At 39.7% G+C, this 72089-nt stretch overlaps 1 protein-coding gene across 1 annotated transcript; it reads right to left on the bottom strand.

The window, feature by feature from the left end:
• Positions 1 to 12114: 12114 nt before the first annotated feature.
• On the bottom strand, positions 12115 to 60973 carry LOC121441347 (patched domain-containing protein 1-like). The gene is given in 4 exon segments (XM_041642478.1): positions 12115 to 13308; positions 13311 to 14039; positions 25118 to 25778; positions 60557 to 60973. Coding segments are annotated over 4 exon segments (2658 nt in total). The 5' UTR covers positions 60908 to 60973; the 3' UTR covers positions 12115 to 12391.
• Between the last annotated feature and the right edge of the window lie 11116 nt (positions 60974 to 72089).

The following is a 72089-nucleotide window of genomic DNA, read 5'->3' as shown; positions in this document are numbered from 1 at the left end:
TTACAATAAAGTCAGGAAATGGAGTTTTCTTTCTAGAAAGATAGAAGTATAATATTGTGACCATTAAGCTAAATAAGGCACCATATGAAAGTTTTATTTTTAAAAAAGCTATTGGTTGTTAAACAAACCAAAACCCTAAACTGCAATGTGTAGGATGTGGAGTCATGTGCATTTTTGGTAACTCATCTGGAAAAAAAACAAAATAAAACAGCAACAAAACTTCATAATAATTTCTGTCAAAAAGTATTTAAATATCTGGACATACTAAGAAAGAAAATTAAAGATTCCAGCTCATTTTCCTGGCCTGCTGCAATTTTACTCTTTGGTGTGAATCTGTGAGGAGATTTGACACATCTATAAAAATTTGAAAGGAAAAGAAATAAAAAAAGGATAAGTGTATGAGGCTTTGGATATACAATTTTGTTTGATTTTATGCTTCCACAATGCGTAAAGATAGTGAAGCATTACATTTCATCTCAAAACATATGATTTTGAAATGTCAATAAAATAGATATAAAAAAGGTGAAAGTAGAAAGTTTAAAATCTTTTACACTTGGAATTTTAAAAATTATACTTGTGTATGTGTGTATATGCACACTGGTGTTTGCAGGATATAGAGCAGGCGTCTTGGATGTGTATGCATGTGGGAGATAGAAGACAACCTAAGGTGTTAGTTCTCACCTTCTGCCTTGTTTGAGACAGTCTATTGTTTACAGCTGGGTACGCCAGCCTAGCTGAGCACTGAGCCTTCCATCTTGCCGTAGGAGTACAATGCATGACATTTCATCCAGTTTTACCTGGATTCTGGGGGATTTGAACTCAGCTTCCTTTTTAGTTTTTATTGAAAACGGATTCTTCTTTCATACAATACACCACACCCCGACCACAGTTTCCCCTCCTTTCTTTCCTCCCAGCTCGCTCTGATCTGTCTTCTCCTCCAGATCCACCCTGCCCCGCTGTTTCCCTCCAAAGAATAGCAGCTTCCAAGAGACAGCAACCAAACAGGGCAAAACAAGATACAATAAGACAAGGCAAACCTCTCCCAATGAGGCGGGGCAAGGCAACCTAATAAGAGGAAAAGGGCAGGCGAAGAGTCAGAGACACAGCTGCTCCCAGTGTTAGGAGTCCCACAAAAATGCCAAGCCTACAGCCTTATACTTGAGTAGTAAGCACTTTATCCATTGAGCCATCTCCTGAGCCCCTATACTTGGGATTTGATACCTAGATCGGAAATGTAAAGGTCTATTGGAAGATATGATTTTAATATAAATAGCTTGTCAATGAAGGACTCGCTGTGTTTTACATAATTCATTTCCTGGGGTTTGTGTATCAAATGACTTAGAGGCTTCTACCACCTATATACTTTATGTGCAAGCATAATATATGGCTCTATCCTGAAAACGAGTCAGGTGGACAGGAACTGTGAGATTTCCAGTCATCAGTGAGATGGTTTTCCCTGTTGATTTTGTTTCTGTGTAGTTGGGTGTGGAATGATGTAAATATGTGTATTTAGACATCAGGGAAATTCAAGTAGTATAAATATGGGAAAATTGTTTTTGAAAAAAATGGGTCACTTTTATTATACTGATTTTTTTTTCTTGAACCTATTTAAAAGAGAAAAATACTGCAGGAGTTGCCCTCCTGTCTTTTAATCTCATTGGTATAAGTGCATGGCTTCTATAGACCAACGATTTCTGTTCAAATCCGGGAAATATTCACCTGTGTGTACTTCAAATTAGCAGCAGAAACATCTAGGCATGTTGATGTACAGAAAGCCTTAGCCATCATAAAGTAGAAGGGCTCTCTCTCTCTCTCTCTCTCTCTCTCTCTCTCTCTCTCTCACACACACACACACACACACACACACACACGGTTGCACGCACATCTTGTACCAAAATGAAATTTATTTTATTTTGTTTTGTGTTTTAACACTAACACAGACTCTCTAAATATACATAGCCCAGGTTAGCCTTGAGCTCACAGGGATCCTCAGCTTCCCTAATGCCACTACACCTGGGTAAAATGATAGGGTGGGTCTATCTATCTATCTATCATCTATCTATCTATCTATCTATCTATCTATCTATCTATCTATCATCTTTCTCTCTATTCTTATAACATTTGTCCTTGTTCGTCAGATTTTAATACCTATACACAGTGGAATACAATCATATCCACCTCTACTTTCCCTTCCAGCTCTTCCCTATTGCTCCAACGCCCATCCCTCAACATCTTGTAATTTTTTTGACAACCCACTAAGTTCAATTAGTGTTATCATATGTGCATGGGTTTGGGGCACCCACTGGAGTACTTTTAATCCTGTCAGTGATCACATTTTCAATAAAGAAGCATTCTTTCTCCCCAGCAGCTATCAACTGCCAATAAATAGCTCCTTAGTAAGGGATTTATTAATGCTTGTTGCTAGAAAGTGTTTCAGCTTCTTGTGGGAAATTGTTCTGGGTAAGTTTTCTCTTAAACTGGGCAAGCACACATTGTCAAGCTTGAGGGGCAACTGCACTGTTTGTTTGAGTGTGGTTTTATGTTTATCTATGTGTTTCAGAACTGATCAACCTTAACTAATTATGTTTTCTAGTGTTTGGATGTATTTTCCTGAATCATCTATTTGCCTAGTGTAAAGAAACCCAACTGGAAACTTGGTACAACTGTGGTGTTTCTAGAAAACATACATAAGATTTCTGAAGAGTGCATATGTGGTTACTCTGAGAAATGTGGTCTCATGACCTACTGACGTGGATACAAATTTAAAAGTGTGGCTTAGCCCCAAAATATTTAAACTAATATTCAGTTTCAGGAGCTTCTTTCATAATGGATAATGGTAAAAAAAGAGACACATTTAGAATTTAAATAATTTTATGTCTTTTTATTTTTCTGAAACATAATAAAAATATTTGGTATGGTTTCTTATGTTTTGTTTTTCACCTGTTAAAGCTGTATTTTTTGAGAAAAAACTTAATGTTGTGTGGGTAGGGAGGGGGGAGGACCTGAAGAACTTGAGGGAAGGGAAAAATGTGAGTAAAATGTTTTTAAATTTAAAAATTGTTTTAAATAATAAAAATATAAGATGCTTTGTTATGGAAAAGTAAAAGAAATTATACTGCCAGAGAAATGTTTAATAATTATGCTTTGTTTTGCTGTTTAAAATCATTAACAGATGTTGCCTTCAATGTTAAGAATACTGCGCAATATAGAACTAGTTTTCTAAAGCTTTGAAACACCAGTATATTTAAATGAATAAGAGAAATTTGATGTATGTGTGACAATTGTATAGCTTGATTTACTTGTGGAATTTCTAGTGATAGAAGCAGGAGTGGTCTCTAAGGCTTCTATTTGTTCTTTGGAACCTATTCCTCATGCTGGGTTGCCTCACCCAGCCTTAATACAAGGTGGGGAGCTTAGTCTTACCTCATTTTATATGTCATGATTTGTTAACACCCATGGGAGGCTGGCCCCTTTCTGAACAGAAACAGAGGAAAAGCGGATTTGTGGGGAAAGATGGGGGAAGGGAATGGGATGAGAGGAGAGAGGGGAAACTTTTCAGGATGTAAAATAAATGAATAAATTTAATTAATAGTAAAAAGAGAAATTTGATGAAATAAGGACTAAAACAGAGGTGACATGATGCTTGTTGAACCTGTCATTAAGTAATTCAGTTACTATATTTTAAGTTGACGAATTAAGCCAGCATAGTGGGTAAACTATAGAACCATCAACCATAAGACAAGAGCCCGACTGTATTCTGTATAAGTTATGGAAGATTAATTATGGGACAATAAACAAAAATGCAGGGTTCTTTTAGTTCATTAAAGAAGTACAGATTATTCCATTTACTTTTGCTTTATCTTATATTGTATTATGTTTTATTATGATTCCTTAAATGCCTGTTTGTTGTCTAAGGAGAGACAAAAAGGTATGGATCTGGATGGGAGTAGAATGTGGAGGGACTGGGAGAAGGGTGAGGGGACACCATAATCAGAATATAATGCATGAAAAAAATCTATTTTCAGTAAAAGGAAAATTTAAAAAGTACAGATTGAGGTGTTAATATCTTTCACATTTTGTTTCCCATTTATTTATCTTGTTTTGGGGAAGCATGCATGTCATGGTGCATGTGTGGAGGTCAGAGAGCAACCATATGAAGCTGGTCATCTCTTTGCACTGTGCAGATCCTGAGGCTCAAGCTCAGGTCTTCAGTCTTGCAGCGAGTACCCTTACCCACTGTACAGTCTTACCTGTAATGAAGCCTGAAAAATTTCACTATTGTTAGGTCTCATAATCTGTCATTTCCCACAGATCTGATTGGCTTTAGCTTCCCAATACCTGCTCTTTTCCCTGCTACAGGGGAGTAGAAAAGGTGACAAACCCTCCCACATATTAAGTCCGCAACTCAAGATTGCTGTGAGTTTGAGGTTAGCCTGAGATACAGAGTACAGATGTATTTCAAAATGTCTGTGTATGTGTGTTGTGAGGGAGATACTTCACCAGGGACTCTCTTAATTCTACTTCCCCAATTGTCTTTGTGAGTTAGAATTTTCTAGTCATAAATAGCTATGTTGCATGTGTGGTGTTTCCATTAAACTAATTTTTTTCATCTTCAGTTTTTTATATTTATTCCATTTTTGTATAGTTTTGAGAATTTTATACATGAGTACACTGTAGTTGCATGGTTTCCATCTCTTCCCCACCTCAACTCCTCTTATGTATTCTTGAATTCTTCTTCTGAAATTATTGTATATGTATGTATATATGTATATATAAACACACACGCATACAACTTATTATGCCCAATTGTTGTTTTCCATGTGTGACTGTGTTTAATACTGACCATTAAGTATTGAATGTTTGATCCTGAACGAAGCTGGTTCTCCCCCCTCAGCAGCCATTGACTGCCTATGGCTCTTCATCTAGGGTCAGGGCCTTGAACAATGTTCTTCCATCTCTGCTTGGCATGTCAATTGGTGTCATTTGTATAGTCTTATGTAGGCAACTGTACTGAGAGTTCATGGGTGCAGCATCCCAGTCATGTCCAAAAGACATGGTCTTGCAGAAGTTCTCCATATCCTTTAGCTCTTACAATCTCTCCATCCCCTCGTCCATGATGCTCCCTGTGCCATAGGTGTAAAAGCTGTGTTAGAGACATCTAAACTCATTTTTTTTAATAACTAGGTTTCTGTGATTGTGTCTCCCTTCCTTGAGATATATGACATTCACTGATTTTTCCACCAAATTATTATGGATAAATGAAAAATATTCACTCTTTCCCAAGACTGTAAGTTGGCAAGATGGGTTGATCACCTTATTTTATTTTCTACTCCCTTCCCCTTTTTTTCTGGACCACCAATCAGTGATTCTATATAAATTTTCACAATTCTAGACCTTGGAAGAAATTTCTGTCATTTTGGGTCTGCTATTATTACTCATGACTTGGAAATTTTCTTCAAATGCAGTTTTCAATCATGGAACGATTCATTAGCAATTTGTAAATTACATGTTCAGATTTCTTGTCTTTAAAATGTATTGTTTGGCTGCTCTCAGATGTGTTAATATATAGGGAACACATAGAAGGTTAAAATATCATTTTGTTGGGTTTTCTATGTACAGCTAAAACTCTTGGCCTACCTTCATAAAGCACAAAGAGTCAGGCTGCCAAGGAATTTAAATACGCTCGCATTTGTTAAGCATATTGTAAAAAGTGGTATGTAAATGTATGTACTTAAATGTACTAAATGTGCACACCTATGGAGAGTGCAGCTATGTACACTTAAATATTTTCTGTGGGTGTTATATCCTTCCACATGTACTTGTGCTCTGTGTAATATATGTGATATATATTTGTGTATGTACTGTGCCTGCCTGTGTGTATGTGGAGCAAAGCCAAAGGGTTATGGCCAGTTTTGCCTAGTTGTTCACACTTCTTTGGAAGCATTGTGACAATTATCTTGGTAACTCTGGTACAACAGGAAAAAGTCCTTTTCAAAAGGCATGTTAATTGAAAGACTATCTGAAAAAGCTGAGAGAAACACATTTCAGGAGTCATAGAAGAGAAATCAAGGACACTGTTTTTGATAAAAAAATATTTATGAATTTCTCTCAGGAGTGAGCCCGGAACGGGTTTGAGAAATGGACTGTCAGAGCCATTTCTGTAGGAATTAGACAAAGCATTTTATAGATCCCAACAAATATACAGCCTTTGAACCTCATATCAGATGCTACAAAGTGGGACTACTATTCCGCTACCTCAGAAGTCTTACCTTACTATGACTTGACAGAGGGTGGTGTAAGTGGCATGGATGAGTTTGCAGTGATTTATGTTCAGGGAAGGTGAACCTGGGATTCTCTCAACATCACCTTAGGTAAATGCAGAAGGATTCTATATGGATAAAGTTTAAACTAGACGAGAGTCAACAGGTGCTTCCTCAATCAACGTATACTATGACTAGCTTCTGTCTAGTAGTCAAGAGAATTAGACTTTTAGTCGCTTATGTGTGCAAGTCTTTAAAGGGACTTGTCTGTCCATGGTAATAAGTGTTTATTTTCCACTCTCAGTATTATCAAGATGATAAGACTCCTTCTATTTTTGTTGTCAGGTCAGCTCCCACACGTATGCACAAGCTTGATGTACAAAGTTTGATATAGAACTCAGTTGGGAGAAGGCTCTTCAGGGATGTAATATGCTATTTCTATTGAGTGTGTAACCAAATAGCCTGGATTAGGCTACTCTTTTCCTGGTTGATAGGGCACACATCTGTGTGTAGGCTTCGTCAGTTTTTTTACTCTGTGTATGTCTGTGGATTGTATTTACTGTAATTTTGAGGACTTATAGGCCAGTGGTTCTCAACTTATGTGTTGAGACCCCTCTGGGGGGTCATTTGACCATTTTCACAAGAGTCGTCTATCAGAAAACACAGATGTTTCCTGTGTGATTTGTAACAGTATCAAGATTACAGTTATGAAGTAGCAATGAAAATAATTTTGTGGTTGGGGGTCACCACAACAAGAGGAACTGCATTAAAAGGTCACAACATTAGGAAAGCTGAGAACCGCTGATACAGACTTTGCAAGGCAGTGAAAGTATTGTAGTATTTTGGTGTTCCTCCTGGTAACAAGGGCATAGTGCAGAGAGATCCTTTCCTGGTTCTTCCTGGGGAGCTATGTTTAACTGGTACTAGAACATAAATTAACACTACAGGATTAAAAAATGAGTGAAAATAGGAATGAAGAATAAATGAACAGAAGTAGGCACTAGGCTTGGCACAAAGGAATCAGTATTTGGAAGAATCTTAGAGAAAAAGTGATTGAGAGGTTCTTGACTATTCACTAGCCAACATGAGGACGCCAGGATTGCACTCCCACTGAGGTCTTTCTTAATTTAGGGCAGTGCAGGGGTCTTGGAAAACTCTTTTAGAATCTGATGACAACTATGACCCTTCTCATTAGCAAGATGTATATATTGAACATACACGTGTTTTTGCATGTAATTAATTTTGGGGAGGTCAAACGTTCTTCTCTTCTCCAGCTCACTCATGATCCCTGCTTTGAGAACCAATAATTTAGATAACAAAGTATTTGGCAGTAAATTGGCACAATGGAGAATAAACTGAAGCTAGGAACTATACTTCAGTTATAGTCCTGTACCTTCTTCCAACTAGTTCTGTGAACATTTCACTACTCTGGGTTTTGGTTTTCTCATGCTTTCTTTGTACTTTGCCAAGAAACCTCTGTTCTCTACTAAGTAACTTTCTCTGAAGTGGTGCTGATTTGATTCTAATCCAAAACCTTATGTGGTGACTACAGCTCTCTGGCATCTTGTTTCCTTTTCTTTGCATGGCACTCTCATCGATATCAAAGAGGACTTCAAATAGATCACCTGGGAAAAGGGAGAGGACAGACAAGAAGCAGACTGGGGAGAGCAGATTAACACTAACTGTTCAGGTGAACTGGCTCTAGTTCATTCGCTTCCCTCTTTGTTTTCTCCTGAACTGACACAAAACAAAAACAAGCAGTTGAAGCCACCACAGGAAGGGACTCTGCCATGTATTGGCTGTAGCAATCTTGTTTGTTTTTTTTTTTGCCAGTGTAGTACCAATATAATATTTCCCCTTTCATGATACATGCTTATAAAAAATAGCCTTATTTTCTAATATGTTTAACTCAAAGTGAATCACCCCAAAGCAATGTTCAAATGTCACCAGACAAGCCAGACATAGAGAGTAAGAAGTGTTACTCTCTCTATCCCCACCAATTATCTACATCCCATTTTAAGGTTTATAGTCCAACCCCAATATCTAGGTTTGTACCTTCTTCGCAGTTTCCCACCACATGGTAATCCAGCTTAGTTTTAATGTGACCTCAAAACCTAATAATTGCTTTCTGTGGTAACCCACTGCATTTTTATATAGTTCTAATCTTGGGCAGAGATATATTTTGGAAGTTTATATCCTGAGCCATAATGCTACAGTGTGAAGTTGGCCAATCAAATATAATAATGCCTTGAGTTCTTTCTTTTTGTCCCAAGTGCTTCCCAAACACCATCTCAATTCTTACAGTCAACTCGCAATATCACTCAAACTTAAGATTTCCAAGTCAAGATCATGCTTTATCTGATTTGTTTGCTTGTGTGCACCCAGTCTTTAGATCAATGTATGGGTAATATTAGGGACTTAAAATTTACTGAATTTAAATGTATTTACTGTTGTTATCCACCACTGTACAGATGAAGAAACAAACATTCACAGAAGTCAAACACTGCTACAAGCTGCAGGGATACTTTAATAGGATCCAAAGGAATAAAGCCATTATGAAGAGGGTACCATTTGTGTTCAAGAGGCTTTGCCTCATACCATACCACACCCTGAAGGTGACTCTCCATTCGACCTGTTCTTATGAGGGACACAGCCAAGGTCTGTTGCTGGGGCTGAAGGAAGGTAGTGTCATAGTCTTAGAATGCCACAAACAATTGGGCAGTGGTTATTCAAAATAAACAGTTTCTCAAAGGTCTTTTTAGAGCAGTAGATTGTGCGAATAACTGTGGCCATGGAAGAGGCCTCTAATTATCTCACTTTTAACTGAAAATGGCGGAAGTGGTAGGAGAAGCAGAAGCCACATGAACAAAAACCACAAACTAAACAAAAGCAAAATGAAGATAACCCCTTCCCCAACCAAAATAAAATCCAGCCAATCCATTAATCACACAAGCAAAAACCAACCCAACCCAAAACAAACAAACAGAAAAGAGTTATTAGCAGGAAAAACAGCCAGAAATTTTCATGAGGGTTTGTTTTCCATTTTCTCTGGAACAAACTGTACTTTTAGCGTGTGGTACTTGTTGGAACATTACTGTATGTCTGAATAATAATGTCCAATTTCAATTATAATTTTCTTTCTTGTAAAGCCCAGTTTTCTTGTAAATTCACATCTTCTGCTGAACTCCATTGAATGAGAGAGTATCATTCCTCCTACTTTGGCTTTTCTTATTTTTCTTCTGAAGGCCCAAGTATCACAGTATATTAGTTGACCAGGAGAAACATTTCTGATGAATGGAACATTTTCTTTGGTAAATGGACACCAAAAACCAACTTAAAACCAACCAAATAAGTTTCTTTGGTAAAGTGGACATTAATGTCTTGGTTGGAATTAATTAAAAAATGAAAAAAGTTGCTGAGATCATTTCTTCCCTTTTTAGCAATTTAACAAGCAAAATTTTGTGAAAACTTAAATATTTTGAGTTATTTCTACAGTGTTTTCTCTATGGCAGGATTAGAACAATGTTGCCAGAGCGTAATCAATAATAAATATCAACAAATACAGAATCATTGCCTAACAATAAATAAATCTTGGCATGCAGTCCTCCAATAGAAAAATTCAGTTCACAGTCAGAATTTCAGAAACCTTGATTTCAAGTTCTGAAAACAGAAGTTGACAAGTTTGAAAATGCCCTTCATTTAAAAATACAACATCTCAAGATACACAGAGACTCATGTTGGAAAACTAATATCTGTCATAAAACAAAGTTCCACAGTAAGTCATTCTGGATGACCAAGTTGATGATTAAATTCTCAACAAAATCCATGTAGTTGGTGCATGTGTTGTGTCCATTTTGTGAATTCACTAAGCTGAGGTGTTTCACATGGTTGACACGAAATCAATAGCAGATTTAGAACACACTATTCAGAAAACGGTTTAGCAGCATATGATTTAAGAATAAAACCAGTCCCTTCTTCTGTTGTGTTTTATAACTAAGTGCCTAGTTGCAGGCCCATAAGAGAGAAAATTGATTGAAAGAACATCTAAGATGTAAACCTTCCCTTTTGTGAAGAATATGCTTGTCTTTAGATGTAAAGCTCCTCATCTTCTTGTTCAGTGAACAACACATTAGTATGACTGATTAGTGTGTCTGCAGGGGAGACTGGGAGTGTGTGTGAAGCACTAGCTACAGTCCCCAGCATATTTGTTAGAACTTTATAGACAAAAGCACGTGAGAGCAAAAGCACAGATTTTCACTTAGTGTGGTTACATCACAATCATTTGGGCGGTTTTGCTATTAGGAGAGTAGCCAACCTAAATCCAGTTCCAGACATAAAAAAACATGTTTGTTCCATAACCAATGAAGCCTTATATTCCTACCTTACATATGTATTTGGAAGGGGTAGTAGCTGCCTTATGAGAAAATCTGCAATTTCCCTCCCCTGTCTTAGCCATGCTGAAATGATGGAACTCTACTAGTAGTGCAACCCTAGTAAGTTACTTCATTCTTCAAGGCCTGCTTCCCCTTTGTGGAGGAGGAGAAGTGATACAATATATTTGCACAGGTCCTGAAAGGTAATATGCCTTTTGTAAATGCTCACCATTATATATGGCAAGGAAGCTACATCTCTAAAAAGGACAGACATTGTAGCTGTTTGCCTCAAATGTAACCCAGGATTTGACTTCATTTTATGGATTTGAAGAAATACAGGGTCCAAGGCCAGCATACATACTCCTTCAGACCAAACTGTTTTTGTTTAGATCTATGAATCATTGCCCTTGTAGTTACAACTGTTGCACTATATAAATAATCCGGGCATGTTAATGTACAGAGGGCCTTATGATGAAGTAGAGAGATAGCAAAAAGGCATTTTAGGGGACAGGGAAGGTAATATTCAGCCAGTTTAGCAGGGGAGTTTGGCTGCCATTGTGGATAGGTTTGTACTGGTGTTTGCTGTTATCCAGGGATTTCCACCTATTTTCCTTTGAGCCCTTTATCTCCCAGCACTTTTATAAATGACTCATTACCCAGGCTTAGACTTACCAAAAATCTTACTCTTCTCCACTAAGTCAAGTGGAAGTCATCTCATAGCAAAGACATTCTGGCACTTTTTGGCCAATGACGATTTTAGTGTTTATTTCCCTTTCCTTAGACACATGGGCAGATGTTGTTTATGGGCACCCATGCAAAAGTGCATATAGGGACAAACCACAAACATCTGTACTAGCCAGCTCTTCTTTTTTGTTAATATAGAGATACTCTGTAGGTTCAAATAGATTCCTGCTTTTCCTCCAACATGCCAGCCATTTGGAACGTGGCTCTGTGACTTTGCACCCTCAGAGGTTCCTGCCAGAAGCTGTAACGTATAAAGTAGATCCATCTGATGACAAAGAGCAAGATATTCTAAAATAGATTTGCCCCAGTTCTGTAGCGCTGGAGCTGTCATTGCTTCCTGGGTGCATTAAGTAAACCATACAGGTGGTAAAAGTGTTGTCAGTGGAAGAATATGACAAGTTCATTCATGAAAACAAAAACCTGGCCTCACCTACGTGAATTTCGGGAGACTCCATTTTAATTTGTGGATGATGTACAGTCTATCACATCTGCTTCAGAGGTCCTGGCTTTCTTTTGCTGATGAAAATTTTTACAGACTCTCCTTGAGTGTTGAGGTGCTAGATGAGACAATGAAGATCTCAAACCTCAGAACCTAAGTAGAATTACAGCTCTGCCGAAGTTTAGGAAGCCTTGTTCTTTTGAACAATGCTTAAGGATATTTTTGTCATGGCAGCTGACCTTGCAATCAGTTGCATTTTCTTACAACACAAGTAACTTGTGCAGTGGGGTAATATCCTGCTTATTAGTAAGTGTTCCTCTGTTTGATCTTATTTAAAACACTCTGAGTCCTGCGTGTGTGTGCACACACGTGTGCATATAAGTAACTTCTCTTTCATAGCAACCCCTTTACTTTAATGATTTTAAAGATTCCACACCTGATATCCTCTTTTCCTTTTTTTTCCAGTGCTTGTTTCTTATTCTTTTAGAAACAGAGCAACTTTGACTATGTTTCATCAACATCAGCTTTTTGGTCTTGGTAAGACCTAAGGTGAAAAATACATGAAGCAGATACCATCACACTGTGGTAATCTGGTCAACCACTCGGGTACTATCAATATCCACCATTTCGACACACTCGATTTCCTCCCGGTTTTCAGGATTTTTCTTCTCTTTTCTTTTTTTCTTAGAGGGTGGCAGGAAAGTCAGTATCACAGGTAAAATGGCAAAGCAGTGAAAGAAGGTGACGAATGCTATTAAAAACAAGCACCTGAACAGTGTACAGGTCAGATTTGAAGGCACAGCTGCGAGAGGAAATAGACCAACAATATAACAGAGGTAACTCTGTAAAATAGCTACCCCATGCACTTCCAGGGCATTTTTTACCCATTTAGTTCTTGTAAAATCCTTGCCCAGAACAAATGTGGATAACAGTGGAGCACAATTGTCAATTGTGTAGTTAATTCCATAGATTAAGCAGAGCACAGAAATGCAGTCCAGTTCTACTTTCCACAATGTCATGAAGCCTATCACTCCAAACTCCACAGACACAACTGTTAGAGTGATCCAGACATTGATCAGCGAGTTTGCCACCAGGAATGCCGAGAAGAAGAGCAGGAACAAAGCACTGATGCAGGAGTTGTGCAGGGGGGCTCCCAGAGAGGAGGAATATCGATCAATGAACACAAAAGACGGATTAAAGACAATGAACTTCACCTTGGAGGTGACTGAAAGTCTCCTCAAGGTCTCCAAGAGATCATAGAGTTCTTCTTTGTTTGTTTCCATGGTCTTGGCCACCAAATACATTCTAGAGGCCACTATATCAACCTCATCATTGTACTTTTTTGAGAAGATGATGTCCTCTTGAAAATGTGAATATTGAGGAGATTTCAGGAAGGAACTCCTCAACATGTCTGTGAAATTTTTCTTAGGCAAGTCAGTGGATATATTGAGTTTCCGAAGATAATTTAAGTAGCTTTCAAACCAGGATAGCCACCCTTAGTGAACTCTAGAACATCTTCCTGGACACTAGAGTTCCAATATTCTATGGACTCATATATGTAAAATCCGATAACAGGACTGTAGTTGCTAAAGTACTTTTGCTGGGCAGTAGTGTACTCAATGGTTTGTGTTGCAGTTGCGACGATGTTACTAAGGTCTGACCCTTCGCTGACCTGCAGGTAGCCCATTAAGGCAAAGGAAATATAAACAAGGTAAAAGAGGACTACAAAAGGCTTGACATAGGTGTTGGTTATCCAGTCACAGTAATAGCGCTTGAGGAAACATACCAATAAGTGACTCTGGTAAGTGTTTGCTTCCTCACCTTCAGCTGTGTCCTCACTGAATCTAGCTGTCAGAAGAAACCTATACCATGCTGGCTTCTCCTGCAACACCTCAGGCTTTGGCACTTTTCTACAGCATATACTATGCTGGTAATTGTTTTCTATGTAGCCAGTGAACACAAGGCTGGAACCATAAAATGAGAGTACATAGAGATAGTTGAAGAGGATTGCAATACAGGAATTGCAGCAGAAAATCCTGGCTGCCTCGATGTTCGTGAAAGGGCTGGCCCCTATGCCGAAGGTGACCAAGTACATGGCAGTGGTGAGAGAGAAGGAGAGCATGGAGTCTGCATAGACTTCTGCAGTTCGCTCTTTAACATGTTGGTCCTCTCTAGTTTTCCTCCACGAGGATAACATTTCAAAAGTCCCATATAATCCATGACCTGAAGAGGCAGAAAAAAAGATCAGAGTAAAAGTTTTAAGGAACAGATCTTTGTAAAGAGGGGTATCAATTTGATCATGGGGGCTTAATGGATCATAGTAAATATAATCAGCTTTAGTGGTGACAGGTTTGGGAATGCTGGGGACGTTTCCTGTGGCAAGTAGACCTGTGTTTTGCAGAATGTGTATTCATTGATAGTCTCTTCTATGATAGTGAGAAGAGCAGAGGTCTTCAAGGTTGCCACTAGCCTAAGAAAGCTGGATTAATTTTTGCCAGCAGGATTCGAGTTGACTCAGGCCTATGCTTTTTAGACGTTATATACATCAATAGCTTATGGTGGTCAGTACAATTTGATTGGTGGAACACTCCAAAGAATATTGCAGATACCAATCATTTAGTTTTATAATCCCGTAGGTACAATGGGAGGGGTTAGCACAGAGGAAAGCAGTGGGCAGAGTATTCCCCATCAGTGTCAATACCTTTTATTAAAATTGGTCAAGCAGAGGACTTTAGCGATAAAGAAGCACTGTATTTAGTTTGAGTAGTAACGGGAAACTAAATCACAGTCTCTTTTTTCTTCACTAAATATCAGAGCAGAAAGCAATAAATCCGAGAAACAGAGGAAAGCAAAATAAGTATAAACAAGTTTGAGTAGAACATACAGAAAGAAGAAAAATAAAGAAAGAAGAACAAGATTCATGTGAACCCTCACTACTACTACTACTACTACTACAAATGACAATCGGATTAAAGGTTTATGACCTCCATTTGTCTTTAAGGTTTTTTTTTTCACCAATTCTAGTTGTTCACACATAACATATCAAATATACAGTGATTCTATCAACTTCTTGATACCATTTGGCAGTGGTCTTTTGGTAATAACTGCTTAGGGCTCTTGGCTCCCTGTTTAGAATTCCAGCAACGTCAGGGTGGCATAGATACAGTGACTGTCCCTGCTGTAATTGCATCCTGTTTCTTGGAAGTTTGACTATGCCTTCTGTACCTCTCTTGGTTGGAACTGGACACTTCGTCACTGCACCTCCCTGACTGCCCGAGTCACTTTCAAAATCCAGCCCAAATCACCCATCCTGGCTTTGGATAATCTCTGTCTTGGTACTAGGATAGAAGATCTAATAGTCTGTTTCTACACCTTGACAAATTCAGTCCCATTATTGAGGATCATACTTCACATTGGTGTGATGGACTGGTTTTGAAAAAAAGAAGGAATTTCAAATCTGCAGCCGTGTGTAATTGAGTGAAGCCAGTCACCATTAACTTGTAGTCAACATAACTGAGCTTATGTCTCACCTTGAACCCAGGCTGGTATTTATATCCTTATTGTACAGTCCTGACCTCAAACATGAGAACCGATTACATAGTAATGATACAGGCCTGTTTCCTCCGAGGGATGTGGCATTCATCTTAATTTATTAGACATCATTTTACAGCTGCTTTTAGAGGTCAGGCCAAGACTTCCGATTTGATTACGAGTACCACGGCCCCTATTAAATTGGAGCACCTAAATTCCCCAGATAGGAAGTGAAAGTGTATTTGTTGACTGGCATTCTGCTGTTAATTATGTTTTAGGCAGTTAACAAAGTCTAGTCTAGAGAGGGAAAACTAGTTGTTGAACCTTGCTTCCAGTTTTCTCGGGGTGAACTGACCAAGCCTTTATTAAAAGCAAACTAATCTTTGTGAGTAATAAGAAGACTAATACCTAAGGGACATCAGTGCCCTGGGGAAATAAGACTGACCGGTGTATCTGGGGTCATGAAGAACAAGTAGGTATTGGAAAGTAAACAATACCTCAGGAGTTGCTGCAAAGTGCAAAGAGTTTTCTAGAGTATTTACTTCCTGCAAACAGAAATACTTCAAAATAAGACTTTAGTAGCCAGCATTTAAGTATGGCAAGAATATAAAGATCATATAGCAGAATTACAGTTAATCATTTAGTTGAATTTTAGGGAAAATTAAATGCAAAACTGAATAAGAAATTAAATATAAAATAAAAATAAAATTAGTGGGATATTTTATAATGTTATTATCTGATACTTGGACAATACAATAGGAATCCATTTCTTAGTGTACTGTTGAATAACCATAGGAACTAAATGAGAAAAGAACTTTGAATTAACAGAGCAAAAAGGTGATAATAAGGTTCCAGGATGAAAATAATCACACTCAAGGAAAGAGGAAAATACACAAGTTCTTTTGCTGTCTTTTAAACGCCCATTGTATATAGTTTAATATTTTTCATTGAGTTGTGAGTCTTTTTGCATAAGTTTTTGGCTCAAGGGGCACTTCCAAAGAAAAATTTTATTCTCAGGGTCTCTTAGGAGACCCCTCCCCTTTCCTAACTCCCCATCTTTCCTCCTCCTTTTTTCTTGTATGTGAAGGCCCTCACAGAGGTCAGAGAAGGCAGGGAGAAATAATCTATTCCATCTGATCATTCATTTGTTGCTATCTATCAATGGCCTTTCTGTCACTACTCATGGTAGGCTAGAACCTTGTTTCTCAATCCACACCTGCCAATCAGATTCCTGTACCCTCAACTCCAAATTGTAATTGTATAATATCTTTAAAGAGTCCTTGAATTTCTGGGATAATTGCTGATGCCATAACACTTTTCTACACCCCAGGCTGTCAAGGGTGAGATGGGTGCCAAGAGAGTTCCAGGCCCTCTTAGGGATTTGTTAGCAGCCTGGAGTGCCTGGTTGGCACTAGACTCAGGTTACAGCTTCATGTTTATGCTTAAGAGGTTGGCCTATTATCTTAAAGGAAAGATAAATTGTGGGAACCCTGTTCCCTGGCTTGGACTCAAGGAGAAACACACACTAAGAGCCCATAAAACATCCCCGAAATTCCTTTTATGTTCAGAACTACAGTTGAATTTCCTTTAGTTTTGACATTTAAAGGTATAGTTTTAATTACGAACTGCTTTGGGACAATGGTCTATGAAAACAGCTTCCCTTAGTTTTGGGAAACTGGGACAGAAAATGAGGCTACCTGAAGAGTAATTAGGAACATTTCACCAAACAGTAACATTTTTTCATTCCCCTGCCAGCCAGCCCTGGCTTTCTCTTTTGCTGTTACTCTAACAGTAAAGTGGGAAAGTTAGGGATAGAGAAATGTGGAGGGGTAGGTAAGGGGGAAGCTTTTCATAGGATCCTTTTCACTCCACTTTCATCTCACACAGGGTGGGCTCCTTCTTTGACTTGCTTAGAACCTTGAAGGGCAAATCTTGTACTGTCTAAGGACTGAAGACATTTTTCTGAGGTTTGAGTATTATTTTCTTCATTTAAAAAAAAGTTTTTTTTAAAAAAATTAGAAAACATGTCGTTGTTTGCTTTGTGTTTAATTTAAAGTATAGTTTGGAGCTGGCAAAATAGCTAGTTAGTAACGGTGTCTCCCAGCAAGCCTGATGACCCTCTTTAGGCTCAGGTGGTACAAAGAGAGAACTGAGTGACACAGGTCGTCTTCAAACTTCCACACGCTTGTTCTAGCTACCTTTGGAGATTATAAACAACTCTGAAGGCTTTGGCTAGATCGTAGAAAAGATCTTGGGTGAAGGCGGGATTTAGTTTTTGAGTATGCCTGGAAGTTGCCTTAAATGACTGAAAGATGTGTGTGTGTGTACTTGCATGTATGCGTGTGTGTGTGTGTGTGTGTGTGTGTGTGTGCGTGCGTGCGTGTGTGTGCGTGCGTGTGTGTGTGTGTGTATGAACTTCCAGGGTTTGGAACTAATGATGAGAAACAGCAGGACAGATGATAAATAACAGTAATGGTAGAAGAAACTCAGCTAGCTAATCCTCTAGTCACTTAGAATGACTTTCGGGCATACTCACAGATTAAATCTCACTTTCACCTAAACTCTTTTCTGGGGTACAGCCAAAGACTTCAGGGTTGTTTATAATCTACTAAGAAAGGAATTCACTAGTTAACTCCAGCCAGTAGATATGTTTCTAGAAACTTGTTCTTAAAGTGAATCATGTTTTAAGTTTATTTAATATTATCCTATGAGAGACCTTTGGGGAGATTTGGTTTTTGCTTATTTGCTTTTCCAAAGACTAATCATAAGGATTGATCTACTTTGTCCTGCTGGATTTTGTAAGTTTATTTTTCCATAGTCCCAGATTTCCCTATTTTCTTCAGTCCTCACAGACACAGCAGAAGCCTCCTCACGTTTTAATCCCTTTCCTACAGGCAGCATTTCCTCAGCTTGAGTTCCTTGAGGAATAGCTGACATGAGTTCCACTGAGATGGCTTACTGGTAGATCATCCTTCAGGATAAAATGAAGTCACTTATAAAGCACCTGTGTAGTGCCAAATTTCACATATGTAAACAAAACTAGTACAGTCCTCTAAAAAGTCCACGGATTACAATGGATGGACAAACTCTCCTGAAAGCATATTTTATTCTTAGATGACTCTCACTAAGTAGTTTGTGTTTATAAAATGCTTTTCTCACATGGCATCTGCATAAATCCATGATTTTTGTTGTATCAAAAAGAAATCTCAAGCATATGCATTTTTAGACTGAGTAACACCTATTTTCAGGGAGAAGTTCATTAATGGGGTTACATTTAAACTTGGTCGGTTATAAACATTTACTTTACAATATGAATTGTTTGGCTTATTCCAGCCTGTTCTGTGTCACAGTTAAGAGTAAGAGTAAAAGTGTACTCTACTTAAGTAAAGACAGATGCTTATATCAGGGAGGGATATATGCATCTTAGTCTTTCTACTAGAGACTTGACACATACTGGTTATTCCAATCACAACTTAGGGTTTGAATCTGAGAAATGGTTTTCTTTTGCTAGATAACTGCATATGAAAGTCCAAGAAATTATTTTCTTAATAGATCTTCTTTATTTAAAGATAGAGTATTATATGTAAATATACTAGGGTACTTTGATATTATGTGCAAATATATTATATAAAACCAGTATATATAAGTAAGGTCTATAAATATATACTATGGGCATTATTTTATGTCTTTTCACATGAAAACATATGTAATATATAAACTCAAGTATTTATGTTATATCCTATTCAAGCATTCGAATATATCCAGAGATATATCTTTGTTTAAATATTCAAAAATAAGCACTGTTAAATAATATTAATGTTAATTAATTCTAATATATAACATGAAGTAATTCTACACTACATATGATTTCTGCCATAGATAATGCTATTTATAATATATTATGCACACAAATTATACCCCCATATAAATATAAGGTAAAAAGTTGACTAAAAGGAATTTATTTACTGATGAAGCAGTTAAGTGTTAGTGCCGTTATATTGATCAATGCAGAGAACAAGCTAGAAAGCTATCCACATTTTGTTCTTAGTGAATAATGTAGTAAAGTTTAAGTGGACAGCAAGAGTTCTTTCACAATGAAGTTGAATCAGTTTGCACAGTGAGCTCCTAGATACTAGGTATTTTTCCTTATGTTCTGTTTTTCCAAGGTTCAGTATTGGCTGCTCTTCCATTCTTTGGATGAGACTAAGTCAGAAGAATACCCAAAGGTTACCTAGGAGACCTGTATCAAAGGCACAACTCCCTTACTCAGTGAGTTCTGCCTTCTCCAATCTGTGCCCCTAGCCATGCCATGTCTTAGTTTAAGGCAAGGTGCATATAAATAAATTGGTTTTGCTCTACTTCCACCTTAAGCTATTTTTTCCACCTTCCATTTACAATAATAATGACTGGCAAGAACTAATCACAAAATTAGATTCCATATGTCTTTAAAAATTATACAACTATAGACTATTATTTAAAAGATTAAAAAAGAACCTTGAAAATATTGTATGGAAATACTCTTATTTTGAAAATTTTCATTTATTATTATTATTATTATTATTATTATTATTATTATTATTATTAGTGTGGGTGTGCATGTGTGTGTCTGAAAAGGGCAGAAAAAAGTATCAATGGTTATAGTTGCCCAATTTGTGTGTTGGGAACTGAAATCCAGTACTCTGCAAGAACATTGAGTGCTCTTAACTATTGAGTTATTTCTTCAAGCCTGGAATTATTATCTTATTTAAAATCAGATGGACAAAAGAAATATGAGAAACAAAATCCATTTTTTTTGAGACAAGGTTTGTCTGTATCTTTGGAATCTATCCTGAAACGCTGATACAGAGAGATCTGCCTGCCTCTGCTTCATGAGTGCTGGGATCAAAGACATTCACCATCACCACCAAAAGAGAAACAAAATCTTAATAAGCAGTTTGTTTTAGGAACTCTTAAAACTATTAACTATTGCCGGGCAGTGGTGCCACATGCCTTTAATCCCAGCACTCGGGAGGCAGGCGGATCTCTGTGAATTCGAGGCCAGCCTGGTCTACAAGAACTGGTTCCAGGACAGGCTCCAAAGCTACAGAGAAACCCTGTCTCAAAAAAACAAAAAACAAAAGCAAAAAAAAACAAAAAACAAAAAACCCCTATTAACTATTTTATATATAAACTAAGTATTTCCATATTACTCTATATTTCTATTCTATTCTATATATATAGTCATATTGCTACAAATAGCATATTTCTATCATAATGTTTTATGTTAAACTATATGAAATTACCATTTTTATCATTCAGATATTATTGGGTATTGTTATCCATTGTCTAGGTAAAAGATGGTTGGATATTGGTAACTTCAGCTAAACCTTTGATACTATCTGGAAGATTTTTTCTTTTCCCTCATGTTTCTAATGATTTATGGACCTATTATAATGTAAAAATCTTTCAAGTTTGTTTGATCTGAGAGTGAGAATAATTAAGGAATAAATCATTTCAGTTGTAACTAACCTTCTTGCACAATTTAGTGTAACCCTTTTTTTGAGCCACATACACTGTTATCACACTTCAAGTGATATCAGTGACAACAAACCCTTAAAGAAGTAAAGTTAATCTTTGGTTCCTGCTAAAAATTCGGATAATCTTAGAATATACTACTGTAGGATGGCAACTTTTCTGATATTATTTTTCTCCTAGCACTTAATATACATTCTATTCCCATTCACATCCCTGAAACTGTGAAGTCTGGTTCGGTAAGTCATAAAAGTGCTGTGTGCTTCACTGGTTAGATAATTCAGAAGAGAGCACCCTGGACTTGGCACTTGACCTTTTCAAAATTGAAGAGTGTTTTGCATCTCATCCAATATCCAGGGCTCTTGAATTTCAACAAAGGCAAAGTGACCCTTGGAAGTTAAAATGTCACATAAAAACTGATATCCAAACTATCTTTCTCAATAACTTCAGTTCTCTCTTTTATGTGCATGGAATGTATATGAGAAACAATCCTTTCATATGCATAAGGAATAAAACCTTCCTCTGTTCCTTCTACGTTCTCCAACTCCTTTCCTGACTTGTTTATGATAAGCCGAGCTGCATAAATAAATAACACACATGTAAGGAGAATCTGCACATACAAAAATATACAAAAATGATGCCAATTTCTTAACTCATACTCAACTGGACAACCATGATGTAAATCTTAATTCTTTAGAGGACATTTTACAATAGCTATAAATGATGCTTACAAATATTAATACTGCCCTATCTGACACTAATATAAACAACTAAGTTCTTCTCTAAATTCTAGCAACAAAAAATGGCAATAAACATTTATGATACTGTGGACCTTTGAGGATTTCAGCTCTAGATAAACTACCCTGACTCATCTAGAGAGAGGTTACACAGAATTGGAAGTGTCTAATATACAGACACTGATGAAAAACATTCTAAATCATGAGCTATTTATGCTTATGTCATTGTCAAGTTGATTCATCTGTGTAGGATATATTCTTTTTGCCAGAGATATAATGTATCATCTTAGCTAGAAACATACAATCACATCCCATTATGATGAACTCTCAGTGTTTATTCAAATTCCTTCCTCTTGTGGAATCTTGTCAAGTTAATACTTCTTAACACTTGTGGTCTTAAAATTTTCCATTGTAAATCAGCTGCCATTTTGGCATTTGGCTGGATCTGGCCTTGTATGACTGTAGTCACACTAACAATTCTGAGTTTGTTGAATTTGAAATTTATAATACTTACCACATTATAGAGTTTTTAATAACCAAGGATACTCGTGTATTCAATATTTTATGAAACTTTTTTCTTTTAAATGAAGACATATATATATATATATATATATATGATTTGATATAGTTTTACATTACAAATAAAATCAAGAAGATTTTAAATAACCTGATTTAGTTAAGTACAAATAAGCATTTTTATAGATAACAAATTATTAGACAGCTATTTTATGTGTAGAACAAAGTGCTTAGCACTGCATTTCTTCTTGGTCTTTTGAAGTGTTTACTGTTAATTTAGGGCCAGTTATCAATAAACAAAACGAAACACTGGTCTTGAATACATTCACGAATCTGCTCTTGCTTATATTTCATTTTGCAATCATACTCTAAGGATGAAGAGTTTATCTGAGAAATCCAGAAGGGCAAGCATCCTAAATCCAGGCATTGTTAGCTTTATGAGCTTATTAAACACTCAGCCTTTATTGCAAATGGGCCTTAGCCATTAAAACGTGTAGTTTCCTCTCACGTCATGACTAAGTAATTTGAAAACCCTATGGGCTGAAAATGGACAGAAAGGTTGCAGGCAGATTGTCATCAGGAAAAATGGTCATCAAATCAATGCAGGGAACCTACCCCAAATATCCCAATGAAGGAAGGACCTGGCGCCTGTCCTGCTTGTCCTCTTTTACTGCAAATACCTGTTTTGTTTACCTTTGCGGTGGTTGTTTTGTTTTCGGAAATAAATTCCAAGGTAAAGTTCAGTGACAGTCTCTGGGGAGCTGTGGAACTTCTTACCCACTTCTGGACTTGCTTTCTAAAGACACTCCTCTCTTAAGGCATCATCTCGTCCTGCCCTCACTCACCTCCCCTACTGTGCCAATATTGTCTGATGTATTATTTTGTGGTGTTTATATGTACATATATATTATATTTACTTATAATGAATACTCAAATTATTTTTAAAATGCAATGTAAATTTTGAGGAAATATTCAAGATTCTCATGCATTTTATTTTGTACAGCTTTGAAAAGTTTTGAACATTTTCAGTTCATTGTACTTAGTAAAATCAGGTTTGAATGTTATTACTGTAAGATTAATTCTAAGAAGCTTTAAATACTGTAGTTTATTTTCCTTAATTTTAAGAAGCTTTAGATATTATAATGTTCTTTGTGATCATTGGTAATAGGTTGGAGTGCTAGAAAGCCAAACTCTCAGTCCTTTCCCAAGCTTTCACATACTTTTTTTGTCACCTTAAGAACCTTTGTATCTCCCTTCAGTTCCCAACCAATTTCTTATTCTTGTTTATCTTCGTCTTGCAAAAGAAACAACAGAACCACTATTTTTAAAATGAAAAGTTAAAAAAGAACCCAAGGACTCGAGCATGTGACTAATCATGAGCAACACATCTTAATTTCAACCTTGACTCAACTCTCCCAGGAAGTTACTAAGACTCAGTCCTCCACACTCTTTGAGGAACTGCCGCGCGGATTCCACAACTGACCTAAAGATTCTTGGAGTCAGTTTAAAGGGGGAGCTTGTGCTGCCTTGTTATCTGAATGGATGAAGAAGGTAGTAAGGCAGCTTCTTTCTCTGTTGTTTTCAAGAGTGACAACTAAATTGACTTAGCAGGTTCTCTGACTGCTTTGCTTCTCCACAGGGCCTTGCTTTCCACAAAAGCTCCTAGTATATGTTTATTGAGCAGGTCTCAATTTGCATAGGTTTCGAAGCATTGAGGGCAGAATGTAGCTCCATCAAGCCTGCTTATCATTCAACTGTAATTCAGTAGCGATTTGTTAGGAAAATTCCGGTTTTTACTGCTGCTCTAAAACACAGCATAAGACTTACCAATGAAATAAATCGTGGTGAGTTCTCAGTCAACAACAATAGACAACCACAACTGTCTTGTATCGTTGGTATCTGATCCCAAGTGACATTTTAATTTTGCTAGAGGAATTGATGAGTAGTTCCCACAGGAAACGGGGGAGGAGTGGGGAAACTAACCTAACCTAACCTCATTCAATCTTTGTCTGACAGGAACTTTACCTCCCAGTGTACTGGACATGTCATCTTTAATAGCAGGCCGGCAGAAGCGCTAAAGCTGTGAACACTGTGACTTTGTTTTGAGCATTAACTCTGTTAAGGGATTCCTGATGCTCTTCCCCAGTGACAAACTTTAGAAGAGCCCTATGGCCACCACTGTAAGATGTTCGTACTAAGACTAATAACGAAGAAGATAGCCTTGTTGCTGGTATTTCACAGGAGGCTTTCCAAGTTCTTGTTTACTTATCACATCCTTTTGTGTGATGCTCACATCTACTCTACTCATTAACAGATAGAGAAAGGAAGCAGGCAGCAGAGCCTGCTTGCCCTTCCCTTTGCAATTCTAAAATTCCTTGAGGGCTTCTCACCCTAGTCACCTGGGGAGTTTCTACCGCTGCTGGGAGAAAGTGCAGAGGGGTTAACTAAGCAGGGGAACAGCCCCAGGTCAGGGCTTTGGTGGAAATAGGCCAGCTTTCTCAGCCTTCAGGGAGGATCTTTCTGAGGAGTGTTCTACTTGATCTTCTAAAGGTCTCCATCAGGGGGTGGGGGACTGATCTAACAGTACCTACAGCAGTACCCCAACCTACTCAGGCTTGTCTGTCTTTCTGGCTCACCTCTTCCATTTCCCTTTTGGTACTACTAGAGCTTTTCTCCTAAATAAACTACTTCTATCTGCATCCCCTACTTGGGTCTGATTTGAGAAAACACACCCAACACACTAGAGCACAGACAAGATTGGTATTTGCCAAATACTACAGTTATTAAATGAAGGAACATGGCTAGAGCCAAAGTGTTTGTTTGACTTTCTGGCATTTGTATCAGATTAGGATGTTCCTCAGTTGATGGAACTTGGCCCAGACTTTCTCAGGAAAGTGAAAACTCTGTATCTGAAAACAATTATTATATGGTTCTTTGAGAAAACTAGTTACCACTATATACAGAAAACAAAGAGCAAAACCAAGGAAAATGAAAGGCAATAATTACCTAGCATGACGAAAGGGAGTCCCAGGAAGGTGGAATTGTATTTTCCACCAGTAAGATTGATGATTCCAGCTGCAGTGAGAGTGGCTAGGCTTATGCTCACCAACCCAAGTAGGCCCAACCAGGGTTTGCTGCGGACACAGTCCTGCATCGAGCAGCAGAGGATGGCCATGGTGACTACCAGGATCAGGCTGGTGACCAGGTAACGTTCTGATACACGGCTGGTCTTCTGGAAATCTTCCCTCAGTGATGAGGATGTGTATGGGTATATTTTGACTTTGTTGTTGGATTTCTGGAATAGTTTGACAGTGTCGCAGAAGCTGGATTCCCACCTCTCAGCTACCATGTCATTGAGACTGTTGATTGACTGCAGATAGTAAGTGAGCTGAATGGCCTCCGCAGATTTTACCCGATCCTTGCTGTGGACAGTGACACCTCCAAGTTGGTGCCCATTATAGACAGCCCTTCCATCCTTTAAGTGAGTGATGGGATATGTGATAGCAAAGTTGGTCCGATTGGTGGTCCGAGCATTCTTTAACTCTTCCAGGACATGTATTATGTCATCCACAATGCAAGTCTTATCATTATTCAGGACACATATGTGTGCAAATGTATAGTTAAAGCCAGGCCTTGGAACCTGAATCTTGGTTACAGCAGTATGTAACTATGGGGGAGAAAAACAACAGTTAGATTTTTTAATGAACACGTAGACATTAATAAGTAACATTAGCTCCAGAGATTAAAATATTTCTTTTTTTTTTGGAAAAAGTCATTAGTTTAATCTGTAAAGAAGAGAGTTTAAAAAAATGTTTTGCCCATAGACACAAATATGTAGTAGAGATTGAAGACATACACTGAATTAGTAGTTTTCAGCGTGGCTCCCAGGATAGCAGTGTCAACCAAACAGCTTGTCAGAAATGCAAATTTTTAGGCCCTATTCCAGACCTGAGAAATCCGATTCTCTGGAGTGCAACCTAGGTAGATCTTCTGGCAGATTCTGATGGTGCTAACATTTGCGAAGTATTACCTTCAATTACCAATATTACTTCTATGTTCCTTTTATTTGTCACCAAAATAGTCAATAATGTTTGCAAATCTTACATAGGTGTCTTGTTTATTATTTTTCTTGGAAACACGATGTAACAAGTGAAAGAAGGTACAGTTCTGAATGCAGAGGTTTCCTGAATGCTAGTCCCTTACTACCAATTTCCAGGGCACCTTAATAAGCTTATCCAATTACTCTCTACTATAAAAGTCAAGAAGTTTACCTTGATAGATGTGCTGGCTAGTTTTATGGCAACTTGACAGAAGAGAGAGTTAACAGAGAGGAGGGTCCTCAAGTGAGAAGATGCCTCCATAAGATCAGGCTGTAGGCAAGCCTATAGGACATTATCTTAATTAGTGATTGATGCGGGGAGGGTCCAGCCTTTTGTAGGTGATGCCATCTCTGAGTTGGTGATCCTGGGTGCAATAAGAAGGCAGGATGAGCAAACCATGGGGAGTACCCCAGTAAGCCGCACCCTTCTATGGCCTCTGCATCAGCTCCTGCCTTCAGGTTCATGAACTGCTTGAGTTTATTACCTAATTTCCTTTGATAACAAAGAGTGAGTGGAAGTGTAGACCAAATAAACCCTTTCCTCCCCAACTTGCTTTAGTCATGGTGTCTCATCACAGCAGTGGTAACCCTAACTAAGACACTAACCCTTGCTTCTCGGCTGTTCCTTGTCTGCACAAGTGAGAAATGCACAAAATGTTAAAAGTCTAGCTGAGACAAATTGAAATCATACTAAAGGAGCAAAATGTGACTTCTATACACTTTAAGGCTTGGCCTGACGTGTGCTTGTAGAGTATTTGCCTATTCTGTGCAAGACCCTGGTTTGTATCCCCAGTATTCTAAGAATTATTCTACACACCTTGACTAGTGTCAGATTGTGGTTGTGTCTAGTGACTTTATACTTGCCATCGAATAGCATATAAGAAGCTAAATAACATCAACTACTCCATGCCAAGCACAGTTCTAGGCATTAGCACAGATTAGCTGACCTAGAATTTATACCAGAACACAAGGTAGATATGAATACTGGCCTTATCTCCCAGGTGAGGCAACTGAGACATGGAGAACTTAAATCATTTGTCTAAGATCATGTACATCATAATAGATCGAACAATGCTAAACCTAGCAGTCTGAACAGGGCTGGTGCTCTTAGGCTTTTACCATACATACCTCTAGGTGCCAGAACTGCAGTGAGGATTCCTGCCAGCAGCTGATTCCTGAATTCGTGCTTTTTTAACTCTGCTGCTAAAATTCACATGGAAGTGTATATAGAATCTAATATCTGAAGTAAGAAAACAGGTAGTATGTTTGTGAGGGGATTATGGGATTTAAATGAACTACTACCATGTGCCAGGGCATCACACTTTACCTCCTCTCGGCAATTCAGTCAGTTTAGAATGAGAATTAAAAAGGCTCATGGAAGTCTTGCAGCTAGGGCTAATTGGCATCTTAAAATGGCATTATCTTCTGTTTCAACTATAGATACATAGGCCCTCAGTTAACTGTTTCAACTCCACAGTCAGTCATTTTCATGATGGCTTTGTTGTACCTGTGTAAATGTAGCTGGTCTGCAAAAATGAGGCCAGTGAGAGACATGTGTTGGAGTGTTAAATAAACAAGTGTATCTATGGCTCTGCCTAACATTCAGTGGACTCTCCCACAAGAGTCTGCATGACCCTTCTATATCTTCTCTCAATCTGTTCTAAATGGATTATTGGTTAAGATGTTTTACTGCGCGTGTGTCTGAGTGAGGGGGAAAGTAAGCTTTTTTCAAAATGTCTCAGAAGCACCAGCTGTTAAAGTACTTTACTTAGACCAGAGATGGAGTGGTTCATCCTAACTCCCAGTGTCCCCTACCCCCACATCTCTTCATGAACACAACCCCTTAGGCTCTGAAGAGATTTGTTGTATTTTTGTTGGCTAAAATATTTTCATTTCTTTCACATACACATATAGTCTTCTAAATATACCTAGCAGGCTATTTTTATCGTTTGAACCATATGCTGAAGTTTTCTATTGATATTTTGGGATTAATGGCCAGAAAACACCTTTCAAAGGTTTTAAGCTCTGAAACTATCGTTCCACCCACTTTTGTCTGAGCACAGGCCAGCAAGTCTTGGTTAGGATTACTCCTAATCACTGAAAATTTCCAAATGCAAAAGGTCATTTTGGAAGAGGAAAAAGTAAAGGAGACTGTAAAGATGAGTGAATTTTGATAAGAATCAAAGACTTTGTGTGAAAGAGCCAGAACAGAGAAATGATATTGAAAGAATGTATATGTGTAATATTTAGTGCATTGTTTCTTTCCATAAGCAGCGTAATAAATCTCCCTTAGAGCGATTACCAAATATGTCAAGAGGAAAGGATTGCCAAATAAGATGGTGTTAAGCCACAGGGCTGAACCCAATTATAACAGGGGATATTTTTCCATCCATTTCCTCCAATGGCCATGCCCTGTTAGTTGGGGAGGTATAAACTATTTAGCGATCTGCCAACTTTGCAAATCTACTGCTGTGACCTCTGGGAATACACATGGAAGGAAGGAGACACCATATTAACCCCTGTGCTAGCCAACGATTGCTGAGAGTTTTGGAAAATGGGAAGGAACCTTACTGGCTTGAGACCAGAAAATGTCTTAACTCAGCAGTAGAGATGCTGTGAGATGCAGTTGTCCTGAATTTCTGATGGAGTAGTGGGTGGCACATGTATCACTCTGCTTCTGAGCCATAGGGTGACAGAGAATAAACAACAAAGCAGTTGGGTGGTGCCTAAGGCCACCCACCTGGCAAGGGAAACTATGAGATTGTGCTGTAGAATAAGAGATGAGAAGGTAGAATAGAAATTGAAAGTTGAGATGCCTCTTTGTGACTTTTGAAACCACTCAGCTCTCATCATTTATTTTAATGACTACATGTCAAGGATTAACACATTTCACTCTTGGACACTAACATTGTCATGGTCAGATATCTTACATATAATACTTAAACATCTACATGTTTGCATGGTTTTAGAATTCTCTGATTTGCTTTCTGAAAGGAGCCCTAAGGAGAGAAGTAGAGCCCTGGCATTCTAAGTTGTGATACAATGTATATTTGCAAGATTTAGGGAAAAAGGAAAATCCAGAGAGATCGAAGTTATGCTTCAGCTAGACTATAATATAAAAAGCAGCAACCAACATGAGTGTAGTAAAAAATTGGTTAAGAGGCTTTAAGAAAAGAAAAGGAAGAGTAAGTAAGACATATTAATAGCCCTGACCCTTAACATAGCCTGAATCTGTCACATGGATCTATGGAAAATCTGCATTTGTATGGCTATGTATAGATGCCATTAAGCCAAGACACATTCAGTAAGTACTCACCAAATCTACTGTGTTGTCAGTAATATGATAATTTTCCTGAACTTAGTTTGCTTGCATTCATGCATGCAAAATTACATGAAATACAGCATTGAAAATGAGAGGATTCTAACAAAAAAACAACACCAAGTACTTTGTAATAGTAAAGCCCACGCCTATATAAACCCTGATCATGATATTTTGATTATTATATATTTGCCTCTAAAGACATTAGGCTTGAATGCTAAATTGAAATTCATTCCAAGCCTCTGAACATATCATTTAAACTGTCAGCTTCTTTGCTCTTTTCACCCTTCATGTTAAGAATAATAATAGTACTACTGATGAGTCTGCTAAGGATTTTAAACACATTTTAAAACTTTATTCAAGACCAAGACTGTGGAAATGTTTAAATTATTACTCCCATTTTGCAGCTGAAGCAAGTGAGGCTTAATGAGCTTCAATAAGTCAACTAAGACTTGCAAAGTAAAGGGCAGATACAGGACTCTAAATCAGGCCCAACTTCATAGCAGAATGCAGTCTGAGACCAACACAAGTTCAGCAGAAAGGACAAAGAAGAATCAGACAAAGATGGAGAACTGTCAGGCTACCTGGTTCAGATAGCTAACTGCCAGTGTAATGACTGAGCATACTTGGAGATCCAATAAGAGAGATCAGAGATGATGCAGACAGATAAGCTACACCTCATCTTTAGACTTCAACATCACATGACAATATGAACAAATAGTGAATGGGGTAGCTTATACTTTTCTATTCTTCTTACAGTGTCTAGAATTGCCAGATAAAGCTTTTCAGAGATGAGCTTATTAGTTATTCCACCTTTGAGCCAGGAAGCACAAGAAAATCTAGTAATAAGATGTGTGGGATTCCAACATGGCTTCTCTGCTTACCTTAGATATGCTGGAGATCCTAAGCATGTCACACTGCTGCTTTTGGTCTAAGACTTCAGGTCTCATATTTTCAGAATAAGAAGGGTGCTTGGGCCTAGCTGATTCTGTTGTTGTTGTTGTTGAAAATAGACTCTTCTCTCATACAATACATTTCAACCACAGTTTCCCCTCCCTTTACTTCTGCTGGCTAGCTCCACCTCCCCTTCACCTTCAGATCCACTCCCCTTCCTTTTTCCCTTCAGAAAATCTTCAAGAGAAGACTGTCAAATAAGACAAAAGAAGAAAAAATAAGACAAGGCCAATTCCCTCATACTGAGGCTGGACAAGGTAAACAAATAGGAAGAAAGTAGTTCCACAAGCAGGAAAAGACACATCCACTCCCACTATTAATAGTCTCCCAAGAACACCAAGCTAATAGCTATAACATATACACAGAGGATCTACCTAGTACAGACTCTCTTAAGAACCCACCATTGTATTTGTAATCTTACATTGTTCTTAGATAAATGACATCTGTAAACTATACAATTAGATATACTACGTGAAAGAAAGTTAACATCATAAATAACAATTAAGATTTATTAAAGCTACTTGAGGCATACTTTCCAACACACTGAAGATCCTTTTAAGGTAATGACAGATCTAAAACAAAAGGAAACACAGAAAGAAATCAGGACAAATAAAATGGATATACTTAAAAGATTTTCTTCTCTGAGTGATTTCTCATTCTGGGGAAGCACTGGCCTTTCTAATTCCCTTCTGGCAGAGTCTGGGACAAAGCCAGGATGGGCTGCCGGTCACCACAGGCCAGAGTCTAATTTCCTTTCTGCCTTTCCTTGGCACACTCGCACCTTCCTCAGAAGACAGCAGGGACACCTTGTAGAGGAGGGTACAGAAAGGATGTGGAGGGAAGGAAGTGTCTGCTTCTGACTGCTGATTAGCACAGGAAAATTACCTGTGGGATACGAGATCTGGTGCAATTTTGCTATAAAGAGGGGAGGAAAGGCAGGATGATGACCCTGACCATGTAGGGTCTTTAATATGCTTTGAGAGTACCTTCAGGTAGTCACCCAGCAATCCCCAAAGTGAGGAAACACTTGGAAAAGATGTGTATTCCGTGGTCTCTGGCAAGATGCAGTTCAAGCCACTCCAGTGGGCCTTGGCACAGCATCCCTTTTTCCAGCTTATTCTCCTCCTTGTCTCATGTTCCCACCCCATTTTCTGCTGCTACTATAGAATAATCTGCACACATTAAAACAAAACAGAAAGCCAAGAGATATTGTTGGTTTATCTTTCTAACCTATGTGGCTTGCCCTCGGATATTACCATCCAAATGACACTAAATCAAATGTGATTAAAAATACTTTTAAGGAATAGGTTGCTTTTTTTTTTACCTACATCAAATGACTTCTGCACTGAATCCCTCCAAATCCCAGGTCTCCTTTAGGTTCTATGTTCTGCCACTATAGGTGACCAGGTAGTATCTGGCAAGATAGCCTCACCCAGCTCACATGAAAACACCTTGAAGCAGATAGATTTGGTCTCTGCAGTTCATAAATTACGCTAGCTCACTGTGTGTTACGTTTTGTCTTTGCATGAGCTCACTCTCACCCACTCGCTTTCCTCTTCTTTTAATAACCACGAATTACATCAGAACACCAGAAGTCCAATGTTGAGGACTGTTACCGTGATTCATTTGTAGAGCAGCCAAAAGCAAGTTAGTCATCCCTTAATAAGCGAACAGAAATAATCATTCTGCCTTTGAAACATTACATATTTCATAGGACACCAAATTTAAGCTGTGGATGAAGCCAAACAAGTGACTATCTGATCACACATTTCCCTTTGCACATGAATGCCTAGAATCATGTGTATCAAACTGTTTGTTGCTTCTGTCAATACTGGAACAGCAGTACAGGCCTGGGAGAGCCCATCATGCAGGTTTTGATCTTTACTTCACAGGGATAAATTCTCACACTGTGGGTGTTGATACTGAAAAGCAGCCTAAACAACCCCATTTTGTTAAGTTCCCAAACAAGCTCAGTTTGTCTTCCAAGGCTTAGCTAGGAAAACAGATCCCTTTCCATTTGAAGGTACTGAACCTGAGGTTTGAGAAAAAAACAAAAACAAAAAGAAGTTGGTGAAGGGAGAAAGCAGATGCAGTACACAATTTCAGCTTTTGCCTTATTTCATATTGCTCTTGACGAGAAGATAATGTAATGTAATCATTTCCATAATGTTGGAAAAATTTTCATTTAGTTAATTAAAAAAAAGAAATCCCAATATCTGAAGATTCCTAGAAATCTGTGATGTTTAACTTTCTAATCAGAGCTACTATTTTTTATTCCCTTATGTCCCGACTTTGCTTTCGTGGCCAAGCTTAAATGCTTTCGGAGCAAGTTCATGGGTAATGAATCTTGTTTAATAGTTGTAACTGGAGCAATGCTCATAGAAAGAAGACTGCTAAAGCTGGTTGGCCAAATGGCAAAGGAGTCAAATGCACAGAACAGGCAAAAGTTGTTTTAAGATTTAGGAAGGAGACCACAGCCAGTAAAGCGAAGTAAAATAAAATCAAGAAACCAAGGACATTTAGGTCTAGAGAATGCAGAGCAAGTAGGAAGAGCACTGCATTGGGCATCCAATGGTCTCTGTTCCTGATTTTGCTGGTCATTTCAGATGAAGGAAAATGAATCTATGAAAAATGCCACCTTCCTGGTTCTAAATCCCCCAAGGGTTTGCCCATGCTGAATTTTCAAGACTCATATTTTGCTGTGCTTCTACTACACTGCTCTTCATACTCTTGGGTCTCACTTCTTCTGGGACCTACCAAACCTGCATGCTCACTTCCTTCACTTCCCTTTCAACAAACGCCCTGATTACACCTTCAGTTGAAAAACAACCACCACCATCAATACCTTATTTTGACTTTGTCCCAGCACCAATTATGATATGCCATCATCTCTTTGTTTCTATATTCTGCTGTCCTCATGGGAATACAAATTCTGCCATGCTAGGGTGTATTTGTGGTTTACTAGTACATTTTCTTTACACAGAAGGGTGCCTAGAGCATGTACTGCATAGATGTGGGAAAAAAACCCCACATAGTTAGAAGAATCTGAAGACCGAATGAACTTGTGTGTGTGTGTGTGTGTGTGTGTACATATGTGCACATTTTTGTGGAATCCAGAGGTTAAGCTCAGGTTATTTACCAATTTTTGAGACAGGGTCTCACTACATACCTCTGGCTGTCCTGGAACTCACAGAAATCCACCTGCCTCTGACTCCAAAGTACTGTGACTAAAGGTCATCTTGTTTATTGACACAAAGTCTATTGCTGGGTGCCCTGGTACACACCTTTAATTCCAGCACTCACTAAAAAGGAAGAAGCAGGTGGATCTCTGTGAGTTCCAGGACACTAAAAGCTATCTATAAAGATGCTGTCTCAAACAAACAAACAAACAAACAAAGTTAAAACTAACAAAAATGCAAAACCAAAAGAAAACAAAAAGCTATCATTGACTTAGAGCACGCTGAGAAGGCTAGATTGGCTTCAAAACTGAACCTGAATCCTCTGGAAGAACAGCCTACCCTCTTAACCACTGAGCCATCTCTCTGGCCTAGGAAATATAATTTTTTTTAAATTTTTACTTAAAAATTTCCACCTCCTCCCATTTCCTTCCCCCTTTCCCATCCCCCTCCAATTTTTAATAAGTATGTGAATACTGAATTCCAGGCCAAGCACCTTTTATGTGTTATCACAATGACCCTTTGAGGGAGGGATTATCTCTTTCTTTCAGATATTGAATCTGAATTAAATTAGATGCCTAAAGTCATTGTCTTTGTTTGGGATCCCAGAGAAGCTTGTTTGGAGGTCAGGCACCATGCATGTAAGACATTTGGAAGACAATCCCACATGGCACTAAGAAAAGAATTACAATGTGAGACAGGGCTTGAGCTTCAATGAGCATTTGTTCTTTCCCCTTTCTTATCCCTTCCTCTCTATCAAGGGTCCTATCAGACTCCAAATTTGTAATAATATGTTTCTAGCAGTTTACTGGTCCTAAGTCAGGATTTTAGGGGAAAAGCAACTGCATAAAGAATGGCATTACACATTCATTCATGAAATTATTCCTTTCCCCCCACAAATAAAAGCAAATATGCACTCATTCGGAGTATAAGCATCTACATTCCAGTAGAATTTACACTTTTAGTAGCTTTAGCCCATGGAAAAAGATCAAAACACTAAATAACCCACATCCATAAAATATTTGAAATTGCAAATAATAACTTAAATTTATACTTCATGGAAAAATGGCTCCATCAGATGAGTTTTTTGTCAAGTTACATTTTTCCGCCAATGGGTTGTAAGATGAGAACAATAAAAATTAAGGCTGATGACTGAAGAAACAATGACAACAGAATGTTCTGCCTGATGACATGTTAACACCTCTCCTGGATGAAGGACAGTGAACCTTAGAACCTTATGCAAAGCATAAAAGAATCTTAGCAGAAAATATATTTTCCACTGGAAATAATTTTTCTCTCAAGGTGCCCACATAAAGTTAGTACTCTTTTTTTTTTCAAGACAGGGTTTCTCTGTAGTTTTAAAGCCTGTCCTGGAACTTGCTCTTGTAGACAAGGGTGGTCTCGAACTCGCAGAGATCCACCTGCCTCTGCCTCCCAAGTGCTGGGATTAAAAGTGTGCACCATCTCCACCCAGCTCAAAGTTAATACTCTTAAAACTCAAGAGTGTCTCAGTTGTTGCTCTCATTTTCCTGGTCTGGCAGCATATGGCCAAGGCTGTGATTATTTCTTTTTTTTTTTTTTTTTTTTTTTTATTTTATTTTTATTTTTTATTTTAATTTATTTATTTATTAAGAATTTCTGCCTCGTCCCCACAACCGCTTCCCATTTCCCTCCCCCTCCCCCGATCAAGTCCCCCCCCCTCATCTGCTCGAAGAGCAATCAGGGTTCCCTGACCTGTGGGAAGCCCAAGGACTGCCCACCTCTATCCAGGTCTCCTAAGGTGAGCGTTCAAACTGCCTAGGCTCCCACAAAGCCAGTACGTGCAGTAGGATCAAAAACCCACTGCAATTGTTCTTGAGTTCTCAGTATTCCTCATTGTCCGCTATGTTCAGCTAGTCTGGATTTATCCCATGCTTTTTCAGACCTAGGCCAGCTGGCCTTGGTGAGATCCCAATAGAACATCCCCATTGTCTTAGTGTGTGGCTGTGATTATTTCTGTGACTGCACTTGCTAAGACTTTGGTCTTCTGAGAGGTGTTGATATTGATGGCATAGTGTGTCTTGATGAAGACATGCTGCCTGACTTCCCATCTCAGTGTTGGTATGGGTACATGCATGCCTCAGCTCTTCATCTGTAGAATGGAGATGGTGATCATACCTAATCTCGATGAAACTGTTAGAGACTAAAGTAAAAGTCAAATGTGAACTTATCAACAGTTTCTGACACACTAGTGCAATAATACACAAACTGTCTGAGAACAAAACCAAAATGAACAAGCCGAGTACTCCATCCGTATCTTCCGCTTTGTCTTGGTGCTCTCAAGTGTTTTCCTTTAAATGAGGATCTTCCTCAGTTGTTTTTGAAAAGTATATTCGATGAAATGAAAAGGTGACAAATTTCTATGTATCAGTGTTAATAAAGAGAATAAGCTGGATAGCATGTGTTTCAAAGTTGAAACCTCTGACTGAAGAGAAGTTCAAAACACTGACTACTCTTCTGGAGAACCCAGGTTCTAGTCCTAGCACACACATAGCAGCTCAAAGCTATCTGTGACACCAGTCCCAGGGAATCCGATGCCCTCTGTGGGTACTAGGCATGCATATAGAGCACAGAAGTGTATGCAGACAAAACACTTATACTCATAAAACATTAAAGAGGAAAAGAAAGTTGGCACTTGTTAATTGCGACACAGGCTCCCAGTCTAAAAATGATCCCAGGTGCTTTATATTAGCTCTCTAGTGAGATGATTGTGCGCATCAAGTAAGGAAATATAGACCGGTCAGGGAAAGGTAGTAGATGTAAAGGAAGCAATGTAAAGGACATCAAATTACTACTGTCATAATGTGAAGAATGCTATACGTATGGCCTCATTTAATATTCACACCAAAGGAGGGAGAGACTATAATCTCCATTTACAAGAGAGGAAACTGTGTCTCAGGGAATTTAGACAGCTTGCTCAAGATTACAAATTTAGCATGTAGACCAGCCCAGATTTAAATATCACACCCAGAACATTGTTTCCTAAGGGGAGTTTCTTCAGCAAAGTAAAGACTTTATCTCTGATTTGGAATTTGGATATTGATGAATTTATTTTCTGCATTATACTTGATCACAGTTGACCACAGCATTGAGGACACTGGCATAGCAAAGTCAAAGGGTCAAACATGAGAAAACAGCCCATGAGGAGTAACCACATTCTGTCCTACATTGAATGCTGAAGTCCTGTAAATAATACATGCCCAAACAGAAACTTCAACAAGAAGACAAAACTCTATTACAGTGACAAGTATGTTTACCCAACCAGAGAGGAGAAAATATATGGAAAGAGAGAATACTGTCCAAAAATTAAAATGTTTCCTTTGCATCATGCTTATTTCCTATTGATAAACCATCCTGCCTTCGTCTTTGACTTGAAAGCTATCTTATAGTAAAGACAAACTAGGTTCAATCCCATTCATGATTAAACCTCGGTTTTTAAAGGATTGGGCCATGTCCACCAATAATCTTAACTACAAATAATTCTATACTGCCTATTCCAGAAAACCGTAACCATACCTATGTTTCAGAAGGTTGTTATGACCACTTTGCAACCATGCCTATGTATCAGAAGGTTGTTATGACTACCTTGCAACCATGCCTATGTTTCAGAAGGTTGTTAGGACCAACTTGTTATGCTCATGTTCCCCTTCTTTGACCTCTGCTTATTTATTTACCAAATTTCCTTTCTGGAAACCAGAGCCATAAAATCCCTTATCTTCCCCATGTCCAGCATTGATCTCTTAAACCCTTAGGAGGAACAGCTTCTCAAATATAATGCTTATATTACAAATAAAGCTTACTTTAATTAATTTGGCCAGGATTTTAGTCAGTGGTCTTTCTCCTAACATCTGTGAGATTAACACTATGTTGCCAGGCAGGAGGAGGGTGGGGGCAGGCAGATAAACAAAGAAGAAAAAACCTTTATTGATAACAAGGATAGTAGCTTCAGATTTACTGCAAAACATCAGATGTAATTCATAGGTTTTAGGGTAATTGAGTATCATCCTTTCTTAAAGGCAGTTATGTGCTTTCTGAGGCAGGAATTTTGGTTCATTTAATCCTCTGTATCCTAGGCACATAGAACAGTGCCAAGCACACCAGAGCCCAAAGATGTGTTGACTGAACCTTCAGAGTTTGTTCTTTCTTGCGGATTTAAAGTTCCTCTGGTGACCGGGAATGGTAGCTTCATTTGTACCCATAGGCTCTTACTGTGCTACATGCACATCATTTACATCTTAAATAAACAGATGACATTGAACTTGATCCTATTCAAATTCCTGCTGGAGACAAGTGGTTGTTCTCATTAGAGCAACAGCTTGCCTTACACCTTACCCCCGACACACATACACCAAATTTGACATAATATTATGCTTAGTTTTACAGGGCAGTTTAATTTTTTATGCATATTGGATTGTTTTAGAAGAAAAATAAAATTTAAAAACCTGAACACATAGAAAACTGTGTCCTATCATCTAAAAAAGTCATGTCTACTTAATTGTGTGTACGTTATTAACATTTTTATGTATATTGTAATCATGAAATTTATCATACCAACAGGAACATTGTTTTCATATTTTGTGCTAATTTTGATGATGAAAAGAGCACAGGAGTAAAAAACTTGACAATTCACTTACACTGTATAACAAGCTTACTGGACATGGATGATAAATTTTAGAACAAACCATTTTTTTACTTACTTTCTGTGTTTCAAATATGTCTGAGATATAGTGCACAAGCAAAAATATTGGAAGTACAAAAATGCACTGTTCATCTCATAGGAGCAACACCTCTAAAGAGAGCACATCACAGGTAACTTAGGCTGCCTTTCAATGTCCCAAAGGATACAACCGTCAATATGACTTCATCTGTTTGTTTCACCATGGAACTTCAATTGTAGTCTTTTGGCTTATAGCCCTAGTATTGTTGGGAACCTCAAATATTGCATGTGATGCTATGCTACCACAGTAAAGGCATCAAGGAAGGAAATTTGGAAAAAAAAAAACCCTTCCATCTCTAACCATACTCACTATTTCTCTATTGCAACTTTTTTCCAGCTAAATGCTGTGATGTGTGAGATTCAGCAGGTTGGTTTATCTTGCTACTTCGGAGATGGACGCCTCCAGAGAACCCTCAGGATATCTAAGTTCCCTTTCCTGAACACTGCCACTCTCCTGTAATTGACAAATGCCTTTCATTGAGCCATCTCACTGACAGGGGGCCTTTAGAGGTAGTTTACCTAGCCAGGAGAGAAAAGTTTCTTTAATACCCAAAGATATCACTCTATGTGATTTCTATCTTTAATGCTGACAATGATTGCTGATTTTCAGGCTTACTGATGGGTTTCTGACACTGGAATTGTGGTCTGGCAGAGTCTTTCTGCTTTGTTGAGAAGTAGAGGTCATACAGAGAATTTATCTTCTATCTCATCATCAGTTATAGCAAAGACTCATTTCTTCAACAGGTTCTAAGTGAGTATACTATGTTTGGCATTATGTAAACCCTGGGGAGATGAAGGACATTAAAGCATGACTGTATTCTCTGCATTGATTAGCACGGGCGAACCAGAAAGTGAAGAGCCAAGGCTGCTATGACATGAGGAGGTAAAACGGTGCAATGGGCTGCAGCGAACAGGTCTACTTTGTTGGTGTGTAGTGGAGGGTGAAGGACATATAAGTGAGTATGTGCACACACATGTGTATGGTAGTAGGGTGCTATGCAACACAGAATTGGAGAGGAAACAGATTAGATGAAGAGCGATCTTTTCATTTATGAAGTAAAAGAAAAAATTCTTAGCAACTTTGAATAAATCTTAATGTGGGTCATGTGAACGTAATAAAAACAGTTCTGATCGCTCAGAGCATTCAGAAAATAAGACAAATGACATTATTACAAAATATGTTCACATTTCTAAGAAGACAGAAGTTTGAGGTATTAAGGGAAGACTTTTTGGAGGAATTAACCTCTAAAGGAGAGGTTCAGAATGTTAAAGATTTCATCCTGAGGAGAGGCTTGGCCAGGGGTTTGGAACTGGTGAAGAGCTTAGCAGGTGGGAATTGTGACCATAAAATTTGCATACAAATTGTTTCTTTTTTTCTATTTTGTTCCTCCTACTTTGTGTTAAGGAATGTGGGAGAAAGAAAGAGACTCACCATAGTGGAAAATTAAAGAGCCAAGAAAAGACCACAGTGTCTTATCTACTAAAGTTGGAAAATAAACTTTTTCCTGAAGGCAACTGGAAGCCAAGGAAGGTCTCAAACTGGACTAGCTAATCACAATAGTTTCTTGGGCAGATCACTCTGCCTAAAGTGTGGTAGCTGCGTTTGGAAATAATGTGGCCTTGAAGCAAACAGAGAGCATCACACAGCAGTACAAGATCTACTACATTTCTGAAAGATTGAAACCCTGGAGCTCATACTAACTTGAAGAGGGTGGAGTTATGTCTCTACCTCTATTTTTACTGATCTGGACAACTTATGCCAAGAAGTGAACTAGGTAATAAAACTGGAAACCAACTTTCATGTCTTAGGTCCTGATAAACTCTTTGTATTGCATTTCTCTGGTTTCTGTTTCAATGGGTCATCTAATAATTAAAGATTTACAAATGTGTGAATTTAGTTGATGTGGCCTTTAAGTCATCTGTATGTACACTTCGAAAAGGCAGGCACAGATCACACAAGTACAGAAATTCCTGGCCATTGTTTGATGTTATTTGGTAGCAGATGTGTTTGGTACCCTGTTAAAATCCTCTCTAGCCCTTATCTCTTGAGAGCACACCTGCCCAACTTCAGATGCCAGCATACACACTTCTTTGTCAAAGAGCCCACTTTGCCATCTGCTTGGCAAGCCAGAAGTGCTGGGAAATTAACATTTTTTGGGAGCAGTCCTCAACCAATGACAGATGGGAGTTGATGTTTTAAAATCTAGCTCCCTTTCCATGATGGGCTCACTCTGTGGTGTGTTTTAAACTGGGTTGCCTGAGCTTCCCTAGTGATATTATGGTCCAGATGCTGTAGCAATCGCCTGCTGAATTGCACACCCTTTTAGGCTTTTCCCTATTTATGGCTTACTTCTCTGTTCCTCCTCTAATTAGTCTTCAAATAAACTGTCTTTATCTGATTTCTTGTTTTAGGGTTGGCTTGTAGGGGAACATAAACTCAAACAATGTTCAGTATTGCCTAATGCCCCTGGAATGTGGTTCTTAGTGTCCTCAAAACACTAAATTATTCCAAAACCACCACCTCAAGTCATCGAGATTCAAATATGAATATGTAGTTAAAAAAAAAACTCGCACTGAGAGTAAAGTTAGAAATCACATGAGCATCTTCTCTCCAATCTTTCAATAGGGACACATTTTTTTCTCTGATGAGACACATAGTAGGTATGCAATTATTACGTCTCCAAGTCATATTAAGAAGTTAATGTGTATAGAGGATAGGATGCTCCCAACTGCACATCTTCTTTCTTTGGGGAATAACTCTATTATCTTTCATTAAAGATCAAAAGAACTAACATGGCAGGGTCTGGGGTATGTTGCTGTCATGGCTGTACCATAACTCCTCAAGAAGGGCTTGGGTTTGCATTCTACCAGGAGTAGAAAACAGTAGAATGACAATGATATCTCATTTTCTGATTGCTTATGATAATAAAAAGTAGCCATCTTTTACTTCTACTTATTTTGAGGAAAGGACCTTTAAGTGTAGCAACTTAGTTAGAAGCTTCTTCGTATAGTTCCTGACTACCTCAGTACGTAAGGTCTCAGGCTTCAGTGTTCTCTGTTGACAGCGAATGTTGGCATGTTACCCAAGCTGGATAAGAGTCCCTATCTTTACATTTCTGTATTTCTGCTGTTATGGCAGTAAGTGTGTGGGAGAGACAGCTGATGTGTTCACTGGATCCTTTCCCAGGCAATGATGTACTTGGGGAGTCTGTGCTGGTGGAGGCAAATTCTCCATGCATCAGTGGTGCTGCCAGTACAGGTGTTGAAAGTTTCCATGGTGGCAGTGTGTAGGACGTCGGTTAAAACTGAGTGGATCTGTCGGCCAAGATTTGGGATGCCTTTCTTCTTGCTGGTATTCACCGTTGTCAGATGCTTTGTACTCTTCCTCTTTAAAGACAGGGTCACTGACTGTGCATATGCATGAGCATACACTCGTCGTCACTGAGGTGTAACTTGTACATGGTAAAAAGTATACATATCTTGAATGTACAGTGTACGTACTATCTGTTCACATACCCTTAACAGTATCGTCTTGGTCAAGAGAGAATATCCATAACACCAAAATGACCCTTTATGTCTGTTCCTAGCTAATACTGCCACGAATCCTAAAGAAAAAATGTTCTAATATCGATTAATATTTACTTGTTTTGTCTTGAGCTTCTTCTAAATATAATTGTGTAGTATGTACATGCATGCGTAATGCATTTGTTACTAATAAAATAGCCTTCACAATCCATTTGTCTTGTGCTTTTAAGCAGTTTTTTGTTTGTATTCAATGTGCAAGTAATCTGTTGTGAGAAGGTACTGCATTTTATTGTCCCATTCTATGTTGGAGGACCTTTTAGGTGATTTCCATTTTGGTGTTTTTATAAATAAAAATTCCATGGACAGAGGCTTTGGAAGACATATGTAATTATTGATTTTAGGTATATAGTGATGTGTTGGTAATTATCTAACAAAAAACAGTTCTGTCTGAAATTTGTAAACACCTCCATAATTGCAATTTCAAGTTATTCAGGGCATTCAAAGTAGGAAAAGATGTGGTCAATGAGAATTCAGGAGCCAATTCCTGCATACCACTGGATATACAAACTTTGGAGTAAATAGATCATTTTACATGCCTATGAAAAATATTTTAGAGTTGGGGTTGCCCCATATTCTCAGAAATAAATATTTGGCATTATTTATGACTTTCACCATTCTGGTTGGTGTCCACCGGTATCCCATTTTTGGCTTTAATTTACATTATTGTGGTGACTGAAGCTAACTAGGCACCTTTCCATGTGCTCATTATCTTTGTGGTTATTTTCTTGTCCAAAGTGCCTATTCAAGTCTTTTGCCCTTTGGATTATTGGGTTGTTGTGTCTTTTCCTTATTGATTTGGAGGGAAAAAAATCAAAGTTCAAGACTAGTGAGAATTGTGAGATATGCCAAAAGAAAGGAGAGCTTCCGAAGCGACATGACATTCTAGAAACAATAATCTGGCATAGGATTCACACAGACCCTGTGTCCATAGCCAACTAAATAACTTCTTGATGACCTTGAACAAATTATCCTTCTGGGTCTTCAGCTTCCTCATTGTCAAAACAGGATTTCCTAATGAGACAATATAAAGCGTCCATCAGAAATATCCACTTGATCTGCCCAGTTATTCTTTTGTGTACTGAGAAACTTTCTGTAATCTCAAGCAGAAAATGGGAGCTGGCACCTTTGCCCAGCCGTGCTATTCATGAGGCAGATTGAATGGCCAGAAATCTTATATTCTTGGCTATCTAGTGATGTTTTTGTCATAGAGCAAATGCCTTTCTCATGGTGTAAGGGTTATATTATTTATCAGAAAACAAATGTTTTGTGGCCATGTTTAGTAATATGATATTCTTCAGGTACTTATGTGATATGGCCCAGAAAGGGTCTATACAGTATTTTTTAATAGTCCTATATCTTCTGTTTAGGGGGAGATGTTTCCATGAATCAGCATTATTAAGAATCTGGGACTGTTTCTAGAAGGGTGGCATAGTGAATAGACAAGTCTTTCTAGTATGGGTTTGTCAGAAGCTTCAGCTTAGACAACATCTCCTCCACTAAGACTGTATTGCAAATGCTGGCTAGGTTCTTCTTGATACCCTTTGTGTAGATACATCTATTTCATCACTTGCCAACATTTAATGACCATGTTCTCTTAGCTGTCTAAGAAAGAGCTGAGTTTCAGTTTTTATTATATTCATGCTCCCAGCACACAGTGTCCAAGAGAAGGTATAAGATAAAACAAACATTCCAGGCAAGTGGGCATACTCTTATATGGTCTTCTTGGCATCACCAGCGTCCATTAAGCAGTCTCAATACTGAGAGGTGATTAAGTAAAAAGTACTGCCTAGTTCTCAAAGGCCAAATGAGTAAAAATACAAGCAACAAGCCAACAAGAACAAAAGCATAAATTAAATTGAGTGCATGTTCTCATATTCTTGTACAAGATATGGTGGCAGTTTAAAAAGAAATAAACAAACAAGTAGAGTACAACTTTTCTAGCCCGGTGCTCAAGAGAATACATGCAAGAATAATATATGCATTTCTAGAAATAATAGCACACAGGAATGAAGAATAAAGAAGCTTAAACATTGTCATTTTTCTTTCCAGGTAGAAATAATTTCCCCGGAATCAATATAAAGCAGCCTACAGACCTCAAACAAGGTTTCAGTCCATTTAAGAAGTGGGAGAGCTTAGGTGTTACTCTTGTTAATGCTGAGACATTGTGTAACAGAAGAACTGAGAAGACAGCACAGTATTCTTATAAATTGTTTTCCGTGTCAAGTTAGCCAGTTCAAACAATTGCTAAACTCTGTAATGTGTTTAGTGAGTATTACAGAGTGTCTCTGTATTGTTATAGTAAGTCGTAGCAGGCTTTGTAACTCTTCTTTTCAAGGAACAAGAGAGGAAACCTGAAATGTTAAAGATCAGATCACTCTGAAACAGAAATATTTTCACATGTTTTGCAAATAACTTTAGAAAGGGAGATTCCCAGTGTGAAGCAAGTAACTCAATGGGTAAAGCTCTTGGTGGAGATGGGTAACTTTGACAGATGACTCTGCAAAATGGCCCACTGGCCACCCACCCTGCTTCTCCTCTCTTTTTCTCTATGCATTTTTGATAAACGAGAAGATAGATTAGGTTAAAAGGATTTTGACTACATATTTTAAGTAAGGGGTTTTTTGGTCTTTACATGTGTGGCATGGTACTGGTATCTGTGTGTATGCGTGGGGGTGAACATGTGAGGCTAGAGAAGAATGTAAGGTGTCATGCTCCACCATTCTCTGCTTTATCCCTTTCAGAGAGGGTTTCTCACTGAACCTGGAAGTAAACTGGGACTCTGAAAGCCCCAGTGATCCTCTTGTTGCCACCATTCACAGTTCTGGCCTGACAGGTATGTATATGAATATATTCAGCTTTTTAATAAGGGTGTTGGGGATTCAAACTCATGCATTAATGCTTGCACAGCAAGTGCTGTTACTCACTGAGCCATCTCTCCAATCTTGCTCAAATTTTTACATTTTTTTTTCTGGGACTGATGGGGCAGACTTGCAATAACACCTACTAGGGAAGCTAAGGCAAAAGGATCAGAAATTCAAGGGCAACATGGACTACAGAGCAATTTCAATGCCAGTTTGGGACAACTTAATGAGACCAACTCTCAAAATTAAAAAAAAAATGGAGATACGACTGAGGATATAGTCCAGTGGTAGAAAACTTGCCGAACTGCTCCTCCCCCAAAATGTTTTACTTCTTTGATTAAAAGAAAATGGCAAGAGCAAGAGCAGCCTTCTTAACTTTTCTTGGTTTTACCTTTGCTTCTGCATCCTCCTTTCCTGGGTTGTGCTTGGAAAACCTATAAGCTGGAAGGCCTCCAGTGATGAATCCCTGCTCACTTCTTAGATAATGGTAGACAATGCTTTGAAGTCACCAACAAGAGTTCAGAGTTCCCATATATAACCCACCCTGTTGGGCCAAAATGTTCTCAGGGCCTGTACCTCGAGGCCTGTGAGACAGAGAAAAGCCTGGCTCTAGTTTGAGGGAACTGAGTGAGGATGAGACAGCAAAATCTAGGTAGATGCCCCTCCAGACAGAGGGAGGGCTTGGCTGTCTCTCATTGGCTAGAGGTACCCACACATCACACGATGTCACTTAACCTATACTGAGTCACAGTAATAAACTTAGTTCCTGCTTTGACCTAATTCTCTATTGTGTTTGATTGTCCTGTGTCATGGGGCTGCAGAAGGGGCAGATAGTGCACTCATCTTTCCCTGGGAAATAAGGAGGCTAAGGAGGCCTAGAACCACTGAGGTTCCTGCAATCTTGTATCTTGTATAACTATAGTACACTATTAAAACCATGATGTTCTCTTTGGTATGATGATATTAACTCTAGGCATGATTTGGGTGCTACCAGTTTTGCATATAATTTTTTGGTATATATGTAGAATGATACAAACTTTTATCACAATAGTTTAAGGAAATTTTGAAATGATCTTTTCTTCTATCAGGGATGATCTCAACTCTGATTCCACATTAGAACCTTACAGGTTAGCTTCACAAAAGGGGACATGTGTGGGCCCCACTCTAGATGATGTTTCAGTCCATTTAATAGTGTAAGTAGCTGATTTAATAGTGTAAGTAGGGCCCGAAAGTTTTCATTACAAACAAGATCTCCAAAGATGGAGAGGCTGCCAGACTGTGAATCACATTTGGAGTAGGTCACTCTAGTTTTTGGACACTGGAATGAAAATAAGTGAGTGTGTGGTCTTATGTAACATATTTGAATCACTCTGATGATTCTAACATGCAATCATCGTTAACAGGTAGTTAGACGTGATAGAATTGGAAGGTCACTCTTCCGTCTTCTATTTAAATTATTCTTAGTCATTGCAGTCTCTTCTGATGAGCTATTCAACTACAAAAAAACCAATCTTGAATAAATCTTTTTTATCTGTAAATCATATTATCCCAAAACCAAAACATTTCCAGTGTGAACTCTTTTAGCTTGCCTCTCTACCACTTCAATTTCTGGCCTACATGCTAAAGCCCATGTAGGCCATTGAGAGCAAATGAGAAGGAGACACTTTACTATTGTTTTATTGCTCAAACTCTCTTCTCATTTCATTGTCATTTGGTGTCAAAGACACAAATACTAGAATGTTCTTTCTTTGGCATTTGACAAGATTCACTTCTGCTCCCATTCCCGTAGTTTGATGGTTTGAGTTTTTCAACGTGCCGCTACTAAATTCTTAAGGATAACTGCATCTACATCCATCATTCTCATTTGTGAAAATCAAAACCACGACTTTTCCTCTCTCTAAACACAATTTCTTTCATTGGTTAGCATTTTTCTCTTTTTCTTTCTTAGAACAGTTCATTCTCTCTTCTGTTATGTTCTCAAACTCTACAAATTCCACCTCATGAACTTTAAAATAGGCTGATGTGTAAAAAGGCTTTACTCACCTGATGTTTTCTAACTCCAGGCACATCTTCCATCTATAAACAGTTTCTAGTTCTTGGCCCCAAGTAACAGTTAGGAGAGGAACTCATGCTGGACGTGGTAGCACATGTATATAATACTGGTACTGGGGAGGCTGGTTGCAGGTAGAAGGCCAGTCTAGACTATATAGCAAGTAAGATAGATCATGTTTACCATAAAGAGTAATTGATGCCTGCTCCCTTTGCCCCTGTTCTTCCCACTCCCTTATAAGGTCACTGCAAGGTCACTCTATCCATGTACTGATCCACAGCTCATTCATAATTTCTAAGGACACAAATTTATAGCTAATTTTTAGTCTCCATCTTCTTAAACTCTTAACAGACATTCATAAGTAAATATGATTAATGTAAAGTTGAAAAAGGATTTTGAGCATCTGAAATGGCTCAACATATAGAAAATTCCATGGAATTTCGGTAGGTTCTGCCAATGTTTGGGCATGGTTTATTCTCTGCCATGTCCCTGGCCAACAAATGCACTCAGCAGACTTCTCTGAGATTTCACTCAAACACTTCCTCACTTCTATAATGAATTCCCTGACTCAATACTGTCCCCTCCTCTTACCTGTTCACCTAGCTTTTTGTTTCCCTCTATGTAAATCTACATTTGGTGATTTACACATTTGGTTTTCCTAAACACACTGACTCTGTATTCTCTGATCTTGTTATTGTCCACTAAATTCTTCATGACAATAAATTTGATTTCCACAGTTTGACTCCTCACCTTTAGGTTAACCAGCCTCCAGTTCACATCAGTACCCGTCTTCCTACCTGGATCTAAATTTTCATCAAACTCCTGAAGATTTGAGATGCCCCCAGCAAGTGGAGGCATATGACCTCTCACTGAGCTTCTGTCTGCTCTGAGGTGACCAGGATGGTAAATAAGACAGTTCTTGCCCTCAAGATGATGAGTGACAGGCAAGAAGCAGACTTTTAAAGGATGACACTGTTGGTACTTTGATGAAGACAAGTTCATGAAGGTTCCTAGGAGGAACACATGACTACTGGAACATACCCAACAACTGCATATATGTTAGACTAGTTTGGTTCTGATATTTCCTTTAGCTCCTCAGAGTCAAACTTTTTTCACTGTTGGATATTATCAATTAATAGAATCTGAGCTAATAGGCCCTCATAGTGAGAATTTACATTAACCTAGTTTCTAGGTGCCATTTTAATGTTCATTATTGTTTGGGCCCCCAAAGTTTCAAATTTCCTGACTGTCTTTGTTTTGGTCTCTTTGTTGGCTTTTGTCTTTCTTACACAAATGTCCCAATACAGTTTGTATCTTGCTGATATTTTAACTACAATATATTGTTATTATACTGTAGCATTGTCATATACTGGTAAAACATGAGAAGGGGAATGCTTTATAATCTTCGAAAAAAAAATATCAGTCTTTTAGTGGACTTGTGCCTGTTACTATAACAAGTACTTTTTCATTGGTATAGACTACTTTATGAATTCCTGACTCATGTTGATTTCCATCACTCTGTTAAGTATTCTAAGAGAAGCACAAAGCCTTCTGTTTTGAAGGGGCTGTAGTAGAGGAGACTCTGGAATAAAGTTTCAGGGATGTGCTTTCTCATTTTTTTTTTTTGCCCTGGAGAGGAAGCCTTTACTAAGGCCAAGAGTAAATTTATGTCTTAATGATACAATTTTCAGGGAACAAAATGGAACTCCTAGAGAATTTAAGCAACTTGATCGAGGACCCTCCAACAGTTCACAACTTGAAAACACAGACCTGTAGGGTTTTGAAGCACTACTTCTACTTGGCCCACATTGGAGCTTACTGAATTCCATCTATCTCTAATAGTAAAGTCCAACAGTAGTTAAGACAGAACATTCATTGTCAAGGTCCTCCACGTGGACAACTTACTTCTGGAAACCGATAAGGACTCTCTCCTTTGCCAAAATAGCCAAGCTTCTGAGATTTCTTCCCAAGTAGATCATGGCTTTTAGACTTCCTTGTCTGTCTGTGAGTCAAATAATTTGAGCAAAAGTCCACCTAACCAGAACCCCTTTTCCTCCTCTGTATTACACTGGTCATCTGACCAAATTCTTCATTTTCTGAATGCCTCAGGTAATATCTAATCACTCTGGCCTTCCTCCATCAAGAATCATGCCAGGTTGCTGTAGCCAGAATCTCCTCTTCATTCCTGATGTTTCTTAATAAGTTTTCATTCACCATTCCCCACCCTGTTCCTTGACTATAAATGACCACTTTCCCTTATATTAATAATCAATCTTGAACTCTCTCTCCTGTCACAGAATACTATACAAATCCTATATCTATTTCAATAGTTGTGACTGAATAAGGTCTTTAACAGGTGCTATGAGTAATATTTCTTCAGCACAACAAACTACATAGCTAGGGTCCTGTCTCAGAAACAACATGCAGTTATTATTATCTGAGCCTGCTGTGGGATGATTTGCTTTGATGGAACCTTCTATAAAGGCAAATGCCTTAGAATCCAGCATGGAAAGTCTCTGGGAGAAAAGAAGCTTTGGTGACTGTAAATAGGATGCTGGTAGCAGTAACATTCTCTGTCACTCTGTGTGTGTCTCTGTCTGTCTGTCTGTCTATCTCTGGGTGGAACTTCTTGCTCTGTCTCAGTGTTTTCTTTATACTGCTCAGCCCCTTGAGTCAACTTATACCACCTGGAGACAGGCAACTGAGGAAATGTGTCTTGGTTTATGCTGAAAACCTCCAATATTTAGATTCATGTAGAACTCTTTATACAAAAGTTATCATAATATCATCCAGAATTCACCAATGAAAAATAACTCTTACCCCCTGCTTGCATTTATTGCCCAGTTCTACAAGGCAAGAATACCATTTTAGAATTAATTATAGTAACTAACTGCCGGGATGTTTTACCTCAGAGTTCTCAAACTATGGTCCCTGGACTAGGAGACAGAGCACAACTTTGGAGATCTGGTAAAAATACAGTCTTAGGTTCTACTTCAGTCATACTGACACAGAAAATCATGGTGGAATCCAGTCTACATTTCGACAAATCTAGGCTCAAGTTGGAGAGCTACTACTTTGGCATATAGAAACAGTTAAAAAGCACACACAAAGACACAGCAAGGAGTTGTCAGCAGAATGGCATCAGCAACCCTGAGAGTTTATGCAGCTACAGATTCCCAAGGACTTCCAAAGCACATTCAAACCCGAGAAACACCACTAACCCTCTCTTAGCAAGGAAGATGGTTTTGTTTGATAGTGTTAGGCAGGAAAAACCAGGTAAGTATATGACTCTTGACTGGTGGATCTGTTTTAAACCTAATTATCGATTTCTTTTATGACCTATAGAAATAAATCTTGCAAACGGATGGGTAAGAAAGTACACTGACCTATAATGATAAAAATCTCCAGTCAGTAAAATTTTCTAATAGTTCAGTTTCAAAAGAATTTTCAATTATCATTTGCCTGATTGTCCTGATCTAGGGCAATTCTGACAACACCCTTTCTTTTGAAGTGCTTGCAGACCTACTTATGTGGACAAGATTTCCCAGGGAAACACTGTCATCATGTAAATTAAGCAAGAGAGCAAAGTTAGGGAATCTCTCACCTAAATTACTGGAGAATTCCTTTTTGGGGGCAGGCTGCTTAGAACTGGAAAGACTTGAAAATAGAGCCCACTGCCTCCCTAAGAATGTCACATCAATGTCACCTCCCTGGGTGGGAACTGAAGGTTTCCTTTGGTGTGCAAAGCACCTATTAAGGCTGAAGAGGAGGAGTTCTGAGCCCAGAGAAACTACCTGGATGAATTGGAATTCCAAGCACCCAACCTCATCAACAGCTCTGCCTGCATAAGAACTTTGGGTAGAAGTTGCTGCTTGCTTAGCAATGGGATAAATTCAGTCATCTATAATGACCTCGTTCGAGTCATTAAAGACCAATACATGGCCAATCTGAGTATTGAGGATGTGGATCTAGCACCAATTATTGCCTTTTGGATCAAAGAAAAACCGCATTCTCTATTTACTCAACAGGCAGTAATCATGTTCGAAGAGCTGGCACATATAAAGAAAAAAAGCCATTTAAAAAGCAAATAGTAATAAAATCACACACCCTACAGGGGGATATGGTTATACAATGTATCCAGATATTTATCTCATTGTAGCCTTACCTTAAATGGGTAAAAAAGATGTCATTGCACCCAATACAAATGAAAGGAAGTTCAGCGACTTCTCCAAAGTACACACACACACACACACACACACACACACATGCTCTCTCTCTCTCTCTCTCTCTCTCTCTTTCTCTCTCTCTCTCTCTCTCACACACACACACACACACATGCACACACGCAAAGTTGTTAGAAGAATGTGTGAACTTGGCTTTTTTGATTCAAAAATAATTCTATTTACAAAAGCTAAATCTAAGCCCTGTTACTCAAACTGTGATCTGCTGACCAACAACATCAGTATTGCCTGAGAACTTGAAGGAGAAGCAGACTAAGCTGGACATGGAACCTCAGGCTTGTAGTCACAGCACTTTTGAGGCTAAGGTAGAATCATTGCCTAGCGTCTGAAGTAACCTGGACTAAAGCGAGAGAGCTTATCTAAACAATAAAATACCCCCAAAGAAAAAAATGAAATGCAGATTGTCAAGCCCCATTCCAGAAACCACTGAATCAGAATCTATACTTGAAACATATAGTTTAACAAGGTCCCAGGTGATGTGTGTATGCTGGTTAAAAAGTCTGAGTGCAATCAAGTAAACTTTACTCGATGTATCACATATCCATATGCAATACAACCACAAGAGCAAAACCAAAAGCCAACAACTCAAACCTTGCAAAATCAAGGGATTAAATGTCAGTTTGTTTGAGCACTGAAGTTGGTGGCTGTATAACAGAGTAGGTTTTTTTCTTGCGTGATTCAGAATTGACAAAGCTTTGGCAGTATAAGAGAGCATCAAGGAATACACAAAGCATATGTATTTCCAAAGCTAAAATATTTCATGTTTGTGTTTGAGTATGAGAGAGGCCAATATATTGAGACTTACTCCAGCCTCCCCCCCCCCCCCCCGCAAAAAAGGACATCTATAGAGTGAACAATTGACTTTGAAGATACTGGTGAGAACTGCAGAGTGTACTGCCTCCTCCATGGGGATACATTTTTTAGTGTGGAAGTTTACACCTTCCCAAACTGAACACAAATCAGAGGAGGTTGGTAAGGAGTTTAATTTTCTAAGGCTTCCTCCTCAGCCATCTGGAAGTGGAATGGATGCTTATCATCAAGGTTTGTCAGAGATGAAAAATGAAGCCACCTAAAGAAATCATAGAAAGAAAATCTCTTTGACCTAAATAAATCAAGAGGGAAGAAGAAAACATTGTCTATCCTCTATGTCAACAATTGCCAAAAATTTAATTATTAAATACTTGATTCACACGACACATTTTGCTAGCATCTAGGAGATATTTATCAGCATCCTAGAGAAAGTATCATGAAAATACAGAAAATTACGTAATGCTTTCTACTTAGCATTAATGAAATATGGATGCCAGTGCAAGTCAAGCAGATTTAAGGACAAGAAGGAGCCATGAATCTGAGAAAGCCTTATAAGTAGAAGGTATGAGAAATGGATTTTAAAGGGAGAAGGGTTGATGTGGGAGTGATTTCTTATTAATAAAGAAACTGCCTAGACCCATTTGATAGGCCAACCCTTAGGTAGGCGGAGTAAACAGAACGGAATGCTGGGAGAAAGAAGCTGAGTCAGGGAGTCGCCATGATTCTCCCACTCCAGACAGACGCAGGTTAAGATCATTCCTGGTAAGCCAGCTCGTGGGCTACACAGATTAATAGAAATGGGTTAGATCAATATGTAAAAGCTAGCCAATATGAAACTGAAACTAATGGGTCAGGCAGTGTTTAAAAGAATACAGTTTCCGTGTAATTATTTCGGGTAAAGCTAGCCGGGTGGCGGGACACAGCCTCGCCGCTCCGTAATTCAACAAAGGGTAATTCTAGGGAGAACCATAATAAATGTATTAAGATGTTAGATATTAGCTGGAGCACTACAGACATTTGAGCTCATAATGAGTGTGGCTGGACATGAGCCATTTAGATGTGGCACTTTAGCAACTAAAGCCACATTATCTGGTTGTGCTAAGCCCTGTTTGGAATCATCTATTCAGAATCTGGTAGTTCTTGGAAAACTGGAGAATTAACAGATATGCTGTCTGAAGACTTTAAGCTTCATGAAGATGAGGTCACAGTCATTTAGTTGAGTGAAAGGATGGATATCATCTAGGAACAGGGCCCTAAGTTCCTAAATGCGTAACTCTGGCTAGATATAAGACCTCAGGACAGATGCTCTTGTGGTCCTAGCCATGTTCTCTCAGCTTACACTTATCTCTACATGTCAAAGTCAATTAGTGCAATCACCTGTGGTGCTTTATTGAGATTTTAAAATAATTAGAAGTGGGGAAAAACTCTACGTGTAGAATTGCCTATAATTTATTATTCCTGTATGTAGGTATATCAATTGGAACTGGAGGATAAAGAGCCAGCTTTTCACACACTATTTTCCAATGTCTCTCTGAGTTGGCTAATGAGAATTTGATTGGGGTGCCCACAGTGGACACTTGTTTGATAATGTCCTTCTGGCTGGCTTCCTCTTACTCCTTATATTTTCTTCTTACTCTCCTATTGACATTTTCTAATTGCAGTTCCCATGATAAGTAGCTTTAAACTAAAATAAATTCTCATCTTGACTATACTTAGAACTCACGATTTAAATCTAAAGTGGAAGACTGAATAATTAAATTTTGTTTTGTTTTATTTTGAGACAGGTTCTCTATATGGTCCTGGATATCCTGGAATTCACTATGTAGATCAGGCTACCCTTGAATTCACAGAGACGCACCTGCCTCTCCCTCTGCCTCGGAGAGAATGAACAGTTGGGTTTTTAAAGATACCAAAAACAACCTTTGCTAGAGAGTTTCTGAGAGAACACTAATACACAAATTAGCTTCTCTAGTCCCTCGTTGCCCCATTTTGTTCAAAATATGAATTGTGAACTCAAAGACACAACATGTATGATATATCATTCAGGGCATCTCACATGAAGTAACAACTGGGGTTGATTTTCCTTTTGTTTTGTTTTGTTTTAAAGGTTAGGGAATTACTCACCTCCCCTGCTGGTCATTAAATCACTCTGGCAGGATACCTCCGTAGTTCTCTGTCCTTCCGGGTATGTAGCAGAGACACAGGCAGTGCTGCAGACAGGCCTGCTGGCTGAGATATACTACCAAGCCGGTGACATCAAAGGTCTACTTTAAGCCTATCTCACTTCTCAGTCAGGGCCCATACTGAGCCCCCAAATCAGGTTCCAGATGGCACATCCCACCAAGTCAAAGTTTATCGCCTCAGATTTCCCTAGCTTCTGTTCCAAGGAATGCTGCAACCTCAAGAGGAAAATAAACTGTTTTACTTAACTCCCTTCTTTTTTATCATAAGGGCTTGGCAGTTAAATGCTTAAAATTTCTGTGAAGTCTGTCTTGTGAATTCTTAAAGGTTCAGTTTGGGAAGTTATTGAAGAAATATCTATCCTTCCTTGTGGAATCTACTAAGATCCTAGGAGTGATTTAAAACTTAGGTTTTTCTCTTAGGGATTTATATTGAAATGTCAATTTAGGTTCATATAATAACCAAAATTGGTTCAAAATGCTTACCTGCATGAGGAGAGCAAATGATTGTTCTTAAAAATCTCTGTTGGTTTCTTGAGACAGGGTCTTATATACACTGGACTGGCCTCCAACTAACTCACCACAATGTTGAGAAGGACCTTGAATTCTTTAACCTCCAGCCTTAACCTCCCTAGTATTAGAATTACAGGCATGCACCACCTTGTCTTGTAATGATCCTCAAATTGAAATGAGAAAAGCAGGGTGGGCACTTGAGATACTAACTATTCAAATGCAGTTTACTTAAAAGTCAGATAACACAGAGTGACTCTGTACTCAGGCTATTTGAGTATACTTCCCATGAAATGAGAATCCAATGTCTTCAGTCTCTTAATTTTTCCTAGTGCAAAAATAGCATGTACAAGGCAATTCACTGACTGGACAAATGCAAAAATGCTGCTCTTTCAGGCTTGACTTAATGATTTTTCATAGAATGTCTTCCACCTGGATAACTCATAGAAGGAACTGTACTACCCAGATTGTCACAGGACCTATCACCAAACAAGACACCTAGAGATGCTAAGAGCAGATCCCTGAATCTGTCTGTTGAGATGACCTTTACAGTGCTTTCCAAACTCTAGGTTCTTTGATTGGATGTTTCTTGGATGAAGCTCTGCTTTTGTAGTTTTTGCAGAACAGCTGGAACAGGCAGCAAAGTGCTGCCTGCTTGTCTTCTCAACAGATTTGCCCTCACAGTGGGGTCTTACAGACAGTCGGAAAAATCCTGTTCTAAGTGGGCAAGTGCCATAGACTGAAGCTTCAGGCACACTGATAATGGGCATATTACTATCTGCCAAGTCTCAAAGGCTGGTATCAAGTCCACAGATTTGCCTTTCAAGAAGTTAGATTATATTCAGTTTCTCGGTTCCTCTCCAGCTGGTATAATTTATAAGGGATAAAGTTATGGGAGAGAGCAGGATAACATCTTAGGAAGACTACACTGGAAAATAGGGTGTCTCCCCAATCGTCCAAGAGCACCAATTCACACGTCAGAGCATTGATCCCCAATCTTCAGCAAGACATTTGTGTATGAACTTCTCTTTGATATTTTTCCCATTAATCAGTATAGTTGAAAAAAAGGTCCCAATAAATACAAACATATGAAGAGAAGGAATTTTCTAACCTTACACAATTGTCATTTGGAGCCAGATAATATTTTGTTTGGAGGGTTATTACACGGTGCATTTTAGAATTCTAAGCACTGTCTCTAGCCTCTACCCACCCATTATCAATGGCACAATGTTTTCGCCATCATTATGACAACAACAACAACAATAATAATAACAAATAATAATAATAATAATAATAATAATAACAAATAATATCACTATATTTTGCTGTCCCCTGGTGGAGGCACAGTTATCTCCAGTTGAGAAATATTGTTTCATGAGTTATTTCAATAGTACTGACATCATGAAATGACTCCAATGCCAAACTTTTAGAATACTATGTAGAAACTTTACATGTAAATAATCAGATGGTATTTTAAGCACAATGGACCCCACACAGTTCCTAGCAATATTTTGTTTTGTCTTGTTGAAAACATTTTTAAGTGTAAAAACTATTTAGCCAAAATATAGATTATAATTTCTTCTGGTAATTTCCATAAGCTGGAATCTTTATCTAGCTACCAGAGGATTTATTACCTTAAGATAGTAAATGTGTTGCCCTTCTCAGAATGCTGGAATCAAATACCTCTAAGTTAAATTCTATTAATCTTGTTTGTAATTTAATTCTATCAAATGTACTTAAACACAAAGAGCTTAAATGAAATGGAAACTCAATATTTGAACCAAATGAGATTCCCTAGTAAATGATAAACCACATTCTTAGTGAGAATATGTCTGTTCTCTGGTATGGAATTAAATATCCTGTGGGGTTTCTTTGAGGATGTGGGCATAATATATAATAGAAAGGAAATTCCCCTAATCAATTTGAAAGCCAAAATATGTTTTGATATGGCTGCAGAGGTTATTAATGAAGAAAGCTTGCTGTTTTTTTTTTGAGAACTGCCTATAAAGTTATAAAAATTGAAACATCGTTTTGAAGTTACATTTCAAGGTAGCCTCTATGAATTTTTCTTTACCTATTGCATAAATGCTTTAGTAAGCAAGGAGGGGTCTATTCACCAATCAAGTATCTGCTAGGGACTGTGGGTGACCAAAGATAGAATGTGCCTGGACCCTGCCAGAGAACAAGCACTTTATCAGGAAAACAACCATGTTTATCTTTCATGTTTTAATACATTGATAATTAAAAATGTTTTATTTTGGGTATTTGGAATATATCTATCTATCTACCAGAGAAAAATAGCCAAGAAAATAACCTTATTATCCAATTAGAGCAATAGTAGAAGAGGGGATATAAATAAGACTTTGGTCAAATATATTTCATTGGGATAATTCTAAAATGTTCATTTAAAAAAATCATTGAAGTTGTTTATCATACTAAAGACAGTTTAATGGAAGGCAATCTCAGGAAAAGAACACTAGGATATAAGTTCAAATCTGTGTTCCAGTTTTATCCTTGTATTTTTTTCATGGATAAGTCAGTTAACTTTTAAAGAGTACCCTGTCTGTACCCTGTAATGTGGTAGAGTCCCTATCTCAATATCCCTACACATAGGATATGCTTACAACTTGTAAGCAGGGAAAGGATGGCAAGAACATCTTGAGGACTCAGCTATACTAATTCTTCTTTCTACATGGATGATTTCAGGATAAATCCCATATTTTTGGCTATAACCTGGATTAGTTTACAATAGGGTGTTCTAAAATTTCTTCTTATATAATCATGAAAATATTTATCCATAAAGTCCGTGAAGTCTTACTTTTAAACCAGCTGATAAGAACATTGTTGTTTTTCTGTTAAAAGGATAAGGAGCCAAATGTAATTGTGTAGTAAAATAAAGACTTTTTAAAATCAATGTTTATTTGAGGGCGTTCAAAAATGAACTGCTAAGGCATCCTTAACATCGCTGGACTCTATCCACTTCTGCCTAAACTCATAACCTTGAGTTATAAGGCTTGTCTTGCAGCCTTCAGAGGAAACTATTGCTGGGGAAAGGCACCTCCTACACAATATGGAGTCAAATTCTTTACTAAAGTGTCAGAGAAACATAATCATATCATTTACACGAGTTTGAGAAAGCACCTCTGAACCAAGATTAATGTGATTTTCAAACAGACTTTTCCCTGTTATTCTCTCAATTACATTTTTAAAAGTCAACCTTTTTTGTCATGCCAACCTCCACTATGTTTTTTTCTTCTTACCTTTTCTCTCTCTTTTTGTTCAGCAAGTAGGTGTCCTAATACATGATGAACAATATCCTTTGTTGAATAGAATTATGCAGAGAGAAACATTATGCTTGAAGTGCCTTATGCATACCCTACAAGTTGCTTCCTGCAGTTTGGCAGTACCCAGAAAAGTCAAGCCCTGCTCAAGCTCTGCCCACTCATTTAACTTCAAAAGAGATGCTCTAAAATGCACAGGGGCTATTAGGGGTAGTGTACAATGTTAAATGTCTGTGGGGCTGTCCTGGATGCTAATAACAAAGTATGGGAATTACATTAGCAGTGACAGTGACAGTAACACTTTCACTCCCAATACCTCTTGGAAAGGACAAGTCATCATGTCTCTAAGTGGAAAAGAAAGGGTGGGGGGAGTGCTTACTCCCACACTTTACATTGCCATGACTACTGAAGAGCCATTTTCCTATCCCCCTGCTCTAGACCTACCAAAAATAGGGTTTGAGTTGAGTGTATAAAGAATGAAATGTATATCCAATTTAAAATCAAAGGCAATTCCCTATGTTTCATAAGTATGCATTGTTATAAGCTGTACGAACTGATTTGACTAGAGAGCCATCATCTGGAAATGAGTTTGTGACCACTGTTTGGCTTTGCTTTGTTACCCATATACCTAAACCATGAAGAAGCATCCCATTTTTTAGAAACTGTGCAATGATTTCAAGGCTGTTCTGTGACATGCAGGCAAAGCCAGACTGTTTCTCAACAATCCAGTCTTCTTATTATATGTTTTTGTTTGTTTGTTTTGAACCAATCAAAAGCAAACAGAAAGAATATAATTGCAAAATATCTGATATGTCTGTTGATGATGTCTCATTAACCTTGACAGTGAATGTAACTGGTGGCTGTCTGTCACAGTGGCATGGTAGTTTGTTAGAGAGGGAGAAAAAAACCAATGGAAACCTCTTGGTGGAGGGATTCAAGGAGAAACATAACTTGGTTCCTCTACAAAAAAAAAAAAAGATGAAGCATTTCCAACTGGCCAGATTTGCTACATTCTAGTTTCCTTAAGCTTGAGATAGCTCTACTCACACATTCTTGAGAAGATATTCATAACAGTATTTATGTATATCACAATATATGCTCTGAAGTATTGAGAAGAAGAAAGCCCACTTTGATGTTGAAAAACAACCTCAGAGAAAAAGCAAACATCTCAGCAATAACTGAATATGTGCGGTGATTCGTGTGTCATTAGAAATACCACAGGCCACTCGATGTGAGAATGTTCTAATTCCAGTCTGTCCCCAGCCAGAGTGCCCGCTTTACTAATTGCTGCTGGGTAGTGTGTCAACAAACAGAGAGGGAAATTATAGAGGAAAATGAGGTTGTCTCTAGGGACACATGGTTACCTGGAGAGGAAGAGACAGAGTAAAGATTTCCCCAGGCTCACTAGCAGACTCCCGTTGGCAGAAGGAGAAATCTAACCTTCCACTATTCCCAGAGACCCCACAGGAAACCAGCACTTTCCACCATTCTTCTGGCATCTCAGCTGGGACTGGTTCCTGTCTGCCCTCCCCAGAGCAGAAGCTGAAGTAAACAAACCTCACAGTCTCCACCTAGATTCAGATAGAACAGCCTCACTTTTATTTTATTTGAATTGGTTTTCACTCATGGTCTCTCCACTTTCCCATTTCTAGTCATCACTCCTCAGCTTTCCTTAGGAACTTCTTGAAAGTTATCACCATTAGCCTCACTTTTCACATCCAATTCCCACCTCAGACGGATGGCACAAGCAGTTTCTGTTCTGTGTTTCTGTGATGTTCTCAGGGCCACATCCTGGCTCCTCATCTCCGGCCTCTGGATCTGGCCCTCACCCACGCGTTCAAATAAACCCCAATAAAAGTGTATCAACCTGTTCTCTCTTTTCCCAAAGAAGTTGCATTTAAGTGTATTGAAAATACTATGAAAGATGAAATAACTGAATTGCGAGCACCGTTTTCCTTCTCTCAAACCCAGACATGGCTACCTTGCTCCGGGAGGAGTGGGCTGGCGGCTGCCAGGTCGTCATTAGGGACTGCACTTTTGGTTGAGTGTGGGTGGGTGTTATTTTCCTTACCATGCCAACTCACATTCCTCTGTTCCTTACTTTCAAGCTATAGTAACCTTTCCCAAAACACTTTGGCTGGAGGGACTAGAGGAAGGGAGGTGAAAAATGAGAATAGGGGAATGGTGTCTCTAAACCTCACCTTCCCCCTCCTACATAGTATTTTCTTCTCAAGTAGCGGGACTTTCTTGAATGTATTCTCTTGTTCCGCTTCTTCGCCCAGTTATCCCAAAGTCTCCCTGCCCCCAAGCCCATTGCGACCAAAACAAGCGCACTGACTAAAGCACTGTGGCCGCCGCCGCCCCAACTGTTGCAGCAGCTGCGGGGTGACAGCAGAGGCAGTAAGGGCAGGGCCCGGCTGGGACCCGGACCGGACGCTCCATGCCTTGGAGTCTGAGAGACTCCGGGCTGCTGCCTAAGGACGCACAGTCTAGGGGAGCCCCTGCGGCAACCACCGCTTGGGATAGCAGACGCTGTTTTCTCAGCCAGGACTCCGCGCGGAGCCAGCCCGGCAGCCGCCGCAGTCGCCCCGTCAGGGGCTGCCCGCACCCGCCCTGCTCTCACCTTTAAGATCAGGTCCGTGTGATGCTGGTCCAGCATGTTAGCTTTTTGGAAGGAGGTGACGATGACCCGGCCGTAGCGCCCAGGGGTCTGCAGGTCCGAGTAGAGCCGGTGCTTGGAGCGGTTGACCAGGAAGAGGCTGTTGACTAGGTTGCGCTCGATCTTGGCTAGGCTGTGCTGGGGCGCCAGCAGGTGCTCCACGCTCTCTTCGACCTGGTAGCGGCTAAAGCTGGCGCCGAGCAGGATGGAGATGAGCACGGGCGCCGAAGCGAAGAAGACCGGGTGACTGGCAATGAAGTGGCCAAGCCGGGAGAAACACGTCCTCAAGCCCCGGTGCAGAACCTGCCGCAGCATCCTAGAGCAGAGCGGGCGCGGGAGGAGGGCGAGGCGCACGCTCGGCGCGGGCTAGGGCGACGGCGGCGGCGGCGGCGGCGGCGGCGGCGGTGGTGGTGGTGGTGGCGCCCGCGGCGGCGGCGACGGCGGCGGAGACAAGACCCTGAGCTTTCCTGGAGCCGCGGCACCACCATGGGGGAGTCCCGCGCCGCGCCTCGGGAGGGTCCCCTGGGGCTGGAGACACGCCCTCCTGCCCGCAGCCGCGCCTGCCCGGAGAGCCCCCCAGCTTGGCGGTCTCTGCGCTGCTCCCACTCCGCCCTACCCTGGGCCCCCTCCCCACCCCGTGCCGCCTCCCTGCCCGGGGGGCGAAGCGAGCACTGCAGCGTCCGTGATCAGCGCGGGCGGGGCTGGGAGCGGCCCCCGCGGCATGTCATGACCCCACTCACCCGATCCCGGAAGCCAATGACGGGATGGCGCGGGGAGCGGCGGCAGTGGTGGCGCTAGCGCCTGGAGACTCTGTGCGCCAGCCTGGAACACGAGGACGGAGAATTCCAGGCTACACCCAGTCCCCTCCTCTCAGCGCGCTCCCCCTCCCCCGACTCGGCGGGCCAGGCGCACCCCCCCACCCCGGCCTCCTCCGGGGAGACTCAGAGATAAATAAAGAGATGGCCCGAATTTTTCAAACAAATAAAGTAAAAGAGTTCTCCCGTTAGGGGGTAGAATGGGTATGTCGGGCAGACCCGCTTCCAGCCAAGTCTCTCCAGGGAAGGAAAGAAGCTGGCTGAGGACTGAGTGCGCCCCAGCTCTTGCCAGGCTCAGGTGGTGGCTCGCACTGGCTGTTGCCGAGAGGGGGTGGGGAACCGAGACGCTCGAGCGTGGAAATCACGCCTCCTCCCAAGTAAGAGCCATTTAAGATCGACCCAACACTGCAGCTCCAGGGGCACCACAGGGGACCAGTGCGCGCCTGGAGCCAATCCATCCCCAAATGTGTCCGAGGACAATCTTTCTCCCGATCCCCAATTTGGGTCGTTCCAGAGTGGATTGAACAGGACAGTTCTGCTAAACATCCATCCACCACCCTTCCCACCCCGTTCCCCAATAAAAAAGTGCTGATAATGACACTCTGTCAGTCCATAGAGTCTGTCACCAGGCTTCCCTATCTCCATCCTGCCCCCCTTTTTTCTTCCTTCTCCTCCTTCTCTCTCTGTCGTCACTGGCAGGTCTGGGGGATCTGGTGCGGCAGAACTGGTGCGGGCGCCCCCCGAGGGTGTAGATTGTTTAGGAAAGGCTGGTCAGGAGTCAGTACTTAACCCCCTTCTCTCCCTCACTTCACCTGCTCCTCCTCCACAAGCCACAATGTAAGAGTAGGGGGACCCTTATCTCTGATCAGGAGATGTACTGGTCTCTGAGTATGTCGAGCTACAGGGGGCGCGGGGGAGCCCGAGGGGCTCTGAAGGCTTGGCAAAGTTGGGTTTGTGCGTGTGCGCGCCAGCCATGAGCTAGCTGGCAGCCACTGTGGTTCCCCTTGCACTTCCCCTCGGGAGATTTCCCCGAGAAGGCGGGCGCCGGCTTCGGCCTGGGATAGACCTGCAGCGGCGGCGGGAACGGCCACGCACAGGTACAATTTAGCGCGTTTTTTTTTTTAATTTTTATTTTTGCGCGCTCTGAGCCCCTGGGTCCGTCCATGCAGACCGAGTGAGATCCGAGGAGTCTGGGTTACTGATGCGCCCTGTCCCGCCAGCATTGGGTTGGTAACCAGAGCACAAAGAGGGGTCCTCAGGTTCACAGCTGCAACAGCTTGGTCTGCCCACCCCACAGCTCTGGACGGTCTGCTCGACCTCTAAGTGCCAAGGGTCGAATGGGAAGCATCGCTGGCCGCTGGCGGGAGGCGCGGTCCCTTGAGTGTGGCACATACTACTGAGCATGGACATGCATATTAATCAAAGCTGCCGGAAGAGAGAATAGTGGGGGAGGAGGAAGAGGAGGAGGGAGATTGGGTGGGAGAGAGGGAATGAGGGAGGGAGGAAGAGAGAGAGAGAGAGAGAGAGAGAGAGAGAGAGAGAGAGATTCAGATAAAGACAGGCAGACACACGAGTGAGCTTGGCAGGAGTGGGAGAACACGACTGGGAGAGGCATTTTCCTAATATTACCATCCTAGACTCCCCAACACCAAAAGGCTCTCTACTTCTCAAACTGAACTTGAAAACTTGCACTTTGGAGACAGGAAGTCCTGGACCTCGAATCCTTTTTTTTTTTTTTTTTAATTCCCGTTCATTTCCCTATACCACATCTATGTTCCTTCAACAATGCCTGCAACGCAGATCAGTCCACCTTGCGGGACACACTTGTCCAGTTCAGCATGAGCTTGCTTCCTAGGTCCTTCCACCTGTCTCTTGCTGTTTTTTCTTTGCCAGTCCCCGCTTTTGACATCCAGCTCTTTTCAAAGGCTCCTCCTGAGTCCCGCAGCTTCCAGCCCACATCCCCCGCACTCTATATTGCCCTTCTTAGGAAGGACGTATGGAGCAGGACTAGAAATTCCCCTGCTACATTCCGTTTGTGCCCTTCCCCCAGCATCTTAATTTCTGCTCCCTGAGATGCTGCTGTTCTGCAGCGCTTTGCTGATTCACGATGATCACGGAGGGAAAAGCCTCATTGACTTATGCCCCTGCAAGCGCTGAGGTAGCAGGAGTTGCAGCAAGGGCACAGCATTTGGGGACCCCCACCCCCACATACCCGCTGAGAAGTCCGGGTGCTAAAGGGCAGTGTGGCTGCCCTGAGTACTCAGTCCAGCAAATAAAAAGAGAGAAGGGCGCAGGTGGGGGTGGCGGCGGGAAATGCTGAGAACCCAACTCATTGCCACTAAACTAGTCGCAAGTGGTGGGTGGGCACCTGTCAGGAGCCCTAACATCTGTCTCTGTTTCACAAATCCTGGTGCCAGCGCTGGGACAAAAGTAAGACAACAGAAATCAACACACAGATCTACTTGGGAACCTTTAACATTTGGGCAAAGCTCTTCTCATTCTGAAATCTTTTTCTGTCCAAATAGTTCCCTCCACAAGCTTGCTTAGCTTTCATCCCTAGAATTCCTTGCTATTTTATGTCAGCCTTTATGCAGACTAAAGATCCGGCACTCTCTGCAGTTCCATGACAGAACCTTAGAGCAGGAGACACTGCATTGCCCAGCTGTCCTGGGTGGAAGGGTTGCCCTCCTACACTGATCAGTTTCTTTGAGACCAAGCCATTTTCTTCCCATTCTTCCAACTCTATCCTTGTGCATTACTGGTGGGACTTCTTCCTTTCCCACTTTGATGCAGTTAAAACCTCCTGATAGCGAATCTTCAGCAATCCTTCATTATTTGCAACACAGTTACTACTGCCAAAATCAAGCTTAAAAAGATGTAAGAGGAAAACAGGAAAGGAGAGAGACAGGAGAGAGAAAAGTGTGTGTGTGTTGTACCTTTTTTCTTCTCCTTTTAGACTTCTTGGGAAGCACTACCACTTCCGAATACTTTGGTTTGTATTTGAAGCAGTAACACTGAGAACAGAGCTTCTGCCAGTCCATTAATAGATGATTTATTTATCTGATTAAATATTAATGCATATTAATAGTGTAAAATTCAGAAAATAAGGAAAGAAGGGAAGACACCTGTATCCCTTTATGCCCATCACCTTTTAATGGTAACCTCTGTTAAAATTACTTACACATGTTAAACACCATAGTGAATTAAGGCTGTAACATTTCTAACTATGGAGCTGAATGCTGCTCCACTACTTACTACCTACCGTTTATCAAGTGAATAAATTTACCCTTTTATTTCAGTTCTGTTTTTTTCTGGGAAATGGGAATAATAATAATATGTACTCTATGGAGTTCCTGTGATGATTTAAATAGTGTGGAAGGATATAAAACACTTAAAATAGTACTTAGAATCTCACAAACACCCAACAAAATGCTAATAATTATAATTATAGTCTTTTTGTGTGAGAGTGAATAGAAAATCAGTCTCTGACATTCAGGAGCTGTCCTGGTGTTGTCAGCTGGCCTTGGTGTTGCTAAGAGCTGGCCTGGTGCTACCATTTAAGCTTTGGTGTTCTCTTTGTGAACATAAACCATTTTCCAAAACACTAAATAAGAGCATTGTGCAACTGTAATGGATTAAAACGAAATGAGGAATCATGTCTGAACACAAGCCAAAACATGAATCTTGTCCAACTCAAAATAAGTGGCCAACAGGTCATTAGTATAACTAATCAAATTGACTATTGTGATCTTTCCAAAAAACAAACGACCACAACCCCCAAAAAAGTTTGTTTTCTAAACCCCGCTCTCTTCAGATAAAGACTTGTTTTGTTTTTTTTTTTTTGGTTTTTTTCTGTTTTTTTTTTTTTTTTTTTTCTTTTTAAGTCAGGGTTTCTCTGTAACAATCCTGGCTCTCCTGGAATTCACTTTGTAGACCAGGCTGGCCTGGCCTGAAACTCACTGAGATCCACCTGCCTTTGCCTCTCCCAACTGCTGAGATTAAAGGTGTACACCACCACCTGCCCATATAAAGACTTAAAAGACACCCATTCATAAAACTATCCCTGCTTGCTGACTGACTTACTTGAGAATACAAATCCATTTTATATGTAAAAGTCTTTTATTAAAATGTCCCTTAGAACTCCATGATGATATGTAACTTGTTATTTGGCACTGAAATATATGCATATTGTTTATATGTTCCTTTTCAAAAATAAAGGATAGCAAGTATGAGTCCCAGTTTTCATTAAAATCATGAATATTTTTTCATGTCAATTAATATTACTAAAGAAGATCTTAATAGATCTATAAGATGTCTTTATGTGACTAAACTTTTAGCAAATTATTTTAAAACAGTTCTGGTATTATAAATAACACTGAATTTGATCTGAAGATTATGTACCTAATCTACACTCTCTCACTGCAACTTATTTGGTTTTAGGATCAAATCTTCCTTATTTATTTATTTATTTATTTAGGCGGGATGTCACTGTGTAGTTCTGGCTCTCCTGGAGTTCACTCTGTAGACCAGACTGGCATTGAACTCACAGAAATCCTCCTGACTCTGCCTCCTGCATGCTGGTATAAAGGTTACATGTCTTCATGTATATAAAGATTTTCCTTAGTACAATACTGAATTATTCAAATGTTACAGAGAACTCTATCATCTATTGAAATCAGTCTCTTGGCTCAGGCTTGTTCAGAGACACCCAGAGTCACTGATTGTGGTGTAGAGTTGGATTTCAAAAGGAAACGTTATTTGGCTTTGTAAAGTTAGAAAGAATGGTATACTCTTGTAAACAATTAGTATCTGCCTTCAGATGAAATGCCATTTTCTGACTGTAAAGCAACAAAAGTATTTCCATGCATATATCTTAAATTTAAATAGTTCTATGTCAACAACAAAATCACTTTGCATAACACTATCATGGAAATGTTGTTTGGGAGGCTGTAATTAAGGATAACATGCAGTTGGGCATGTTAATCACTACTTTGAATCACCCTAGTCTCAATAACAATATATTGATAATGACATATTCCTATATCTGCTATCCTTATAGATCTCTATGGTTTTTTGTTTTTGTAGAAAATGTGAACACATTCAGGAAAGGCTGAATCATTACATGGATTATCTACTTTAAGTGGGAGAGAATCCCTGGCAAATGTAAATATTACCTTGAGTGTATTTGTCTCTATGAAAAATTTACTGTTCTAAGTTTGCTTTAACCAAGAGCAACACTGTACTCCCAAAATGTTACCACAAGGATAACTTCTTCCTTAGTTATGATTTCAATTTCTGTGAAAAAGCACTATGACTATATTAGTCAGGGTTCCTTAAGGGAAGAGAACAGCGTGTGTGTGTGTGTGTGTGTGTGTGTGTGTGTGTTTATGCGCGTGCATGCGTATGTGTGTTTGTGTGCTCTCACGTGCCCATGTGTGACTTGTTAGAGTGGCTTACAGGCTGTGGTGTGAGTAGTTCAATGTCATCTTTCTGACAGGATGGTCAGGGATACAGTAGTTGTTCAGTCCACAAGACTGGATGTGTCAGAAGTCCAAATCTGGTGCTGGAGTCTCAGGGAGTTTCTAGTTTTCATCTACATTGGAAGTTTTCATCTACATTGGAATCCCTAAGATGTAGCTTCTAATATCAGTTAAGGAATTCCTCAGGACAGGATGCATGAATGTGACTGAAAGTGTGGCAAAATAGAAAAGTTCCCTTCTTCCATGTCCTTTGTGTTGGCTGCCACCAGATGGTATAGCCAGTATTTATGGTGGGTCTTCCCCACATCGAATAATGCAATCATAAAAAAAAAATGTCTCACAGATATGCCCAGATACTTGGGTTTTAGTTAATTACAGATGTAGTCAACTTGACAACCAAGATTATCAATCAAATTGATCAAAAGTAAATTGAGGAGAAAAGGGTTTATTTCATCTGTGGTTCCACATCACAGTCCATCAGCCAAGGAAGTCAGGGGAGCAACTCAAGCAGGGCAGGAACATGGAAGCAGGAGTTGATACAGAAGACATGGAGGAATGCTGCTTATTGGCTTACTCCCAATGACTTTTACTGCCTGCTTTCTTACAGCACTCAGACCCATGAGCCCACAGATGGCACCACTCACAGTAAGCTAGACCCTTCCACATTAGTCATCAGTCAAGAAAATGCACCACAGGATTGTACAGGCTTGCCCACAAGCTAATCTATTTGGATGGCATTTTCTTAATAGAGTTTCCGTCTTCTAAAAAGACTTGTGTCAAGTTGAAAAACTAACTAGCACAACTTCTAAAGACAGTTTCAACCTGTGGTTAAGGAGAAAACATGTGTGTGGCAAACCCTAATATCTATTTAAGATAAAAAGAACCATTATTTTTAAACCAGATTTGCATAAGATTTTAGTTATAGCCTATGTGAGAATTGTTCTAATTAACATTCATTATTTTTTACTTTCTTATTGATCTTAATTTGTAATCTAAATTGTGCTGTGGTTATCTATGCATAGGAAAAAGACAGTAGAGTTTGGTAACACTCATAGTTCAGGTTTCCTCAGAAATTCTTAGATCACTTGTTTCATCAGTGAGACAAAACTTCAGAACTTCCTTTTTAATATATACTTCTATTTTTAATATATTCCTTAAATTGAAAATACTTTTTTATGAAATATTTTATGATCTTGATTTTCCCCTCCCCCAACTCCTCTTGGATTCATCTCTCTTCCCCACCTACCCAACATGATGCCATTTCTATTTTTAGAAAATAGGCAAACAACAATAAAACAATAAAGCAGAACAAAGAAAAAACACAACAAACAAACATGCATATAAAAACAATCTCCCCGCCTTTTTTTGTTTCTGTGGCCTGCCTGCACCAAGCGGGGTAGGCGCTTTGTCTGCGAGCTGCCCAACCAGCACGGAGGCCTGATCTTTCGGCGCCAGGAGACCCAGCATTGGGGTGAGTTTCTGGCCCACGGCGCCAGCCTGGGACGGGGAGCTCGGGGGTTTCTTGGCCCCCTGTCCTGCTTGGGCTCTCTGCAGGGCCTCTACTCCCCGGGTGCTGCCTCTTTCTTCCTGGCCCACCCAGCTTCCGTCCAGAGCCCTCCCCACTTCGCCCCCACTACCCTCTTTTGGCGCGTGGCATCGCCCAGCGCAGCCTATCTGGGCGCTGGGTCCGAGTACCCGGGGCTCCCCGGCGGGCAGCAGTTCCTTTGTTTCTGTGGCCTGCCTGCACCAAGCGGGGTAGGCGCTTTGTCTGCGAGCTGCCCAACCAGCACGGAGGCCTGATCTTTCGGCGCCAGGAGACCCAGCATTGGGGTGAGTTTCTGGCCCACGGCACCAGCCTGGGACGGGGAGCTCGGGGGTTTCTTGGCCCCCTGTCCTGCTTGGGCTCTCTGCAGGGCCTCTACTCCCCGGGTGCTGCCTCTTTCTTCCTGGCCCACCCAGCTTCCGTCCAGAGCCCTCCCCACTTCGCCCCCACTGCCCTCTTTTGGCGCGGGGCATCGCCCAGCCCAGCCTATCTGGGCGCTGAGTCCGAGTACCCGGGGCTCCCGGGGGGCAGCAGTTCCTTTGTTTCTGTGGCCTGCCTGCACCAAGAGGGGTAGGCGCTTTGTCTGCGAGCTGCCCAACCAGCACGGAGGCCTGATCTTTCGGCGCCAGGAGACCCAGCATTGGGAGAGCCAACATTGGGGAGAGACAGCGTTTGGTAGGCAAGGAGACCTAATCCGGTAAAAGAAGATCCATAGGGAGCATTTGGAAGAAGAGATGGGCCGACGTCAAGGCAAGAATTCGCCCAACAAGCTGAAAAGCAACATGAAGCTACCAGAAACAAGCGACCCCACAACGGGAGGACAAGAACCCCTTAATCATGAGGAAGGAGAAAAGATTGACTTCATGAAAGTGATTGACACCCTTAAACAGCATGTAAAAAACGCCCTTATAGAAATGGATGAGAAATATAACAGAAAGTTTGAAGAATTGAATAAATCAGTGAATGATACCCTAGAAAACCAAGGAAAAACAATCAAACAGATAATGGAAACAGTTCAAGACCTGAAAACTGAAATGGAGGCAAAGAAGAAAACACAAACAGAGGGCCGTCTGGACATGGAAAATCTAGGTAAACGAATAGAGACTACAGAAACAAGCATAACCAGCAGAATACAAGAGATAGAAGAAAGACTCTCGGATTCTGAAGATACCATAGAGAAAATAAACACACTGATCAAAGAAAACAGCAAGTCCAACAAACTCTCATCACAAAACATTCAGGAAATATGGGACACAATAAAGAGACCAAACCTAAGAATAATAGGAGTAGAAGAAGGAGAAGAAGGGCAGCTCAATGGTCCAGAAAATCTATTTAATAAAATTATAGAAGAAAACTTTCCCAACCTAAGGAAAGATTTTCCTATGAAGGTGCAAGAAGCATACAGAACACCGAATAGGCTGGATCAAAAAAAAAAACATCCCCTTGCCATATAATTATCAAAACACAAAGCATACAGAATAAGGAAAGAATATTAAGAGCTGCAAAGGAAAAAGGCCAAATTACTTATAAAGGTAAACCTATCAGACTTACACCTGACTTCTCCATGGAAACCATGAAAGCCAGAAGGTCCTGGATAGATGTACTGCAGAAACTGAGAGACCATGGGTGCAAGCCCAGATTACTATACCCAGCCAAGCTTTCATTCACTATTAATGGAGAAAATAAAATTTTCCAGGATAAAAACAAATTTAAACAATACGCAGCCACAAATCCAGCCTTACAGAAAGTAATTGAAGGAAAATCACTAACCAAGGAGTCCAACAATGACCACAATAACTCAGACATCTAGAGACCCTTCACCAACACAAAACAAAGAAGGGAAACACACAAACTCTACGACTAAAAAAAAATGACCGGAGTTAACAACCACTGGTCATTAATATCACTTAATGTCAATGGACTCAACTCACCTATAAAAAGGCACAGGCTAAGAGATTGGATAAGAAAACAGGATCCAACATTCTGCTGTTTACAAGAAACACACCTCAACCACAAAGACAGGCACCTACTCAGAGTAAAGGGCTGGGAAAAGGCCTATCAAGCAAATGGACCTAAGAAACAGGCAGGTGTGGCCATACTAATCTCTAACAAAGTTGACTTTAAACTTAAATCAATCAGAAGAGATGGAGAGGGGCATTTTATACTCATAACAGGAACAGTTCATCAGGATGAAGTCTCAATCCTGAACATCTATGCCCCTAATATAAAAGCACCCACGTACATAAAAGAAACATTGCTAAAATTCAAGGCAGCCATCAAACCGCACACACTAATAGTAGGAGACTTCAACACTCCTCTCTCACCAATGGACAGGTCAATCAGACAGGAACCTAACAGAGAAATAAGAGAATTAGTGGAGGTAATGAATCAAATGGACTTAACAGACATCTATAGAACATTCCATCCAAATAGGAAAGAATATACCTTCTTCTCTGCAGCTCATGGAACCTTCTCGAAAATCGACCACATAGTCGGTAACAAAGCAAACATCCACAGTTACAAAAAAATATTAGTAACCACCTGTGTCTTATCAGATCACCATGGATTAAAGTTAGAATTCAACAATAATGCTACCCCCAGAAAGCATACAAAGTCATGGAAACTGAACAGTCAACTATTGAACCATAGCTGGATTAAGGAAGAAATAAAGAAAGAAATTAAAGTCTTCCTGGAATTCAATGAAAATAAAGAAACAACATACTCAAACTTATGGGACACTATGAAAGCAGTCCTAAGAGGAAAGTTCATAGCACTAAGTGCCCACTTAAAGAAAACAGAGAAAGCTCACATTGGAGACTTAACAGCCCACCTGAAAGCTCTAGAAAAAAAAGAAGCAGACTCACCTAGGAGGAGTAGAAGACTGGAAATAATCAAAATGAGGGCTGAAATCAACAAAATAGAAACACAGAAAACAATACAAAAAATCAATGAAACAAAAAGCTGGTTCCTGGAGAAAATCAACAAGATTGACAAACCACTATCCAAGCTAATCAAACGGCAGAGAGAGAATTTGCAAATTAATAAGATCAGAAATGAAAAGGGGGACATAACCACAGACACAGAGGAAATTCAGAGAATCATTAGATCTTACTACAAAAGCCTATATGCCACAAAATTGGAAAATGTAAAGGAAATGGATACTTTTTTAGATAAATATCATATACCAAAGTTAAATCAGGACATGGTGAACAATCTAAATAGACCTGTTAGTCGCGAAGAATTAGAAGAGGTTATCAAAAACCTCCCTACCAAAAAAAGCCCAGGACCAGATGGTTTCAATGCGGAATTCTACCAGATCTTCCAAGAAGATCTAATACCTATACTCCTTAATGTATTCCACAAGATAGAAACAGAAGGGTCATTACCAAACTCCTTTTATGAAGCCACAATTACTCTGATACCAAAACCACTCAAAGACTCAACCAGGAAAGAGAACTACAGGCCAATCTCACTCATGAATATCGACGCAAAAATCCTCAACAAAATACTGGCAAATCGAATCCAAGAACACATCCGAAAAATTATCCATTATGATCAAGTAGGCTTCATTCCTGAGATGCAGGGCTGGTTCAACATACGAAAATCTATCAATGTAATCCAGCATATAAATAAACTGAAAGAAAAAAACCATATGATCA

The sequence above is a fragment of the Microtus oregoni genome, unplaced genomic scaffold (genome assembly GCF_018167655.1).
Source record: "Microtus oregoni isolate MIOR12 unplaced genomic scaffold, Mior012 000074F_ref0000038, whole genome shotgun sequence".
NCBI classification, from domain to species: Eukaryota; Metazoa; Chordata; class Mammalia; order Rodentia; family Cricetidae; genus Microtus; species Microtus oregoni.
Note: the sequence above shows the minus strand (reverse complement) of the source record. Positions and strands in the feature narration are given on the sequence as shown.